The sequence below is a fragment of the Zingiber officinale genome, chromosome 10A, assembly GCF_018446385.1.
Source record: "Zingiber officinale cultivar Zhangliang chromosome 10A, Zo_v1.1, whole genome shotgun sequence".
NCBI classification, from domain to species: Eukaryota; Viridiplantae; Streptophyta; class Magnoliopsida; order Zingiberales; family Zingiberaceae; genus Zingiber; species Zingiber officinale.
The window spans coordinates 8,733,546-8,805,634 of NC_056004.1; the positions used below are offsets into that span (position 1 = coordinate 8,733,546).

The 72,089-nt window shown below is 39.4% G+C and overlaps 2 long non-coding RNA genes across 2 annotated transcripts; both read right to left on the reverse strand.

Moving 5' to 3' along the window:
• Positions 1-22,472: 22,472 nt before the first annotated feature.
• On the reverse strand, positions 22,473-23,168 carry LOC122026281. Its single transcript, XR_006124094.1, has 3 exons — positions 23,107-23,168; positions 22,589-22,671; positions 22,473-22,511 (listed from the first exon to the last, which is right to left on the reverse strand). It is a non-coding gene; the product is annotated as an uncharacterized LOC122026281 (long non-coding RNA).
• A 1,334-nt stretch (positions 23,169-24,502) lies between these two features.
• On the reverse strand, positions 24,503-25,052 carry LOC122028083. Its single transcript, XR_006124636.1, has 2 exons — positions 24,919-25,052; positions 24,503-24,791 (listed from the first exon to the last, which is right to left on the reverse strand). It is a non-coding gene; the product is annotated as an uncharacterized LOC122028083 (long non-coding RNA).
• Positions 25,053-72,089: the final 47,037 nt, after the last annotated feature.

A 72,089-nucleotide genomic window follows, 5' to 3' on the forward strand; every position in this document is an offset into this window, starting at 1 on the left:
TAGCATAAAGGACTAAACTTACTGAATTCTAAACACCTTCTGAATCTTATTTCACTTGTTCTAACTTAATCTTTAATACTTTATGTTTATGAAAAACTTGCTTTACTTGTTCAAAAACTTATACTTATAATACTTCAAAATAATAATCATCTTCTTCTTGGGCCCGGCAACTGTGCTTTTACTTTTGTAACGACCCGACCCATTCGGCGGCCCATTTGGCGGCCCATTTGGCGACCCTATGGTCGTCGACCGTCGGCCGAGCCGTTACTACTAGGTTATCTAAACCTAGGGACGACTATGGGAGCCCAGCCCAAGGACAGAGAGTCCAACACAGTGCCACTGATAAAAGTAAAATACTTATTATCTTTTAATACTTCTATATAATGCCTCGGCATTTTCTTTAGCACCTTGTGTGCCAAAATCCCTAAAGTCTTGACTTTGGGATCTTCTTAAGGCCTTGGCCTTTTCTTTCTTTTCTTTATCTTTCTTATACTTGTTAATACTTCTAAAAGAATACTTCTTTAAAAAGAAACTGAAATGTTTAAGCAAATTCTAATTTTAAAATGCTTAAACCAAAAACCTGCCTACTATGTTAATAAAATTCTGCATATTAAGTTAACATAAATCTGCATACTTTACTAAACAGATTCTGAAATACTAAACAATCAAAAACTGTAGTGCTAACAATTCAAAGTCTATAATGCTAACAATTCGAAATCTGCTAAGCTAACAATCAAATATTTGCAATGCAAGCTCTAAAACTAGTATAGGACTAATGGGCTATTCTTGTTCACCATATAGCACATTCCATTGAACTATAGCATGGCAGGAAACCAAAAAGCAAGGAAAAGAAGACTAATTCCCTAACCTATACAACCTTTCCTTCTTTCTTTAGGGTTCATGGCAGTAAGCATCAAAACAAAACCCCTTAAAACCATGCTTCGAAATCTAAAAGGAATCAAGAATCTGAAAACCTCAACATATGGCAGAAAACCAAAAGAAATCCCGGAACTACTCTTACCGCAGGTGAGTAAGCAACTTACCTCTTGTTCTTTGACTCACAACCGGAATAACTTCTAGGGTTTCGACGAGCTCGAGATCCCAACTCTTCCTTGTACTCACGAGCTCTCCTTGACGAGAGGGACTCGGGTCCGAGAAGAGCTCGCGGAAATCCTCTTTGGTCGGCCACCGGAGAAGCCCCAACTCCCTGCTGCGTCTTCGCCCGAGAAGAGGAGTGTCGACGCGCCGCGCGTGAGAGAAAGGGGAGGAAGTTAGGTCACGGGTGAGAAAAGAATATAACTTAACCCTCTCCTTAACTTGTCCTTTTATAACTAAACTATATTACATGTTCTTATCTGTTCACGAAATAATCGCGGAACAGTTGGTCCGTTGGGTTTTGCTCGAAACCGCGGGTTTGGGCTTCGATTCTCAGCCACAGCCGTTTTTCCCTAATTTATTTCTTTGTTATAAATTTCTATTACTTAAATAAATCTCTTCCTTTATTTATTCAAGTAACAACTGCTATCTCAGTTGGTTAGCCGGGTTTTGCTCAGGTCAGGGGTTGCCGGTTCGAACCTCGGCTTGGACATTTTTTTGTCACAACTTCTTTCTTTTGGTAAACATACCAAACGACCTCCAATAATTCCATAAAAATACTCTAAAAATTTATAAAAATCTCTAGAATTTTTCTAAAGCATTTATAGATTTTAATAAGGTCTTTTAGAATTCTAAATCATGAAATTTGGGGTGTTACAAGTGGAGTGTTACCTCCGGATTTTTCTCATCAACAAAGGAAAAAGTTTTTTTCAGAAGTTAAGAATTATGTTTGGGATGAACCTCTCCTGTATAAAAAGTGCAATGATGTGATTTATTGAAGATGTATACCTGAAGAAGAAGTTAGAGATATCTTGTTTCATTACCATTCTTCGTCCTATGGAGGACATTTGGGTAGTTCAAAAACGATTACGAAAATTCTTCAAGCAGGATTTTATTGGCCAACCTTATTCAGGGATGCTAAGTTGTTTGTTCAGTCTTGTGATCAATGTCAGAGAACTGGGAATATAACTAAAAGAAATGAAACGATGTTAAATTACATTCTTGAGGTTGAGTTATTTGATGTTTGGGGAATTGATTTCATGGGACCTTTCCCTCTTTCATATGGGAATAGGTATATTCTTGTGGCGGTAGATTATGTGTCCAAATGGGTAGAAGCTGTGGCATCTCCTACGTGCGATGCGAAAACAGTTATCAAATTATTTAGGAGTATTATCTTTCCAAGATTTGGGGTGCCAAAGGTAGTCATTAGTGATGGAGGATCACATTTTATAGAGAAACAGTTTGAAAACTTACTTAGAAGATATGGAGTGAAGCATAAAGTAGCAACACCTTATCATCCTCAAACTAATGGGCAAGCTGAGATATCTAACCGGGAAATTAAGTCCATATTGGAAAAGTCTGTATCCACTTCAAGAAAGGATTGGGCATTGAAATTAGATGATGCTTTATGGGCATATCGAACTGCTTATAAAACTCCTATTGGGATGACCCCATTTCGATTAGTTTATGGTAAGCCTTGCCATCTTCCAGTTGAACTAGAACATAAGGCTTATTAGGCAATTACAAATTTGAATATGGATTTAAAGGAAGCAGGGGAGAAAAGAAAGCTTCAATTGAACGAACTTGATGAATTAAGGATGGATGCATATGAGCATGCTAAATCTTACAAAGAAAGGACGAAGAAATGGCACGATCAGCACATTCTTCGTAAAGACTTTAATGTAGGAGATTTGGTTTTGTTGTTCAATTCAAAATTAAAACTTTTTCCTGGGAAGCTTAAGTCAAGGTGGACGGGTCCATATGAGGTAAAGAAGGTTTATACTTTTGGAGCTGTAGATATTTGGAACAAAGATTTTGGGATAATTAAGGTAAATGGTCAACGTTTGAAAAAATATATTCATGGTGCGAAAATAGAAGAGGTACAAAGGTTGTATTTTTCTGAACCTCGCCCTCCAGATTGAATTCTTTTAGCTAGTATAAATTCATTTTGTTGGTTTTTACTTGTTTTTAATTTTGTTTTCAGGTTAAGCAATGACATTCAAGGGAGGTGTTTGGGCCGTGTCATCTAGACACGGCCGTGTAGGATCTCTCGAGGAGAAAAAGGTCTAGGTCGTGTCTCAAACACGGCCGTGTAAAGAATCCCGAGGAGAAAAAGGTCTAGGCGGTGTCCCAGACACGGTCGTGCAAAGAAACCCATGAAAGAAGAGGTTTAGGCCGTGTCCCAGACACGGCCCGTGTCTAGAATCCAGAGAAGAAAGAGAAGGGGGCCGTGTCACAGACACGACCGTGCGATGAGAAATGAATATGGCCGTGTGATATCACACGGCCTGATCCACATCTTTTTAGGGAATTAGGGCACGGGGTGTGGGCGGTACACGGCCGTGTACCGCCGCTTGTTCCTCTTTCCTATTTTACCATTTCTAAAGGTTTAAACTACTTCTTCTAATTTTTCTTTCTCATTCTTCTTAAGGAGATTTGATTTTCTTCCATGGAAAACGTGATTGAGGAGATTTCGACCACAAGAAAAGGGAAGGAGAAGGTGGTTGCAAGAAAGGAGAGGAATGTTTGCTTTAAAAGTATTTCTAATGACTTTGGTATTGTTTTCTCTAGTGATGAGCAATGGTATAGATATTCTTCTTTATGTAAACGACCTCTTTTAGGCACTAGGTTTCTTGATGTTGAAACTTTAGAAACTTTGGGGTTTAAGGATGATTTAGTTTGGTTATTTGAAAGGATAGGATGGAGTGGTTTAGTGAACATAAAATATCCTACTTATCCTAGAATTGTTTTTGAATTTTTAAGCTCAATAGAGGTTGATAATGTTCAAGGTGGGGGGAAGTTTAAATTTCGTTTGTTTAATGAAAGTTATGAATGGACGTTGGGAGATTTTAATACTTGTTATGAATTGCCAAAGAATGATATGTGTGTGATTTTGCCCCAATTTGAGAATTCACATTTTTGGCGACAAATTTCTGAACAACCGCTATTTGGTCCTCATAATTCTAGAGTTTTCCAAATTATCAATCTTATTTTTAAATATGCTTACTTATTCATGAAAAACACTATATTTGGAAGAGAGGACAAAGAGGGATCAGGAAGACTTATAGATTTGTATTGTTTGTGGGCAATGGTCGAAAATGTTCAAATTAATTCTGGTTATTTCTTTCTTAAACATTTGGCAAAATTAGGGAAATCGAATTCTACCACACCTATTATTTTGGGGGGATTACTTACTCAATTGGCCTTAGTATTAGGATGTGATTTGAGTGAATTAGAGGTGGTGGAGAGTTCTCGTACATTGGATTTGAATTCATGTTTAGCAATGAAAATGATTAAGCATGAAGAGCATGGATTTAGTTTATTCATTAAAAATGGTTTCCCTTTAAAATTGCCCAATCATGATTTTACTACAATTCATAATAAAGAGAATTGGTGTTTAAAGTTAGCTAGGCAACAATCTAGAGCTTTGTCATCTTTTACTCCAAGAAATGTTTCTAAGGGTAACCAAGAGATTCATAGTTTTATGTTTCAAGAACTTAATTCTGCTTTAAAGAATATTCATAGTGATTTAGATTCAACTAATGAATTTCTTGAGAATAAGAAGCTTATGGAGGAGGAACTATTTAAAAAGCTACAAGATTGTTTTAAGAGTGAAAGAGAATTGTGTGATAAGATTTCTAAAATGATGAATGCTTATAAGGCTAAAATGGAATTTCATGAAGATCTTAGAGGTTTTATGAGATTTGTGCAGGATGATATTGATAAATTGTTTGAGTATCATAATTTTTTCAGAAACGAAGTTAAATGGTTTGTTAAAGATTTTGCATTTTTCTTCCCTGATTTTCCACCTCCTCCACCATATTGATTTCATCGGGACGATGAAAAGTTTAAGTCTGGGGGGGTGTCATGTACTGTTTAGTTTGGTTTTCAGTTTTTAGTTTTTGTTAGTTTTTCATGTTGGTTCTTATTTTCATTGCTTGTTGCTTTATTTTGCTTGTTTTTGAAATAATCATGGCAAAAAATTTTTTTAGAACATCAAATCTTCACTTATATGCTTTCTTGGATTCAAGTGAAATGTTAGCACGATTATTGTCTTGATTCATGATGTTCGAATGGTGCTAGTAGTAAACTTTGTGTAGTTCTTTTTTCTATCTTGGGAAGCATTAATAAGCTAAGAATCTTATGGTGATGAGTTTTAGTTTTGGTTCAACCTTAAGGATTTTATCTTCACTACACTTGTGCTTGATGCTTGAATAGTTGATGTCATTGAAATAGTCATGATTCATCTTGTTTGCTTAGTACTTGGTTTCCATGGTGATTTCTCAACTTTCATTTTGGTTACTGGATGAGGCTCAAATCATTAAAGCTCATTTGGAAAAATCAAAATATCCCAACATGTGTGCTAAAAGTACATTTGTGAATAAGTTTTGCACAATGCAAACACTTAAAAAAAAAAAAGGATATAAAAAATAGTTGTCATGAGTGGAATCTAGCAAGTCACCCCATTGAGACCGAGTTAGGTTACTAGGGAAATGACTACTTAGCTTCCCTTGAGATTGAGCACACCTTTGAGACCTTGGGTTAGTTGAGAAATATGAAACAAGTGAATGGTGAGTAAGTGTCTATCACTGGTTACTTGTCTTTCACTGGAAACACTAGGAATTCAAATTTGATGACGACTTGACTAGGACATGGATTGAAACTTGAAGGCTGTTGAGTTACTTTTACACTTTGCACAAGATTCTTATGCTTGAACCATACTTTACTTGTTTCCATGATCACGCTTGTTAATGAAACTTTTTGATAGAGTTAGGAAAGTGCACTAGGTTTTATGAATGTGTTGTAGAACATATGAATTTAGACTGCAGCATTTTGCTTGAGGACAAGCAAAAGTTTAAGTCTGGGGGTGTGATGTGCGTAGATTATATACTCTTTTATGCATGTTTTTACGCACATTTACATACTTTGAGCATGCTTGATCTATGCATTTTTATACTTCCAGCTTTCCTTTTAGCATATTTACTCTTTTGGTTCGGAGATCTGCTTTTTGTGCATTTTCTGTACACAGGAGTCGAAATTGGTGAAGATTATGCGTCCTCGAGCAAGCTTGGAAGGAATTGAAGGGAGAGAGCATCAGGCCGTGTACCACACACGGCCGTGTAGTTTTAACAGGAAGGGAAGAGGACATGGCCGGGTGAATCTCACACGGTCGTGTCTTGATTTGAAGAAATTAGAGCAGATGTCTTACATGGCCGTGTAGATCTACACGGCTGAGTGAGGTTTCAAGAGGCCAAGCAGGTGGTGGTCGTGTGCACCACACGGCCGTGTAGCATTTCCAGAGAACAGAAGGATCCTGGCCGTGTGGATCTACACGACCGTGCTTGGTTGCTTTAAAGAGAATAGAGCTAGGCCATGTGAGTCACACGGCCGTGCAGCTTTGGCAGAGAAGGAACTGGACATGGCCATGTGAATCTCACACGGCCGTGTCATGGGGCCGGGTGGCGCCCGATTTCCTGCTCTATTTAAACCCTCCTTCATGAATTGAAAGGGGATCTCTCCCCCTTTGGGGAGAAGGCAAGATTTGGTGGTTTCCTCCCATTCTTGGGAGGATTTCTGGGCGATGTGAGGGGAGTTCTTGACGATTTTGACTCTGGAGCGAGGATTGGATCCGAAGACGAGGCTTCTTCGTAGATAAGTTTTCTCTTTCCCCCTTTTCTTGGTTTCTTGGATTGGGGATTTAAGAAATGCTTGTAATCTTCATTTCTTCGGGTATTCTTCCTCGATTAATGGAGTAGATCTTGTATTCTAGGATTAAGGGAGTATTTGTATGATGGATTGATGTAATCTCTTATGGATTTGCCATTTTCTTGTTTCAATGACATTGTCTTGCTTGTATCAATTAGATCTTGAATGATTAATGGTGATTTGTGCTTAATTCTCATTCTTGATTGATTGTTTGGATTTCTTGTGGACTTTGTAAAGATAAACTCTCACTCGATCATCCGAGGGATCCACGTGACAGGTGCAAGCCCGTGTAAGGACGTTTGAGAGATAATCTTGAAGAGGAAATAGGAATATTCAAGAGAGTAGGATGGATCTTGTGATTAGTTTCTTGTATCTTGATAGATTAATAAGTTGTGGGCTTCTATGTTGATATCCGAGGAAGGCATAGTAATAGGTGCGCTTCTGTGTAAGGACAACGTAGGTTCACGTCTAATTGATCATATTTAGATACATTTCTCAGTCCTTAGCCGGTTATCTATTGCAAGAGAGAACCGGCAATTTTCTACAAGTGTTTGGCAATTGAGGAATAAGAATTTGTGAACCATTTACAATCAAGAAATCTTACAAAGAAACCGAAACTTCTAGAATCTCCCTTTATCATAACCCAAAACACTAAACTCTTGTTTATTGATCTTTAATATTAGATTTGTTTACCTTCACTTTGCATTTGAAACAATTGGATAGTCGTTTAGCTAATTCGCATTGAGACATTTCTAGTGCTTATTCCAGTCCCTGTGGATACGATAATATTTTATATTACTTGCGACATTTCCGTACACTTGCGGAGAGTAACAATCTTCTTTCTTAGTTCTTCGTCATTGGGGACACAAAGGTGGCTCCCCTGATAAAGAATTCCACTGTCTGATATTCGAAACTCCGAATTGTCTTCTTCTTGTATCCCTTGCTTGATCCTATGGATGTCTGGATCTTCACTTTGCTTTCTCTGTATATCCTCAAGCAAGGTAGACTCTAAGGTCAATGCAGAGAGTTGCCCATAAATAACTTCAAGTCCGAAATCTGACAACTCCTTCTGCAGTGGCAGGGCTAATGATGTCAAAGACATCAGGGACGCACTGGATTTTCTGCTTAGTGCATCTGCCACTTTGTTAGCTTTGCCTGGGTGGTAGAAGATTTCACAGTCATAATCTTTGACTAACTCTAGCCACCTACGCTGTCTCATGTTTAAGTATTTCTGAGTGAAGAAGTACTTAAGACTCTGATGGTCTGTGAAGATTCTACACTGAACTCCATACAAATGATGTCGCCAAAGTTTCAGTGCAAAGACCACAGTTGCCAGCTCAAGATCATGAGTGGGGTAGTTCTTCTCATAATCTTTGAGTTGCCTGTAAGCATAAGCTATAACTTTTCCTTCTTACATGAGTACAGCTCCTAAGCCCATCTTGGAAGCATCACTGTAGATGTCAAAACTCTTGTCACTCTCAGGAATAGTCAGAATGGGAGCACTGGTCAGTCTCTTCTTCAACTCTTGGAAACTCTACTCACATTTATCTGACCATTCAAACTTCTTGTTCTTTCTAGTGAGGGCTGTTAGTGGAGAGGCTATCCTGGAAAAGTTCCATGAATTTCCTGTAGTACCCAGCTAAACCAAGGAAGCTTCTGATCTCTCTGGCATTCTTGGGTCTACTCCAGTTGTTGACCGCTTCTATTTTGGCTAGATCCACCTGAATGCCTTCTTTAGAAAAGATGTGACCTAGAAACGCCACTTGCTCCAACGAAAACTCGCACTTTGTGTTGGTGCAGGAAGCATCCGACGATCGAACCTAAGTTTTGATAATGGCAAAGGGATTCACAGTTAAGATTCTCGTTTATCTAACATGTTGAATGAGTATTTCAGAAAAGTCCTAACTGCGGTTAGGCAAGGTGAAAACCCTAGGGAGCGGTAACCCTAGGTCATAGGGGGTGGTAACCCTATGCGGAAAGTCTTGGCAGGTCGATGGATTCAGGCAAAAGTCCTAGGGGGTGGTAACCCTAGGTGAAAATCCTGGTGTCGCGAACCAGGTGAAAGTCTGGACTAGCCGGGAAGCGGATGTCCAGCAGAAAGTCCGGAAGCATCGAGTGCTGAGCAAAAGTCCAGTCGATCTGGAGGATCGTACTGGCATCAGGTAAATCTCCTGAGAGGAGTAGGTGAGGACGCGTTCCCCGCAGAGGGAACAGTAGGCGTCGAGTCGACCTAGGAGTTCCGGTTGGAAGTCCGAAGTCAGACTCGGACAGTCCAAAGACTGTCACTTATTTATGCTATTATACTTGATGTGCTGACTCTGTTTTGCAGGATACATATTTGCTCGGACTAACTTTTTCTTGCAGGGGAAGGAGCTGCTGGAAAAAGAGGTCCGGGCACCCGGAACGGATCCGGGCGCCCGGAATGGACCCGGGCGCCCGAGAGCACATTTTTATCCTGAACGAGTCTCGACCACGTGGAGCATCGCGGGTGGCTGGCCACGTCACACTCCAGGCGCCCGGAATGGATCCAGGCGCCCGGAATATCCTATATAAGCAGGCTCAGAAAGGCTTCAAAAAACAACTCTTAATTATCTGCCTTCTGCTGTGTGCTGCTCGAGATCTGCTGTCAAGGTGCTACGACAAGACGCCGACAACCCGAAGCTTTGAATCTCAATTCAGTGTTGTTGGTATTGTTTCTTTTTATGCAATTGTAATCTCTGCTGTACTTTATCTGTAATTCATTCGAGATTATAGTTGTTGCCCACGGAAAGCGATCAAGGATCGCGGGCCTTCGAGTAGGAGTCGATCAAGGCTCCGAACGAAGTAAATTTCTGTGTCTTTTGAGTTGCTTCTTTTACTTGTTATTTATTCCGCTGCTTTTACTCGTACGAATACGAATTGCGAAATAGCCACGAGCGCTATTCACCCCCCCCTCTAGCGCTTCTCGATCCAACAATTGGTATCAGAGCGGGGTCGTCTTGAATCAGTGCAACCACTATTCAAGACAAGTTTTTCGTGGTTTTGTTCGGATTCGATTAGAATTTAGCCTTATAACTATATTCTAATTTTTTTTCTCGAATCAATTTTCTGCTCAAAGCTGGTCAATACCACTTAAGCCTGTCATTTTTTTTCCCTTCCTCCCACACTACTAATCCAAGACTTAGTCTTGGAACAGATCTTGTTGTTTCTGTTTTTTTTTAGATCTAAATGGCCCAACAAGAAGGATTTAGCACCGTTCGTCCCCCATTATTTTCCGGAGAAGACTTCGGATATTGGAAGGGGCGAATGGAAATTTATCTAAAGATCCAGTTCGACACCTGGATGATCGTGAAAACAGGATTGCAACTACCAACTGGTACAGACGGCAAGCCTACATCCTATGAGGACTGGGAGCCAGCATTTATCAAAAAGGTGGAAGCCGACGCCAAAGCCACTTGCACAATCCAGTGCGGTCTCACCAAAGAAGAGCTCAACAGAGTCGGTTCATTCTCCTCCGCAAAGGAACTATGGGAGAAACTGATTGAACTTCACGAAGGCACTACGGAAACCAAGGTAAGTAAGCGTGATTTGTTACTTAATAAACTATACAATTTGAAAATGCAGGAAGGCGAAACGGCAAGCTCCTTACACGCTCGAATTCAAGACATCCTGAATTCTCTTCATGGAATCGGGCAGAAGGTAGAAAATAGAGATATTATAAGGTATGCACTAAACTCATTTCCTAGGAGTTCATTGTGGGCATCAATGGTAGATACCTACAAAGTCTCTAAGGATTTGTCGTCCTTAAAATTAGACGAGTTATTTAGCGAATTTGAACTCCATGAACAAACTAATACACTGCCATCCGAGAAAGGGATTGCTTTGGTCGCAGGAACGAGTCGAACACGGGAATCAAGAGGACGGCGAAAAGTTGAATCGGAATCAGAAGACGAACCTGACTCAGAAGATTCAGAAGATGAACTGACCAGCGAACTTGTGAATCTCGTAAAAAAGCTCTACAAGAAGAAGAAGGGCTTCAACAAGAAAGATCTAAAGAAGGCAGTTCAATCCAAGGAGGCTCAACAGAACTCAAAGACAAAGTTCGAAGTCACTTGCTACGGGTGCAACGAAAAGGGGCATATAAAAGCCAACTGCCCCAATCAAAAGGAAGCCAAGAAGCAAAGAAGAAGAAAAGTCCTAAAGGCAACCTGGGACGAATCTTCTTCAGAGGACGAAGACGACGAACTCGACCAAACGAGTTTACTCGCATTGATGGCCCGGGACCAGATCAGCGAATCTGAGAGCGAGTCAGAAGCAGACTCTGAACAAAGCCACGGATCCGTATCTGTTTCCGAAGGGCCAGACTCCGCTGTAAGTATTCCTAGGCTTAATAATTTAGTCAATTATTTACTTCGCAAATTAGCCAAGTCAAATTTGAAAATTAAGTCACTTTTAAAAGAGGTAACCATTCTTAAAGAAGTAACTAAATCAAAACCTTTAACTGAAGATTCAACTCAAGTAAAACAACTTGAGAAAGAAAATTTAAATCTGAAAAATCAGTTAAAAGAGTTAAAAATTACTTTAGAAAAATTCTCTCTGGGCTCCAAGAATTTGGATCTAATTCTTGGGACACAAAGAGCAGTCCACAATAGAACCGGGCTAGGATATAAAAAGAAATATAAATCCTATTTATCCTTAATAAACAAACAAAGTAGTAAATCAGTCCAAGCATGGGTCCCCAAGTCCAAATTGACCAATCAAATTGGACTTGGCCAATACTGGGTTCCGAAGGATCAAATATACTACCTCGATAGACCATATCGAGGCCGTGATCCAGGGAAAGCTTAAATGAAAACAATCTTAATTCAAAATTTGAAATTAAAAATCTAAAATTAAAAATCAAATTCGAAATTTAAAATTTGAAATTCAATTAAAAATCTAAAATTAAAAATCAAATTCAAAATTTAAAAGTTAGTTCGAAATTAAATTAAAAATCTAAAATTAAAAATCAAATTCAAAATTTAAAATTTAGTTCGAAATTAAATTAAAAATCTAAAATTAAATTCAAAATTTAAAATTCGAAATTAAATTGAAAAATAGATGGAGGATCCAAACTAGCTGGCACCTCCGACTGAACTACCCGGCAGGGTAATTAAGGATAGATTAAAAAGGGTTAGACTTAACTTGAAACATAGTACTGGTGAAATTTTTGGATGATAGTACGTTAGGGAAACTTGGGCATCGCATGTCTAGGAAGATATGGCTTCGACCTGGTGCATTTGGCCAAGTGGAACTGACCGAAGCTACCCTTAAATGGATCCTAACTAGTTAGACCAAGGTTTTGTACTAAGTTCAGTGGGTAGGACTATTTGGGAAACCTCGAAGGCATGGTTACTTTAATGAGCTCCGTGTGACTCACCATAGCCCAGAAGTTTATCCAAAGAATGCTTACTTGTTGAACCCAAAGCTAAAACCTGAATCTAACACAAAGTTAAACCAGACCCTGGAATTCAACAATAAATCATCTCACATCAATTATAGGATTCCCTGATTGACAATTTAGATCGGGTGAGATGACTAAGAAACAAAATCATTTAAAAACAAAAAATCTTTTAAAAAAAAAAAAATCAATTTCAAAAAGTTTTCAAAATCATTTCAAAATTATTTAAAAAAAAAAATTTCAAAATCTTTTCAAAGTTACTTAAAAAAAAAAAGTTTTAAAAATCATTTCAAAACTATTTAAAAAAAAGTTTTAAAAATCATTTCAAAATTACTTAAAAAAAATTTTAAAAATCATTTCAAAATTATTTAAAAAAAATTTTAAAAATCATTTCAAAATTACTTAAGAAAAGTTTTAAAAAATCATTTCAAAATTACTTAAAAAAAGTTTTAAAAATCAATTTCAAAAAGTTTTCAAAATCATTTCAAAATTATTTAAAAAAAAATTTCAAAATCTTTTCAAAGTTACTTAAAAAAAAGTTTTAAAAATCATTTCAAAACTATTTAAAAAAGTTTTAAAAAATCATTTCAAAAATACTTAAAAAAAGTTTTAAAAATCATTTCAAAATTACTTAAAAAAAATCATTTCAAAATTACTTAAAAAAAGTTTTAAAAATCATTTCAAAATTACTTAAAAAAAATTTTAAAAATCATTTCAAAACTATTTAAAAAAGTTTTAAAAATCATTTCAAAAATACTTAAAAAAGTTTTAAAAATCATTTCAAAACTATTTAAAAAAGTTTTAAAAATCATTTCAAAAATACTTTAAAAAGTTTTAAAAATCATTTCAAAACTATTTAAAAAAGTTTTAAAAATCATTTCAAAATTACTTAAAAAAAAAAGTTTTAAAAATCATTTCAAAACTATTTAAAAAAAGTTTTAAAAATCATTTCAAAAATACTTTAAAAAGTTTTAAAAATCATTTCAAAGTTACTTAAAAAAAAGTTTTAAAAATCATTTCAAAACTATTTTAAAAAGTTTTAAAAAAATCATTTCAAAATTACTTAAAAAAAAAGTTTTAAAAATCATTTCAAAATTATTTAAAAAAAAAAAAAAAAAAAATTCAAACTCAACTTCAAAATTTGAATTAATCATACTTGCATTAAGATTAAATTAAAAATTAAAAGTTTAAATAAAAACCACAGTCAAAAACCGGGGGCAGGCGCCCCCGGTATTAAGACCCCGGGCGCCTGCAGCGATCCCGGGCGCCCCGCCTCACACGACCCCGGGCGCCCGGAACGAGTCCGGGCGCCCGAAGTCCCTTATATATAGGGGGCAGCAGGCGCCCCCTACCCTTGCACCAAGTCTTCCTTAAGCTTATTCTTAGCTTCCCTGCGAAGACTTTCAAAATTAAATTTTTTCCGTGGTTGATACGAAGTCGTGACTCAACCGAGGTCGTCAGTTCTAAATTATTCTTACAATGGCCCCTCGGTAAAATTTCTATCCCCTCCTAAATTTCATTTTTATATTCTTTTTCTTAGTGTAATATTAGTTTCAAATTTAGGAAGCGTACTAAATCTGGTGCTGGGCCCTCTACACCTAGCATTGACCCTAGGTTTCCCACAGAAGAACTTAGGATTAAGTTTATTTCAACAAGTTACATGGCCATTAGAACCAATTGCATAGATAGATCTTTCTTTCTACGCTTTTGTATTCCAGTCTCCGAGGCCATAAACCACTATAGGTTACGAAACCTTGTTGAGTGCACCAGCCCAGTGAACATAAGTTTATGTGCCGAATTTTACAACAACCTCGTGCAAGTAGACGACTACTCCTATACCACTAGGGCAGCTGGCACAGACATCACATTATCTCCCACTACCATTCGTGAGTTTCTAGGGTTACGAGAGTCATCCTGCACCTTTTTATGCTATCCTCCTAGGGAGCTACCTTTTGGAGATCCCTACTCATATATTACCCTCGATACGATCTATTCGTATTTTTTTGAGGACCAGCGTGATCCCACTGCGACCCAGTTTAGGTCACTTAACCTTAGAATTCAGGACTACGCCCTTTATAGGGTTCTAGTGCTTTGTATTCTACCGCTGACCACTCACGACATTGCAGTGATGCGTCCGTTTCACTCTTTTCTTCTCTATGCCCTGTGTCATAGGTTAGACATAGACATCAGCCTACACATCTTTTCCACTATCATTTACGCAGCTGGATACGTGACCAGCAGACGAGTACATATGCTTTACTGTCACATTCTGACAGCTTACATGTCCTCATTGGACATTGATGTCACCAGAGGTGGCATCCGCCACATGACCGAGTTTGACATCATAGGAGCTAGGAACTTTTCCCTAGCAAATATCCATATAGATGATGAGGGTACCATGTCCTGGCGTAGAGGGGCACAGCACCAGCAGGCGGGGGCAGCAGAGCAAGATGAATTCATGTTAGCACTATTTCCTGAGGAGGCTGCTCATGCCCCACCACCACCTCGAGCACCACACCCAGCTCCCCGGACTCTAGCTGATCGAGTTTCCGGACTAGAGAGGGCGATGTCGAGTCTCCAGCACGAGAGCTCCGAGTTTCATCAGTCCATGCGGCGAGAGGTCTCCGATCTTCGACGAGAGGTCCGACAGGATGTCTCCGACTTACGACGAGACGTACGGCAGGAGCTCTCCGACCTACGCCGAGATCTACGAGAGGACGATCGGGCTCGTCACACTGAGCTACTGACACTTCTCCGGTCGCTGGGTTCCGGACCACCTCCCTCATCTTCTCAGTAGCTCCGACAGTAGATCTACTGTGACTCTAGTATCCCATGTAGCAGCTCTATTATGACTCCTTAATCTATGTCGACTGTTTAATCTAATAGACTGTTTTACTTCCGACTTGATTGACTATACAATCCAATAGATCAGTTTTTAATAACATTTTAAAATCCTAGGAAAACAGTTTTCAAAAACTCCAATTTTGTTAGATTTTCAAAAGCTGGAATTAGCCTAGGGTTTTCCCCTAGATATCATGTTCCTCTAGAATTAAACCAGAGCATCTCACAAACACCTAGGTTTACCTTGATTGTGATTGAAGAACATAGAATGGTGTGAGATGCATAGGGTATAGTCTGGACTCAAGAATGCTTATATCTGTGCATCAATATGAGTCTGGGCGTTAAATATGCAATAAACATTAATCAAGTTAAAGTTCTCCAGCTCTAGTCAAGTCTATCTGGACCTAAATAACTTAACTTGACTATCCTAGTAAAAGCTATTGTCCTATAGACAATCAGCAAGTAACTAAAGGTTAGACAGTTGGCAAAAGATACTCATTTTTTTAAGAATGTTTTGTTCTCTATGGCTCTGATACCTGATATATAAACATGACTTATGCTTGGACTTAAGGACCAACTGAACGTAATTGAATAATCTTGTCCGAAAAACTTAAACTATTATTCTAATTGACCTTAACTCCCAAAACATTGCTAACCTTAATAAAATTACTTTTTAAGTTCCTCTATTATTTCCCATTTTTGAGTTATGGCAAAGGGGGAGAGTAGCAAAAACGCAAACATAAAATTCAAGTTAAAAATTAAGGGGGAGCAAAAGTTAAGGGGGAGCAAAAGTTAAGGGGGAGCATATAGGGCAAAATTTTACTTTAGTTATATTGTTCACCTATACTTAGCAAATTTTGCCTGTGTTTAAATGTCTATCTATTCGTTTGTTTACTTAACTTTGAATTTGTGTTGCCATAATCAAAAAGGGGGAGATTGTTGGTGCAGGAAGCATCCGACGATCGAACCTAAGTTTTGATAATGGCAAAGGGATTCACAGTTAAGATTCTCGTTTATCTAACATGTTGAATGAGTATTTCAGAAAAGTCCTAACTGCGGTTAGGCAAGGTGAAAACCCTAGGGAGCGGTAACCCTAGGTCATAGGGGGTGGTAACCCTATGCGGAAAGTCTTGGCAGGTCGATGGATTCAGGCAAAAGTCCTAGGGGGTGGTAACCCTAGGTGAAAATCCTGGTGTCGCGAACCAGGTGAAAGTCTGGACTAGCCGGGAAGCGGATGTCCAGCAGAAAGTCCGGAAGCATCGAGTGCTGAGCAAAAGTCCAGTCGATCTGGAGGATCGTACTGGCATCAGGTAAATCTCCTGAGAGGAGTAGGTGAGGACGCGTTCCCCGCAGAGGGAACAGTAGGCGTCGAGTCGACCTAGGAGTTCCGGTTGGAAGTCCGAAGTCAGACTCGGACAGTCCAAAGACTGTCACTTATTTATGCTATTATACTTGATGTGCTGACTCTGTTTTGCAGGATACATATTTGCTCGGACTAACTTTTTCTTACAGGGGAAGGAGTTGCTGGAAAAAGAGGTCCGGGCGCCCGGAACGGATCCGGGCGCCCGGAGGTCCGGGCGCCCGGAATGGACCCGGGCGCCCGGGAGCACATTTTTATCCTGAACGAGTCTCGACCACGTGGAGCATCGCGGGTGGCTGGCCACGTCACACTCCAGGCGCCCGGAATGGATGCAGGCGCCCGGAATATCCTTTATAAGCAGTCTCAGAAAGGCTTCAAAAAACAACTCTTAATTATCTGCCTTCTGCTGTGTGCTGCTCGAGATCTGCTGTCAAGGTGCTACGACAAGACGCCGACAACCCGAAGCTTTGAATCTCAATTCAGTGTTGTTGGTATTGTTTCTTTTTATGCAATTGTAATCTCTGCTGTACTTTATCTATAATTCATTCGAGATTATAGTTGTTGCCCACGGAAAGCGATCAAGGATCGCGGGCCTTCGAGTAGGAGTCGATCAAGGCTCCGAACGAAGTAAATTTCTGTGTCTTTTGAGTTGCTTCTTTTACTTGTTATTTATTCCGCTGCTTTTACTCGTACGAATACGAATTGCGAAATAGCCACGAGCGCTATTCACCCCCCCCCCCTCTAGCGCTTCTCGATCCAACACTTTGAGAATTTAGCATAAAGCTGTTTCTGCTGTAGGATCTGCAGGACTATTCTCAAGTGCGTATCATGCTCCTCTGAGGTTCTGGAATAGACTAGAATGTCGTCGATGAACACAATGATAAATTTGTCAAGGTATTCTCTGAACACCCTGTTCATCAAGTCCATGAAGACCGCTGGTGCTTTAGTCACACCAAAAGGCATGACTACAAACTCGTAGTGTCCGTATCTGGTCCTGAAAGCCGTTCTAGGTATATCCCTTTCTTTCACTTTCAGCTGATGGTACCCAGAGCGCAGGTCTATCTTTGAGAACACTGTTGCCCCTCTTAACTGATCAAATAAGTCGTCGATCCTGGGAAGAGGGTACTTGTTCTTGATTGTCACTTGATTCAGAGCTCTATAATCTATGCGCATTCGCATAGATCCATCTTTCTTCTTGACAAACAACACAGGAGTTCCCCAAGATGAGTGACTAGGGCGAATGAAGCCTTTGTCAAGTAACTCCTGAAGTTGTTCTTGTAACTCTTTCAGCTCTGCTGGAGACATACGATACGGAGCTTTTGAAATTGGACTGGTACCAGGAAACAATTCAATCTCAAACTCCACTTCTCTGTTGGGAGGTAGTCCTGGTAACCCTTCTGGAAATACCTTTGGATACTCACAGACTACCCGAACATCTTCCTGCTTGGGTCTTTCTTGTTATCTTTGTCCTTCTAGTTCTGATTACTTGACTGAGTTCTCTGTTTCCCCACTATCTTGTCTTCTATCTTGACTGGCTTGTGTTGCGTTTGTTGTGCCTTGTTGCTGTTCAGATAGTGCTCACTAATGCCCTGCTGACCAGCTCTTCACCAATCTATGGTCGGTGAGTTTCACTACTCACATTAGGTGTTATTTCTGGTCTCAGCATTAGGAGCATCAGTCTGACTCGTTCTTTCACTGTACTTACTAACTCTAGGCAAATGTGAGCTAGCCTGTTAAATCTTTTAACCGCTTCTTCTACTGATAGGTCACCTTGTCTGAATTCCATAAGCTCCTCATACTGTTTATTGGTGATCCGTTGACGGAAGACTTCTTCGTAAAACTCTATCTCGAAGTCAACACAGCTCATCTGGTTGACAACTCTCTTACTCTTAAGTCGCTCCCACCACATACAAGCACCTCCAGATAGGTAGAAAGAGGCACACTTACCCTTCTCGACTTCTGGTCAGTCAAGAAGCTCCATTGTGCTCTCAAGTGTCTTGAACCAAGCCTGGGCATCCCAGGGCTCAGTCGTGCCTTAGAAGCTCTCTGGTTTCAATTTCAGCCACTGTATGAGGTAAGCTTCTTGTCTTCTAGGTGTTGTGGTGACTTCCAGGGCAACTGATAGGACTTCAGTCACCACTGGGGACTCCACATTAATGGTTGGGGGAGTGGGAGAAGCTGGCTTCTGATTGGCCATTAGATTAGCAATCAGTTGCTGCTGCTCTGCTACTTGTCTCTGAAGTTGAGCAACAACTTCAGAGAGAATAGGCCCAGGGGTTCTGCGCTCTTCGTTCTCCTGAACTCGGTCCTCAGTATGAACGGTACGAGGACGTCCTCTTCTTGACATCTAATTATGTAGAGGAAAAGGCTTGATAGCTTCTCTAACCCTTCTAATCATACATATATATGAATAAAGAAAAGAGAAACAAAATCTTCTATCTTACTTAAGCACTCAAAAGCAAATACTCTATACTGCAGTTAATAATAAGAAAAGCAAAATAAAGAAAGAATTTAAATACTTTCTTACTTGAAGACGGCAGGGCTGATGCTGATGTGTGTGTGATGCTGGAGAATGGAACACTGCTCTGATACCAACTGTAGTGACCACCCTTCTTACTACTACTCTCTAAGGGCGACCGTTACCTAACTACTACTCTACTTACTACTCACTAGTGTCACTTATTCTAATATTAGCAACACTTAGATTTATCACGGCCCAGAGGAATTCCTACTGAAAAATTTCGGCAAAGTCTCCTCTGTACCGGTGACCAAATCAATAATACAAACAATGTATACACAGCCACAGGCGGCTGGAACATATTCTTCACAACCACGCAGTAATAAAAACCACAATAAGAAGAAAGAAACTACTCTAGCAATAGTAAACAACTATATCACTCCACGAATAATAAAAGAAAACTAATTACAAGTGCGGAATAAACTCAACTACAATACCAATTGCATAATAACATTAAAAGAGAACTAAAAGAACTAAATAGAAAAGTCTTGGCAATTTGCCAGCTCATTCTGGATCTATCCATAGTCCAGTCATCACACACCTTCATCACCACCACCTTGTCGCCTTCCTTTAATATTTTAGCTTTTCCTTTATCTGCAGTAGGAGGAAAAATAGATCTATAAGCGAAACGCTTAGTAAGTACTATACTATCTCACAAAAACTCGAAGTGCATAAAAATGCAAACGATACTGAAGCTGAAATGCTAAAAGAAAAGCTACATGTACTCATCTAATAACAAAGTACTCAAATAAACTGCATACTCATGATATACCAGAATAAAGCTGAATACTGGAAATAAAACTAAACATGCTCACTAAACTGATAAGAAAAGTAATGAAACTCATGCTGTATGTTTAGAATTAAAGGAACTAAACTTCTGTTGATTCTAAACATAGGTGATACTTGTTTCATTTACTTATAGCTTTATACTTGAAATTAATCTTTTAATTTCTTTTACTTTTACTTTTTCTTTCTTCTTTTTTTTCTTTCTTCTTCTTTTTCTTTGGGCCCAGACTTAGTACCATCTTATCTTATGCGCGCTCCCTAATAGAGACTGCTGTAGTCCCACAGGGTAAAGACCTCGGTCTTACCAGGGCAGAGACCTTGGAAACGGTCACCTGGATTTGTTTAACGACAACCTCGGAAGTCGGGTACTAGCCTCTTACTTTAATTTACTTGTTATCTCTTTTTAACTAGACCTTGGTCTTTTTCTTACTTATAGCTGCTCATTATAGCAAGGAAAGTCCAAACTAAATGCTATGTGCATACATGTATATGTTAAAATCTGTTCATGCATATCTTAAAGCAAAGGGAAACAAAAATCAGCATGCTACTATATGCTAAAATCTGTTCATATGAATACTAAAAATCTGCACATGTGAATAACGAAAATCTACACACGTGAATCATTAAAAATCTGTGAATGAAACAGAATTAAAACTAATACGGCTCATGCTATTTTAATACTGCATACTTTAAATAAAGGCTGCCCTTCTAACTAAATAAGGGTTGTTCTTGCCCTTTGAGTTGCAAGGAAAATGCTAAACCATTCTAACTAATTAAAGGTTGTTCTTGCCTTTTTAAGTAGCAAGGAAAATACTAACTGCATGCCTAAATAACAAAGGTTATTCATGTTCAGAAACATGGAAATCCAAGGCTAAGATACTAAACTTAAAACTAATCATGTGCATGGAATTAGCAAAGATGAACTAAGCTACAATGAAAAAATTCTGCATACAAAGAGATCCAACTACACTAAAATTCTGCACATGATATTCTAATAGCAAGAAACTAAATTTCCAATGCTACTAAACAAGACTGATCATGTTTATTAATAGCAAGAAAACTAACACCATGTTCCTGGATCTAAGGCTATTCGTGCCCACTACTTAGCACAAAAGAAGGGTCTAATAGGAATACTGATTATATGTACTAAAAATGAAAGACTAAAACTATACAAAATTACTTCCAGCAAAGAAAAGCATAAGAAAGAGATAGTTTCTGCTGCTATCAAAAGTTAACACATGATATACTAAGCATGCACTCAATAAATCTACAGATTCTGAATTGTTTCCAGCAAAGCATGGCATAAGGAAAGAATGTTATTACTATCACTACAACAAAATCGCTCATAGACATCGGTTTTCCACCGGTGTCTATTTGATTTTCGACCGATGTCTATGAAGCCGATGTTAAAAGTCTGCCATTTTAGACATCGGGTTAAAACCGGTGTAGTATCACTTAACGACACCGATTTTCGAATCGGTTATTAATCGGTGTAGTATCACTTAACGACACCGTTTCATACACGGTGTAAAACCGATGTAATATTGTATGTTAATAACACCAGTTTTGGCAGCGGTAAATGACCGATGTAATATTACTTTATAACACCGGTTTTACATCGGTGGAAAACCGATGTAATATGTATTTTTTTTAACAGCACAGATTTGATTTTAAAACCGACAATAACAAAAAAAAATACACAAATATTCACAAATTGTACAAATATTCTTCATTCAACAATATCCATAAAATACACAAATATTCAGAAATTATATAAATAATCTTCTTACAACAGTATCCATAAAATACCCAAACATTCTTTTTACATCAAAAGCTAGCTAATAGATATCAAAATCAAGGTAGAACATTCTTTTAACAACACATCAAGGTAGAACCGCATTTCAAATGTAATCTAGCATGCATTCAGCCCACTCGATCCGCACTTCATCAATTTCAACTCTAGAGTACTTGAGATTTGTAAACTGTAAAAACACATAAATAATATATTAGTAAACCAAGACAAAAAATCATAGTTGAAAAAGCAGTAAGGGTACCAGGTAACAAGATGACTAACTAAAATGCTTAAAAAAGGAAACATTTATCAATTATCACATAAATATAAGGGATTAATTTGTAACAACAACTCAACAAAATGTACTACCTCCCTAAACTAAGAGATTGGTGTGCATTGAGATCAAGAAAGGTGAAACAAACAACTGTATATATCCACTAAAGAACTTGAGCTTTTTTGACTTGTAATTCTCTCCTAAACAATCCAAAACTCTTGTACATATAAAAAGTGACAAAGAATAAATTTCCTTTAGAACAAACAGAACTATGAGATCAACTTGATAATCAAATTACTAATATTATGGTCAATATATTACTGTATATAATTTCCAAGGCCTATAATATATGGATGAGGATGCTCAATAATACATCAAGTAAAACAAGAAATAAGTAAAGAGGTAAATTCACCATATATCATCATTGCTTATTGTATATTGTTTATAATGTGCATGTGTAGATCATATCATAAAAGAATGATATTATATCTGCTATAATACTACCCTGTTTACTTGATGATATGGACAGGATGGAAGGTAGAAATTTATGCACAGGTACAGGGGGATTTGCAGTGGATAAACAGGAGGGTAACATTTGCTACTTTCATTGTGCCAAAAATGCAAAGCCCGAACTCTGACAAAGGAAAGGCGGTGGATCAATATCTGCTATATCTATTTCTTGTCATTGACTTTGAGATATCATTGACCAAAAATGGAATGCTGCATCAAAGGAGAATGTAAATCTAATTTATAGTAACTAATATGTAGAACAGAGGAAGAAAAAGTTTAAGGCCTACCTGGAATCATCATCTAACAAGAAAGAATTATTGGAAGAATTATTTGAGCCCTCGGCCATCACAAGTCTCATACTTGAAATGATCTATAAAATTGAAAAGGAAAAAAAAAAAACTCTACGTCATTACTTGGAAAGTCCTAAAAGCGCAACAGAATCATTGCAAAATAAGGTTGATACCATTTGCCCCAAAGGCAAGCTATGAGATGGAAGACTTGGTATAGGCCAATATATTTATTCCCAATTGAATTCCATCAGTTGGTTATGTCAACAAGAATATTACTAGATGCTAGAAACGCACCATTATTGCGTCACTAGACTGGCCCCGTCTTGGTGCCTTAATTGCTCTCTATTTTGTCCCCACACAAACTTAGTTGGTACCACACTTAGCTATTCCATTGTGAATATGAAAATTATGCATGTGATATATATATATATATATATATATATATATATATATATATATATATATATATATATATATATATATATATATATATATATATAAAAGCGAAATCAGACCTCTGATGTAACACTCTGCGTGCCATACTTGTCATCCCAGTACATAGTACTGATTCTGTATAATTGTTGTATGCTAAGAACCTGAAAACCAAATCAAACCAAAAAAACAGTTCGTTACTGACAATCTAAATGACTGAAACTTTGAATATTTATAAGTGATCTCAACTGGGCATAAATCTTTGGTTATCTCCTTCAGTGTCTTCTTTGGTTTCTGATGTAAAACCTATATCACGATATAATATTAATAGTTCAAAGATAAGTTACTGGACAACAAGTACAGTATACAATAAGCAATCTTGATGTCTGGTAAGTACGTGCTGAATCGCTTAAACTCATGGCAAATCTGCACAAATATAAATATGAATCAAAATTCTAGAACCACCAAAATCAACATAAATCATTCTTTAAAAATAAAGTCAAACCTGGAAGGCCAATTCTCTTGTATGACACATCACAAGTGCAGCAACTTGTCTTGCTGTTGGCTCAATTTACTGAAGAGTAGAAAGTACAAAAACCGCCATTTTACCCATTCCAGACTTTGCTTGACAAATAACATCCATTCCCAGAATAGCTTGTGGAATACATTCATGTTGTACTGATGAAAATTGAGGAGTACCCAGTAAGTAAAAAATAATCTTCTGGATCCTTTAATGGAAAGGTTTACCTTATTCTCCACCAAACTGAGAAACATGCAAGTAATCTTTACCTGCAAAATATCATAAAGATTTATGCATCTATCCACTCGATGATGAAATGAGATATCTATTTAAATTTAAATAGGGTTCTCCTGATTTGCTCTCAAATTAAGAAAGTAAAATGAGCAGAGGACAAGTCTATAGTTCTAGTACTTTAATTGAAAAAAACCACTTCCATATAATTTCACTGATTACCTCATACGCCTAAGATAAAAGAAGCATGGACTTTAATTGAAATTACTAGGCATGATAATGATAATGATCCTCTTTTTTGCACCATCACCGACCAAGGTAAGTTTAATTTAGAGTTGAAAAAGGTAAGTTTAATTTAGAGTTGAAATGTGGTTCCAGTAAATCAAAACCCTAACATAGAGTTGAAATGCACTGGTATGCATAAATTCATGAGATTACTTATGGAAGAAACGATTAGGAACTGATCAAGACTGAACCAAACAAGATAGATGTAGCTAACATAAACCAAATGAGTGAAACCAGTCACTCATGCATAAACGAGACATGGAACTAGCATATGTTGAATCAAATTACAGGAACTATGATCCACTCCAATTAGAACCATCAATGTGAGGTCATGAAAACATTGAATATTTACAAGAGAAAAATACTCTTGAAGCTTCAAGCAATGACAGGTAGCTTGATTAGTTACCTGATTACAAAATTAGCAATTCTTTTTCTTAGTAGCCCACTGTCTTCAGTTTGAATCAAGTACTCTTGAAGCTCCTAATGGTTCAAAGTTTCCAAAGATTCACAACACCAATGAAATAGAAGTTAGGTTAACATTTCAAGCAAATTGAATATAAATCATTTGCGCTGACAAAATTAGCACCTTCCAAGCCTCATCAAGACTTTGGTTGGTATTTTCTGCATTAACCTTCTTGGAAAGGGTAGTCAGCAATTCAGCTTGTTGCAACAAGGCAGTTAGTTTTGGGTCATCTCTCCCAAGGAAAGTTGCTTGACTAACCTTATTGGAAGCTGCTTAGTCATTAGGAAAAGGCGAGGGCTTAGGGGGAAGCAGAAGGCATCAACAAATCTTTTCACAAAAAGAAGATAAACCAAATTGATAGTGGTTTACCATCATATGTATAGCCTCTCATATTACCTGATGACTGATTAACTGTGTCAAAGTTTTGAACTTCTAATAGAGGTGGCCTTTGCAGATGTTGAGCTGGACCATGTTCCCCAAGAGATCTCCTATGTGCTTCAATTGTCTCTTTGAGAGGAGAGATGTGATACCTATCTTGCAAATGAAATACTAATAAGAAAAATAAATAATTAAACTTTTTCTTGGTGGTTTAGTTCACAGTGAATTCATCTACCCCATCTGCTTATTTGATGTCTATGGTTCCCCTATTAGTATTGCTATAGATGGTTCTTCAACAAGAACCCTCTTATTGCTTGGGTCCAAAGATGGAACACTATTCTCCTTGGATGAAGCCTCAAATTTTTCCCTTTTCTTGCAGAGGGTGGAGAAGCGGTTCTTTACAGCGTTATCTGGTATGTTGTAAAGCAAATACAAATCATATTTATACAACCTGTCCACCCATCACAGCGGATGGCTTATTAGTAAATAATAAATAAAGAAGTTTGGTTGAAATACCTTCCTGATACAACCTTTGCAATCTCTGTCCATCTGTTGCCAAACATCTTTTGTGCCTGATTGTCTTCAAGCAATGACAGGTAGCTTGATTAGTTAGATTACAAAACCCAAACACTATATAAGAAATCCAGATTTGATCAAACCAGTAACTTAAATCAATAAATGACACAGATGTAAGTAATAATGCAATAAAAAGGAGAAATGAAATACCTTAAAGGCAAGGTACTGATCTGTCTTGTTAATTAGCTCCAGGGAACACGAGCTCTGCTTCTTAACTCAACTGCTCGATCCACAACCAGCAAAAAAATTGTTACAAAACTAACTGAATTCCTTGTGATCAAACAGTCCACCCAAGAAGCCAAACAAAACAATCCACAACCATCATGCATGATCATAAAAAAGGGAAATGTAGGACTTAGACTGTTTCGAAGACCAAATGCGAACCATTAAGCAAGTTTAAGATCGTACACGATGTAACGACCCAATTTTCCCTATTTCAAGTTCTAAAAGTCCATAAAAATATTTGGAAATGCTTTTAAAATATTCTAGAGATTTTTAGGAATTTATAGAGTATTTTTACATAATTTTTGGAGGTCGTTTAGTAGGTTTACAAAAAGAAAAGAAGTTTTGACAAAAACCATTGAAGGTGAGACTCGAACCCAAGACCTCCGGCTGAACCCGACCTAACCAAACGCAGCCAACCAACTGGGCTACGCGTGGTTTGTTAATAAGTATGAAGCGGATATATATATGAGTCATAGTAAAGTTTAAAGTTAGACCTAGTTATAAAAGGTTAAGTTAGGAGGGATTAGGTTATTTTTCTTTATCTCCCGAATCTCCTCTCCTCTCACGCGCGGCGCGGCGCGGCGATTTGCTCCTGCTCGGGCGACGGCGAAGAAAAGGCTGGGTTTCAAATTCCGGCGCCGGCGAAGCTTCCTTCCGGCTGGTTTTCATCCGCGGGTGGTTGTCTCGACAGAGGAGAACTTGAGAGCACGAAGGGATCACCGGGAAAAGTAGCTACCCGAACCCTAGAAGCTTCCTTTCCTTCTTTCCGGTTGTAAGTTGCAAGAAACCCTATGTAAGTACTACTCACCTGCAGTAGGAGTAGTTCCGAGTATTACTTTGATTTCTTGGCTTTTGGAATTGAAGTGGTATGGATTTTGAGATCTTTTGATTGCTGCCGTGAGCTCTTTGAGGGAGGATTGGGTTTTTGTTTGATGATACTGCCGTAAGAGAAGGGTTGGGGAAATAGAAGGAGGAGATTTCTTAAGTTTTGTTCCTGATTGTGTGGAATTGCCATGGTTAGTGTCGTTGCTCAATTTTCTCTCCTTGCTGTCACAATGAACATGAGATGTTATGTGCCGTGTAGTGCTAGGTAGGTTGAATTCTTCAATTCTTCCATGCTTTGTGGAGATGCCATTTCCGGATTATGTATATGTATCCTTGGAATTTAGTTTTGTTGCCAAGCAATGAGCATGAATTAGTTAGATACTTTCGTGGCTTAGTTTAGCATTTCAGCTGCAGATTTCTTGCTAAGATCCGAACAAGAACAACCCCTAGATTTCAGATCAGCTTTAGACTCTTCTTCTTGCTGGTTTACTAAGTAGGAGTGGTATTCTTTTGATATGCAGCCCTAAACTTGTTTATTTCCAGCAACCGGGCATGAAAACTTCTTTTCACAGCAGTAGAGTTTTATTCCAATGAGCAGATTGCTAATTTTTCTATTAGTAAAACTTGAGTAGTATTGTTTAGTTTTTCCCTTTGCTATTGAACATGCATGATCGGACTTCATGTCCTATTTCTTTGCTATAGATTTAAGCATGAGCAGTAGTTGAATGTGTTTTACTTTCACAGCTTGATCTTCACAGTATGCTTAACTTGATTCCATTGCATGCCTAGTAGTTAAATCTGTTTTTACAGCATGTTTAGAAAGCCTAAAATCACTTTCCTTTGCCCTTTTATATGGCATGATTAGTAAGTTCAAAGTCACTCTCCTTGATTTGGTTTTATAACATGCTAGAGGGTTCAAACTGATTTCCCTAGTGTATTTGTATATAGCATGCTTAGTTAATTGTAATCTTATACCTGTTAAATACATTTACAGGACTCTAATAAACTCTAATAAGAGAGTATGAGAAGTATGAGTCAAGAAAAAGACTAAAGTCTAGTTAAAAGAGATAACAAGTAAAGTAAAGCAAGAGGCTAGTACCCGACATCCAAGAGCTTGTCGTTAAACAAATCCAGGTGACCATTTCCGAGGTCTTGGCCCTGGTAGACCGAAGTCTGCTCTTTTAGGATTGGTGGCTCGCAACCCCAACCTATTAGGGAACGCGCATGAGATGGTACTAAGCCTGGGCCCAAGAAAAGAAAACCAAAGAAAAGAAAAGTTAAGTAAGAAGGAAGAAAGAAAGAAGAAGAAAGTAAAAGATAGAAATTAAAAGATTAATTTCTAACACAATGATATAAGAAATGAAATAAGTTCCAAGCTTAGAATAAATAAGAATGGTTAGTTTCTTTAATTCTAAGTTTACATTGTTAGTTTCTTGTTATCCTGCTTGATACTGAGTATGATTTGTATTCCGTTCATTTTCTGTATACCATGAGCACATGCAGATAGCTTTATTATTTCAGCTCAGCACTTATGCATTTCATTTATGCATTTCGAGTTTTGTGAGATAGATTAGTACTTACTAAGCGTTTTCGCTTATAGATCTTGTTTTCTTTCCTCCTACTGCAGATAAAGGAAAAGATAAGATATGAAGGGAGGCGACAGGGTGGTGGTGATGATGGATGTGTGTGGTGACTGAACTATGGAGAGGTCCAGAGGGGACTAGCAAGACTTATTTATTTAGAGTTTATGTCTAGTTCATTTTCCTTATTTCTGTTATGAAATTATGAGTTATGATTGAGTTTGATGTGCATTGTAGCTTATTATGCTTCATTCTGAGAGATTGAGTTAGTTCATGTTGCTAGATTAGTTTTTGATTATGACATGATTTATTACTGCGTGGTTGTGAATAAATTGTGATCCAGCCGCATGTGGCTGTGTATATATCTTGTGTATTATAGATTTGGTCACCGGTACAGGGGAGACTCTGCCGAAATTTTTCGGTAGGAATTTCTCTGAACCGTGATAAATCTAAGTGTCGCTAATAATAGCATAAGTGACATTAGTAAGTAGAGTAGGAGTTAGGTAACGGTCGCCCTTAGAGAGTAGTAGTAAGAAGGGTGGGTTGTTAAAGTTGGTATCAGAGCAGTTCCCATTCTCCAGCATCACACACTCATCAGCATCATCCTTGCCGTCTCCAAGTAAGAAAGTATTTAAATTCTTTCTTTATTTTGCTTTCCTTATTATTAACTGCAGTACAGAGTAATTTCTTATGAGTACTTAAGTAAGATAGAAGTTATTGTTTCTCCTTTCTTGATCCATATATATATGTATGTTTAGGAAGGATAGAGAAGATAGCAAGTCTTTTTATTTGCATAATTAGATGTTAAGAAAAAGGATGTCCCCGTACTGTTCGTACCGAGAACCAAGATCAGGAGAACGAAGAGCTTAGATTAACTGATCCCAATCTCTTTGAAGTTGTTGCCTAACTCCAGAGACAAGTAGCAGAGCAGCAGCAAGTGATTGCCAATCTGATGGCAAACTAGCAAGCAGTTCCTCCCCCTCCTCCAGCTGTCACTGCAGAGGATCCAGTGGTAACTGAGACTCCACCAACTGCCCTGGGAGCCGTCACAGCACCTCAGAGACCAGAAGCTTACCTTATACAGTGGCTAAAGCTGAAACCAGAGAGCTTCTCAGGCACGACTAAGCCCTGGGATGCCCAAGCTCGGTTTAAAACACTAGAGAGCACTATGGAGCTTCTTGACTGGCCAGAAGTCGAGAAGGTCAAGTGCGCCTCTTTCTGCCTGTCTGGAGATGCTCGTATGCGGTGGGAGAGGATAAAGACAAAGAGAGCAGTCGATAAGATGAGCTGGGCAGATTTTCAGTTAGAGTTCTATGAAGAGTTCTATCACCAACAAGCACTATGAGGAGTTTATAGAGTTAAAGCCAGCCAAGATAGAAGACAAGATAGTAGGGAGCCCGGAGCCCCAGTCAAGTAAGTGTAGAAGAACATAAAGAAGGTAAGAAAGAGGGGGTTCGGGTGGTCTATGAATATCCCGAGGTATTCTCAGCAGATCTACCTGGACTACCTCCCAATAAATGAGTGGATTTGAGATTGAATTGGTTCCTGGAACCGGTCCAATTTCAAAAGCTCCGTATCGCATGTCTCCAGCAGAGCTGAAGGAGTTACAAGAACAACTACAGGAGTTACTTGACAAAGGCTTCAGTCGCCCTAGTCATTCACCCCGGGGAGCTCCAGAGTTGTTCGTTAAGAAGAAAGACGGATCCGTGCTAATGTGCATAGATTCCAGAACGCTGAGCAAAGTAGCAGTTAAGGACAAGTACCCCCTTCCCAGGATCGATGACTTATTTGATCAGTAAAGAGGGGCAACAGTATTCTCGAAGATAGACCTGCGCTCTGGGTACCATCAGCTGAAGGTGAAAGAAAGAGATATACCCAGAACGACGTTCAGGACCAGATATGGACATTACGAGTTTGTAGTTATGCCTTTTGGAGTGACCAATGCACCTGCGGTCTTCATGGACTTAATGAACAGAGTGTTTAGAGAATATCTTGACAAATTTGTCATTGTATTCATCGATGACATTCTGGTCTATTCAAGGACCCCAGAGGAGCATGACACGCACTTGAGAATAGTACTGCAGACTCTTCAGCAGAAGCAGTTTTATGCTAAATTCTCCAAGTGCAAGTTCTGGTTAAATCAGGTGGCGTTTTTAGGTCACATAATTTCTAAAGAAGGCATTCAAGTGGATCCAGCCAAAGTGGAAGTGGTCAACAACTGGAGTAGACCCAAGAACGTCAGAGAGATCAGAAGCTTCCTTGGTTTAGCTGGGTACTATAGGAAGTTCGTGGAGGACTTTTCCAGGATAGCCTCTCCACTAACAGCCCTCACCAGAAAGAACAAGAGATTCGAATGGTCAGATAAATGTGAGTAGAGTTTCCAAGAGCTAAAGAAGAGATTGATCAGTGCTCCCATTCTGACTGTTCCATAGAGCGACAAGAGTTTCGACATCTACAGTGATGCTTCCAAGATGGGCTTAGGAGCTGTACTCATGCAAGAAGGAAAAGTCATAGCTTATGCTTCCAGACAACTCAAAGACTATGAGAAGAACTACCCTACTCATGATCTCGAGCTGGCAGCTGTAGTTTTTGCACTTAAACTCTGGCGACATTATTTGTATGGAGTTCAGTGTAGAATTTTCACAGATCATCAGAGTCTTAAGTACTTCTTCACTCAGAAGGACTTAAACATGAGACAGCGTAGGTGGCTGGAGTTGGTCAAAGATTACGACTGTGAAATTCTCTACCACCCAGGCAAAGCTAACAAAGTGGCAGATGCACTCAGCAGAAAATCTAGTGCATCACTGATGTCTTTATCATCACTGGCCCTGCCACTGCAGAAGGAGTTGTCAGATTTTGGGCTTGAAATTATCGAAGGACAGCTCTCTACATTGACCTTAGAGTCTACACTGCTTGTGGAGATACAGAGAAAGCAAAGTGAAGATCCGGACATCCAGAAGATCAAGCAGGGGATACAGAAAGAAGACAACTCAGAGTTTAGAGTGACAGATAGCGGAATTCTTTATCAGGGGAGTCGCATTTGCATGCCCAATGATGAGGAACTGAGAAAGAAGATCTTAGAGGAAGCTCACAGTACACCATATTCCATGCATCCTGGTTCTTCCAAGATGTACCAAGATGTGAAACAGAGGTTTTGGTGGTCAGGACTCAAAAGAGATGTAGCTAAGTATGTCAGTACCTGCTTGACATGCCAGAGAGTCAAAGCAGAACACCAGAGACCAGGAGGAGTTCTTCAGCCTCTTCCAATACCAGAATGGAAATGGGAAGACATTTCCATGGACTTTATAACAGGCCTTCCAAGGACCGCCAATGGATATGATGCGATATGGGTAATAGTAGACCGATTGACCAAGTCTGCTCATTTCCTAGCCATCAAGGTGTCCCACTCCATAGAGCAGTTGGCCCAGCTATATGTTAAAGAGGTAATCAGACTTCATGGAGTTCCTAAATCTATCATTTCTGATAGAGATGGGCGCTTCACCTCACACTTTTGGGAGTGCGTTCAGAATGCACTAGGCACCAAACTCAAGTTCAGCACAGCTTTCCATCCGCAGACTGATGGACAGACAGAGCGAGTGAATCAGATTTTAGAAGACATGCTCAGAGCTTGTGCGCTAGATTTCAAAGGAAGTTGGTGCAAGTATTTGTGCTTAGCTGAATTCGCTTACAACAATAGTTATCAGGCCACCATCAAGATGGCACCATATGAAGCACTATATGGCAGGAAATGCAGATCACCCATATGCTGGCAAGAAGCAGGAGAGAGAAAAGAGATAGAAGCAGAGTTGGACATTCAGACAGAGGTGATAGATGAGACTACTCAAGCAATCCAGAAAATCAGACAGAGAATTGAGACTGCCCAGAACAGACAGAAGAGTTATGCTGACACACACCGTAGGCCATTGGAATTCCAAGTAGGAGATTCGATTTTCCTCAAGGTCGCTCCTATGAAGGGAGTGATGAGATTTGACAAGAAGGGCAAATTAAGTCCTCGCTATGTAGGACCTTACCTGATCATAGAGAGGATTGGAAAAGTAGCTTACAGGCTGGACATACCACAAGACATGTCAGCAATACACAATGTGTTTCACGTCTCTATGCTAAAGAAGTGTCTCCATGACCCGAGCCAAGTGATTCAGCCTCAGTCAGTGCAGATCCAAGAGGATCTTAGTTACGAGAGCAGACCTACACAGATAGTGGACAGAGCAGTTAAGAGACTGAGAAACAAAGAAGTACCACTAGTGAAGGTCGTCTGGCAGAACCAGAAGCACGAGGAAATCACTTGGGAGCGGGAGGACAGTATGAGACAGAAGTATCCGGAGCTATTCTAAGTTCGAGGACGAACTTTTTATAAGGTATGGGGGATTGTAACGACCCAATTTTCCCTATTTCAAGTTCTAAAAGTCCATTAAAATATTTGGAAATGCTTTTAAAATATTCTAGAGATTTTTAGGAATTTATAGAGTATTTTTACATAATTTTTGGAGGTCGTTTAGTAGGTTTACAAAAAGAAAAGAAGTTTTGACAAAAACCGTTGAAGGTGAGACTCGAACCCAAGACCTCCGGGTGAACCCGACCTAACCAGACGCAGCCAACCAACTGGGCTACGCGTGGTTTGTTAATAAGTATGAAGCGGATATATATATGAGTCATAGTAAAGTTTAAAGTTAGACCTAGTTATAAAAGGTTAAGTTAGGAGGGATTAGGTTATTTTTCTTTTTCTCCCGAATCTCCTCTCCTCTCACGCGCGGCGCGGCGCGGCGATTTGCTCCTGCTCGGGCGACGGTGAAGAAAAGGCTGGGTTTCAAATTCCGGCGCCGGCGAAGCTTCCTTCCGGCTGGTTTTCATCCGCGGGTGGTTGTCTCGACAGAGGAGAACTTGAGAGCACGAAGGGATCACCGGGAAAAGTAGCTACCCGAACCCTAGAAGCTTCCTTTCCTTCTTTCCGGTTGTAAGTTGCAAGAAACCCTATGTAAGTACTACTCACCTGCAGTAGGAGTAGTTCCGAGTATTACTTTGATTTCTTGGCTTTTGGAATTGAAGTGGTATGGATTTTGAGATCTTTTGATTGCTGCCGTGAGCTCTTTGAGGGAGGATTGGGTTTTTGTTTGATGATACTGCCGTAAGAGAAGGGTTGGGGAAATAGAAGGAGGAGATTTCTTAAGTTTTGTTCCTGATTGTGTGGAATTGCCATGGTTAGTGTCGTTGCTCAATTTTCTCTCCTTGCTGTCACAATGAACATGAGATGTTATGTGCCGTGTAGTGCTAGGTAGGTTGAATTCTTCAATTCTTCCATGCTTTGTGGAGATGCCATTTCCGGATTATGTATATGTATCCTTGGAATTTAGTTTTGTTGCCAAGCAATGAGCATGAATTAGTTAGATACTTTCGTGGCTTAGTTTAGCATTTCAGCTGCAGATTTCTTGCTAAGATCCGAACAAGAACAACCCCTAGATTTCAGATCAGCTTTAGACTCTTCTTCTTGCTGGTTTACTAAGTAGGAGTGGTATTCTCTTGATATGCAGCCCTAAACTTGTTTATTTCCAGCAACCGGGCATGAAAACTTCTTTTCACAGCAGTAGAGTTTTATTCCAATGAGCAGATTGCTAATTTTTCTATTAGTGAAACTTGAGCAGTATTGTTTAGTTTTTTCCCTTTACTATTGAACATGCATGATCGGACTTCATGTCCTATTTCTTTGCTATAGATTTAAGCATGAGCAGTAGTTGAATGTGTTTTACTTTCACAGCTTGATCTTCACAGTATGCTTAACTTGATTCCATTGCATGCCTAGTAGTTAAATCTGTTTTTTTTACAGCATGTTTAAAAAGCCTAAAATCACTTTCCTTTGCCCTTTTATATGGCATGATTAGTAAGTTCAAAGTCACTCTCCTTGATTTGGTTTTATAACATGCTAGAGGGTTCAAACTGATTTCCCTAGTGTATTTGTATATAGCATGCTTAGTTAATTGTAATCTTATACCTGTTAAATACATTTACAGGACTCTAATAAACTCTAATAAGAGAGTATGAGAAGTATGAGTCAAGAAAAAGACTAAAGTCTAGTTAAAAGAGATAACAAGTAAAGTAAAGCAAGAGGCTAGTACCCGACATCCAAGAGCTTGTCGTTAAACAAATCCAGGTGACCATTTCCGAGGTCTTGGCCCTGGTAGACCGAAGTCTGCTCTTTTAGGATTGGTGGCTCGCAACCCCAACCTATTAGGGAACGCGCATGAGATGGTACTAAGCCTGGGCCCAAGAAAAGAAAACCAAAGAAAAGAAAAGTTAAGTAAGAAGGAAGAAAGAAAGAAGAAGAAAGTAAAAGATAGAAATTAAAAGATTAATTTCTAACACAATGATATAAGAAATGAAATAAGTTCCAAGCTTAGAATAAATAAGAATGGTTAGTTTCTTTAATTCTAAGTTTACATTGTTAGTTTCTTGTTATCCTGCTTGATACTGAGTATGATTTGTATTCCGTTCATTTTCTGTATACCATGAGCACATGCAGATAGCTTTATTATTTCAGTTTCAGCACTTATGCATTTCATTTATGCATTTCGAGTTTTGTGAGATAGATTAGTACTTACTAAGCGTTTTCGCTTATAGATCTTGTTTTCTTTCCTCCTACTGCAGATAAAGGAAAAGCTAAGATATGAAGGGAGGCGACAGGGTGGTGGTGATGATGGATGTGTGTGGTGACTGAACTATGGAGAGGTCCAGAGGGGACTAGCAAGACTTATTTATTTAGAGTTTATGTCTAGTTCATTTTCCTTATTTCTGTTATGAAATTATGAGTTATGATTGAGTTTGATGTGCATTGTAGCTTATTATGCTTCATTCTGGGAGATTGAGTTTAGTTCATGTTGCTAGATTAGTTTTTTATTATGACATGATTTATTACTGCGTGGTTGTGAATAAATTGTGATCCAGCCGCATGTGGCTGTGTATATATCTTGTGTATTATAGATTTGGTCACCGGTACAGGGGAGACTCTGCCGAAATTTTTCGGTAGGAATTTCTCTGAACCGTGATAAATCTAAGTGTCGCTAATAATAGCATAAGTGACATTAGTAAGTAGAGTAGGAGTTAGGTAACGGTCGCCCTTAGAGAGTAGTAGTAAGAAGGGTGGGTTGTTAAAGTTGGTATCAGAGCAGTTCCCATTCTCCAGCATCACACACTCATCAGCATCATCCTTGCCGTCTCCAAGTAAGAAAGTATTTAAATTCTTTCTTTATTTTGCTTTCCTTATTATTAACTGCAGTACAGAGTAATTTCTTATGAGTACTTAAGTAAGATAGAAGTTATTGTTTCTCCTTTCTTGATCCATATATATATGTATGTTTTGGAAGGATAGAGAAGATAGCAAGTCTTTTTATTTACATAATTAGATGTTAAGAAAAAGGATGCCCTCGTACTGTTCGTACCGAGAACCAAGATCAGGAGAACGAAGAGCTTAGATTAACTGAGCCCAATCTCTCTGAAGTTGTTGCCTAACTCCAGAGTCAAGTAGCAGAGCAGCAGCAAGTGATTGTCAATCTGATGGCAAACTAGCAAGCAGTTCCTCCCCCTCCTCCAGCTGTCACTGCAGAGGATCCAGTGGTAACTGAGACTCCACCAGCTGCCCTGGGAGCCGTCACAGCACCTCAGAGACCAGAAGCTTACCTTATACAGTGGCTAAAGCTGAAACCAGAGAGCTTCTCAGGCACGACTAAGCCCTGGGATGCCCAAGCTCGGTTTAAAACACTAGAGAGCACTATGGAGCTTCTTGACTGGCCAGAAGTCGAGAAGGTCAAGTGCGCCTCTTTCTGCCTGTCTGGAGATGCTTGTATGCGGTGGGAGAGGATAAAGACCAAGAGAGCAGTCGATAAGATGAGCTGGGCAGATTTTCAGTTAGAGTTCTATGAAGAGTTCTATCACCAACAAGCACTATGAGCAGTTTATAGAGTTAAAGCCAGCCAAGATAGAAGACAAGATAGTAGGGAGCCCGGAGCCCCAGTCAAGTAAGTGCAGAAGAACATAAAGAAGGTAAGAAAGAGGGGGTTCGGGTGGTCTATGAATATCCCGAGGTATTCCCAGCAGATCTACCTGGACTACCTCCCAATAAATGAGTGGATTTGAGATTGAATTGATTCCTAGAACCGGTCCAATTTCAAAAGCTCCGTATCGCATGTCTCCAGCAGAGCTGAAGGAGTTACAAGAACAACTACAGGAGTTACTTGATAAAGGCTTCATTCGCCCTAGTCATTCACCCCGGGGAGCTCCAGAGTTGTTCGTTAAGAAGAAAGACGGATCTGTGCTAATGTGCATAGATTCCAGAACGCTGAGCAAAGTAGCAGTTAAGGACAAGTACCCCCTTCCCAGGATCGATGACTTATTTGATCAGTAAAGAGGGGCAACAGTATTCTCGAAGATAGACCTGCGCTCTGGGTACTATCAGCTGAAGGTGAAAGAAAGAGATATACCCAGAACGGCGTTCAGGACCAGATATGGACATTACGAGTTTGTAGTTATGCCTTTTGGAGTGACCAATGCACCTGCGGTCTTCATGGACTTAATGAACAGAGTGTTCAGAGAATATCTTGACAAATTTGTCATTGTATTCATCGATGACATTGTGGTCTATTCAAGGACCCCAGAGGAGCATGACACGCACTTGAGGATAGTACTACAGACCCTTCAGCAAAAGCAGCTTTATGCTAATTTCTCAAAGTGCGAGTTCTGGTTAAATCAGGTGGCGTTTTTAGGTCACGTTATTTCTAAAGGAGGTATTCAAGTGGATCCAGCCAAGGTGGAAGCGATCAACAACTGGAGTAGACCCAAAAACGTCAGAGAGATCAGAAGCTTTCTTGGTTTAGCTGGGTATTACAGGAAGTTCGTGGGGGACTTTTCCAGGATAGCCTCTCCACTAACAACCCTCACCAGAAAGAACAAGAGATTCGAATGGTCAGATAAATGTGAGCAGAGTTTCGAAGAGCTAAAGAAGAGATTGATCAGTGCTCCCATTCTGACTGTTCCACATAGCGACAAGAGTTTTGACATCTACAGTGATGCTTCCAAGATGGGCTTAGGAGCTGTACTCATGCAAGAAGGAAAAGTCATAGCTTATGCTTCCAGACAACTCAAAGATTATGAGAAGAACTACCCTACTCATGATCTTGAGCTGGCAGCTGTGGTTTTTGCACTTAAACTCTGGCGACATTATTTGTATGGAGTCCAGTGTAGAATTTTCACAGATCATCAGAGTCTTAAGTACTTCTTCACTCAGAAGGACTTAAACATGAGACAGCATAGGTGGCTGGAGTTGGTCAAAGATTACGACTGTGAAATTCTCTACCACCCAGGCAAAGCTAACAAAGTGGCAGATGCACTCAGCAGAAAATCTAGTGCATCACTGATGTCTTTGTCATCACTAGCCCTGCCACTGCAGAAGGAGTTGTCAGATTTTGGGCTTGAAATTATCGAAGGACAGCTCTCTACATTGACCTTAGAGTCTACACTGCTTGTGGAGATACAGAGAAAGCAAAGTGAAGATCCGGACATCCAGAAGATCAAGCAGGGGATACAGAAAGAAGACAACTCAGAGTTTAGAGTGACAGATAGCGGAATTCTTTATCAGGGGAGTCGCATTTGCGTGCCCAATGATGAGGAACTGAGAAAGAAGATCTTAGAGGAAGCTCACAGTACACCATATTCCATGCATCCTGGTTCTTCCAAGATGTACCAAGATGTGAAATAGAGGTTTTGGTGGTCAGGACTCAAAAGAGATGTAGCTAAGTATGTCAGTACCTGCTTGACATGCCAGAGAGTCAAAGCAGAACACCAGAGACCAGGAGGAGTTCTCCAGCCTCTTCCAATACCAGAATGGAAATGGGAAGACATTTCCATGGACTTCATAACAGGTCTTCCAAGAACCACCAATGGATATGATGCGATATGGGTAATAGTAGACCGATTGACCAAGTCTGCTCATTTCCTAGCCATCAAGGTGTCCCACTCCATAGAGCAGTTGGCCCAGCTATATGTTAAAGAGGTAATCAGACTTCATGGAGTTCCTAAATCTATCGTTTCTGATAGAGATGGGCGCTTCACCTCACATTTTTGGGAGTGCGTTCAGAATGCACTAGGCACCAAACTCAAGTTCAGCACAGCTTTCCATCCGCAGACTGATGGACAGACAGAGCGAGTGAATCAGATTTTAGAAGACATGCTCAGAGCTTGTGCGCTAGATTTCAAAGGAAGTTGGTGCAAGTATTTGTGCTTAGCTGAATTCGCTTACAACAATAGTTATCAGGCCACCATCAAGATGGCACCATATGAAGCACTATATGGCAGGAAATACAGATCACCCATATGCTGGCAAGAAGCAGGAGAGAGAAAAGAGATAGAAGCAGAGTTGGACATTCAGACAGAGGTGATAGATGAGACTACTCAAGCAATCCAGAAAATCAGACAGAGAATTGAGACTGCCCAGAACAGACGGAAGAGTTATGCTGACACACACCGTAGGCCATTGCAATTCCAAGTAGGAGATTCGATTTTCCTCAAGGTCGCTCCTATGAAGGGAGTGATGAGATTTGACAAGAAGGGCAAATTAAGTCCTCGCTATGTAGGACCTTACCTGATCATAGAGAGGATTGGAAAAGTAGCTTACAGGCTGGACATACCAGAAGACATGTCAGCAATACACAATGTGTTTCACGTCTCTATGCTAAAGAAGTGTCTCCATGACCCGAGCCAAGTGATTCAGCCTCAGTCAGTGCAGATCCAAGAGGATCTTAGTTACGAGAGCAGACCTACACAGATAGTGGACAGAGCAGTTAAGAGACTGAGAAATAAAGAAGTACCACTAGTGAAGGTCGTCTGGCAGAACCAGAAGCACGAGGAAATCACTTGGGAGCGGGAGGACAGTATGAGACAGAAGTATCCGGAGCTATTCTAAGTTTGAGGACGAACTTTTTATAAGGTATGGGGGATTGTAACGACCCAATTTTCCCTATTTCAAGTTCTAAAAGTCCATAAAAATATTTGGAAATGCTTTTAAAATAATCTAGAGATTTTTAGGAATTTATAGAGTATTTTTACATAATTTTTGGAGGTCGTTTAGTAGGTTTACAAAAAGAAAAGAAGTTTTGACAAAAACCGTTGAAGGTGAGACTCGAACCCAAGACCTCCGGCTGAACCCGACCTAACCAGACGCAGCCAACCAACTGGGCTACGCGTGGTTTGTTAATAAGTATGAAGCGGATATATATATGAGTCATAGTAAAGTTTAAAGTTAGACCTAGTTATAAAAGGTTAAGTTAGGAGGGATTAGGTTATTTTTCTTTTTCTCCCGAATCTCCTCTCCTCTCACGCGCGGCGCGGCGATTTGCTCCTGCTCGGGCGACGGTGAAGAAAAGGCTGGGTTTCAAATTCCGGCGCCGGCGAAGCTTCCTTCCGGCTGGTTTTCATCCGCGGGTGGTTGTCTCGACAGAGGAGAACTTGAGAGCACGAAGGGATCACCGGGAAAAGTAGCTACCCGAACCCTAGAAGCTTCCTTTCCTTCTTTCCGGTTGTAAGTGCAAGAAACCCTATGTAAGTACTACTCACCTGCAGTAGGAGTAGTTCCGAGTATTACTTTGATTTCTTGGCTTTTGGAATTGAAGTGGTATGGATTTTGAGATCTTTTGATTGCTGCCGTGAGCTCTTTGAGGGAGGATTGGGTTTTTGTTTGATGATACTGCCGTAAGAGAAGGGTTGGGGAAATAGAAGGAGGAGATTTCTTAAGTTTTGTTCCTGATTGTGTGGAATTGCCATGGTTAGTGTCGTTGCTCAATTTTCTCTCCTTGCTGTCACAATGAACATGAGATGTTATGTGCCGTGTAGTGCTAGGTAGGTTGAATTCTTCAATTCTTCCATGCTTTGTGGAGATGCCATTTCCGGATTATGTATATGTATCCTTGGAATTTAGTTTTGTTGCCAAGCAATGAGCATGAATTAGTTAGATACTTTCGTGGCTTAGTTTAGCATTTCAGCTGCAGATTTCTTGCTAAGATCCGAACAAGAACAGCCCCTAGATTTCAGATCAGCTTTAGACTCTTCTTCTTGCTGGTTTACTAAGTAGGAGTGGTATTCTTTTGATATGCAGCCCTAAACTTGTTTATTTCCAGCAACCGGGCATGAAAACTTCTTTTCACAACAGTAGAGTTTTATTCCAATGAGCAGATTGCTAATTTTTCTATTAGTAAAACTTGAGCAGTATTGTTTAGTTTTTCCCTTTGCTATTGAACATGCATGATCGGACTTCATGTCCTATTTCTTTGCTATAGATTTAAGCATGAACAGTAGTTGAATGTGTTTTACTTTCACAGCTTGATCTTCACAGTATGCTTAACTTGATTCCATTGCATGCCTAGTAGTTAAATGTGTTTTTACAGCATGTTTAGAAAGCCTAAAATCACTTTCCTTTGCTCTTTTATATGGCATGATTAGTAAGTTCAAAGTCACTCTCCTTGATTTGGTTTTATAACATGCTAGAGGGTTCAAACTGATTTCCCTAGTGTATTTGTATATAGCATGCTTAGTTAATTGTAATCTTATACCTGTTAAATACATTTACAGGACTCTAATAAACTCTAATAAGAGAGTATGAGAAGTATGAGTCAAGAAAAAGACTAAAGTCTTGTTAAAAAGAGATAACAAGTAAAGTAAAGCAAGAGGCTAGTACCCGACATCCAAGAGCTTGTCGTTAAACAAATCCAGGTGACCATTTCCGAGGTCTTTGCCCTGGTAGACCGAAGTCTGCTCTTTTAGGATTGGTGGCTCGCAACCCCAACCTATTAGGGAACGCGCATGAGATGGTACTAAGCCTGGGCCCAAGAAAAGAAAACCAAAGAAAAGAAAAGTTAAGTAAGAAGGAAGAAAGAAAGAAGAAGAAAGTAAAAGATAGAAATTAAAAGATTAATTTCTAACACAATGATATAAGAAATGAAATAAGTTCCAAGCTTAGAATAAATAAGAATGGTTAGTTTCTTTAATTCTAAGTTTACATTGTTAGTTTCTTGTTATCCTGCTTGATACTGAGTATGATTTGTATTCCGTTCATTTTCTGTATACCATGAGCACATGCAGATAGCTTTATTATTTCAGCTCAGCACTTATGCATTTCATTTATGCATTTCGAGTTTTGTGAGATAGATTAGTACTTACTAAGTGTTTTCGCTTATAGATCTTGTTTTCTTTCCTCCTACTGCAGATAAAGGAAAAGCTAAGATATGAAGGGAGGCGACAGGGTGGTGGTGATGATGGATGTGTGTGGTGACTGAACTATGGAGAGGTCCAGAGGGGACTAGCAAGACTTATTTATTTAGAGTTTATGTCTAGTTCATTTTCCTTATTTCTGTTATGAAATTATGAGTTATGATTGAGTTTGATGTGCATTGTAGCTTATTATGCTTCATTCTGAGAGATTGAGTTTAGTTCATGTTGCTAGATTAGTTTTTGATTATGACATGATTTATTACTGCGTGGTTGTGAATAAATTGTGATCCAGCCGCATGTGGCTGTGTATATATCTTGTGTATTATAGATTTGGTCACCGGTACAGGGGAGACTCTGCCGAAATTTTTCGGTAGGAATTTCTCTGAACCGTGATAAATCTAAGTGTCGCTAATAATAGCATAAGTGACATTAGTAAGTAGAGTAGGAGTTAGGTAACGGTCGCCCTTAGAGAGTAGTAGTAAGAAGGGTGGGTTGTTACACACGACTCCAACCTCATACCGTCCAGAAAGAAAGCAAACCACGAAAAACACATAAAACATGGATCGATTGATCGAGGAGGAGAAAAGGGAAATGTAGACTTACAGACGATCTTGAGCTCCTTAGGCTCGATTTCCAGTAACCCTCCTCTCATTTCTCTTCGACTCTGTTTGCGATTTGTTGCCTCCTCCTAACAAATTGAAAGTGTAGAACCTGGAGATTGGTACAACGATGGTATCTCAGAGAGGAAAGGTTCGATTTTGGCGGAGTGCAGATTTTGTAGACCCAGGAGATTGATATAATCAGAGTTCGAAGGTGGTCTCGCAGACAGCCACTAAAAGGCAGGAACCAAACCGATCTACGAGCGTAGATTTGCAAAGAAAACAAATCGATCGAGTAAACCCTACACATATCAACCGATTCACTCAAATCTCCTAGCGACGACCAAAATAGTGAAAAGGCAAACAAAACCAACATCAGATCAAAGAACTGCAACAGGTAAGAGTGTAGATGTAAGGAGGGGATTAGGGTTTTCACATTTCCACAGTGCCTCAATCTTCACCCTCAATCTTCCCAGGCGGCGAAAAGGGCCTCAAAGACTTCATCCAGCGGAACCCCTCTCCTTCCGAGGCAAAGGCAAGGGCGGGCGGCGAGGAGAGCATCGCGGTGTTGCTGGCGCGGGCGAAGCCGAAGCTCCCTGAGCTTCCCCTTTTCCTGCCCGGGACGATCGTGATCCCCAAAGAACCCTTTCCAGATGTATAGTGGGATCGTGCAAAGGGTCACCGACGGGAAGACCGGTGTGCTCTTCGAAGGGGGAAATTGCATCTATCATTTATGCTGCGGTTTTGCTTAGGATCGGAGCAGGTGGTTTTGATCCTGATCGGGAGAGGCAGGTACGCTAGAAGGAGAAGATGGAGATGAGGGGCTGAGAGAGATGGCCGGAGGAAAGTGGTGGTGTCGTAGCGACGATATAGGTTTAGGGCTAAGTATGGGTGGACGGCGTGACATAAGTTTAGGTTTGGAGGGAAGAATGAAGTGTTAAAATTTTCGGCTAAGTATGGGTGGAAAAATTAAATTATTTTATTTAATCATAGACATCAGATTTTAAAAACCGCTGTAAAAATCGGTGTCTATTAACGAAAATAAAGTCGCTCATAGACATCGTCTAAAAAACCGATGTCTATGAGCGAAAATCTGCGCTCATAGACACCGGTTTCGGAAAAAATCGGTGTAAAATACTCAAAGACATCGGTTTTTGCTTAAAACTGTTGTTGTTCCACCGATGTCTATGAGGGTTTTTGTTGTAGTGTATAAAAGAAATTGATACAAGAAGCTGATGGTATGCTCGAATCTGCTGGAATCAAGGAAAACAACATACACCTCTCATTAAAACCGAATTATCTTGACAAGGAAAAAAAACAAAATCCCTTCAAGCTTTCAATTCCTAAAACATGCTACTGCCGAATTTAAAAGAAACAAACCTCTTAAACTCCTAGCAACATTACCTTAAGCATGCTAATATATGTTAAACAAGCAAACTAACCCTAAAATTCTCTTCTTTGAAATACACGGCAGCAACATCAAAAACCCCCAATCTCAAAGCATGCTTCGGATTCAAGTAACTCAGGAAACAAGGAAATGAAACCAAAAGATCAGAGCAACTCCTACCACAGGTGAGTAGTACTTACAGCGGTTTGCTTGCACTTACAACCGAAGGAGAGGAAGAGGCTTCTAGGGTTTTCGGCAGTGACTCCAAAACTCGAGATTTCAACCCTTCCTCGTGTCCACGAGCTCTCTTCGACAAGGAGACCTCGAATCAGTGAAGAACCCACGGTGAGAAGTGCTCGCCAGCCGCCGAAGATGAAGCCTTAGCTTCGTTTTCGCCCGAGAGGGATCGCCGTCGCGAGAGGAAGAGAGGAAAGTAAGGTTTAGGGAAAAGGTTTCGGGTTACAATAAAACACTTAAGCTTTCTTTTAAATCTAGGGTTTCCATTATAACTATAATTTATATATATCTCGCTTCAGACTTATTAACAAACCACGCGTAGCCCAGTTGGTTGGCTGTGTCCGGTTGGCTCAGGTTTGGCCGGAGGTCTTGGGTTCGAGTCTCATCTTCAACGATTTTTGGTCAAAACTTCTTTCTTTTTGTAAACCTACTAAACGACTTCCAAAAATTACGTAAAAATACTCTAAAAATTCTTTAAAATCTATAGAATATTTTAAAAATATTTCCAAATATTTTTATGGACTTTTAGGACTTGAAATAGGGAAAATTGGGTCGTTATAGGAACTAGGTTTCAAGTATCATAAAAACATGAGAACCCTAAACCAATTTCATAGCAATTATTACAAGGAGCATCATGAGCATAATTAGGTTAGGTTCTAAGTTTCCTAGGCCCTTAAACTTATTGTGGTCGAAACTTGTAAAGCTTGGAACTAGGTTTCAAGTGGCATAAAAACATGAGAACCCTAAACCAATTTCATAGCAATTATTACAAGGAGCATCATGAGCATAATTAGGTTAGGTTCTAAGTTTCCTAGGCCCTTAAACTTATTGTGGCCGAAACTTGTAAAGCTTGGAACTAGGTTTCAAGTGGCATAAAACAAGAGAACCCTAAACCATTATCTTAGTACTTACTACAAGAAACATCATGAGCATATTTAGGTTAGATTCTAAGTTTCCTAGGCCTTTAGAATTGTTGTGGCCGAAAGTTCATGGGGCATGAAAACAAGTTCTAACCACACTACCAACATGAGCATGTCATATAAATTTCATATCTTGTCTTAAGGAGGATCATGGCATGATTAGTTTAGGTTTGACAATTCCCTAGGCCCCTAATCCTATCATGGCCGAATGCTTATGAGCAAGAAATAAAGTTCAATCAACATATAAGCATGAGCATATCATGTTAACAACTCTCTCATCATAAGGTACATATCATAAAACAAAAGGAGCATGTTTGGTTTGAGTCTTAAACTTACCTATTCCTTTTTATTCATGCTTGGTCGAGAGTCTGGGACATGATTCTAAGTTCTAACCAAACATTCTAGCATATAAACATTTGATAAATCCCCTACCATAAGATACATGTTACAAGAACATATTGAGCATGTCAAATTTGGGTCTTTACATCTCCTAGGTCTTTCCTTTTTTTGTCTTGGCCGAAAATTCCATGAAGGTATCCTAGGTTTTTAGGCAACCTAATCTCATAGACAATACATAAACTATTGTACCACAGGTGAGGGGAAACTTACCTCCTTTCGCTTGTGGTTTTTCTTAAGGAAAAAGGTACTCTAGATGCAAAGGAAGGAGAGAGCTTCTTCTTCTTGCACTTCCTTTTTGTTTCTCTTGCTTGTAAGGGGAAGGTCTTGAAGGCTTCCTCTTGTAAATTAGTTTTCTTGGAGAGGAACCTTAGCTTAGCTTTTGGAATGAGGAGAGGGAGAGCTCTTGGTTTCGGTGAAGAATGAAGAAGGAGAAGGAAGGAGGAAGAAGGAGAAGAATTTAATCACTTGCTTCTCTTCTCCTAATCCTATTTTTCCCCATGTAAATGAAGCATGTATTCATTCATTCCCCCAACTCCTCTTTTCCCTCATTCCTTTAATCCCACGAAAATAGAGAGAGGGAGGGAAGTAGGCAATTTATCTTTTGCTTGCTTCTTCTCTTAACCAAGAGGAAATGAAAGTAAGCTATTTGGTTTTATCTTGTTCTTTTACTTAACCATCTTCTCTCCTTTAACTATCATTTCCATTCTCTTTTATTCACTTATCATTCATTACTCTAGTGGTTCCATCCACTAATTTAACTCTATTACTTGTGGGTGGTTCAAGGTTCAATCCTTGACCTCACCTCTTTTTATTCTATTTTGGTTTCTATTTTCCTTGTCTCTTTTTCTTTCTTTTATTCTTTTTTATTTTAAAGAAACATATTCCTAGAGATAGCTTAGCTTTTTGTGGGTGTTACAGTACCCCATACCTCATAGAAAGTTCGTCCTCGAACTTAGAATAACGACGGATACTTCCGTTTCATATCATCTTCTCGTTCCCACGTGGCTTCTTCGTACCGTTGATTTTACCACAGGACCTTTACTAAGGGCACTTCTTTGTTCCTTAGTCTTTTGACGTCTCGATCCAATATCTGAATTGATCGGCTCTCGTAGGTTAGGTCCTCTTGTACTTGTACTACCCATGGTTCGATCACTTGGTCCGTGCTCGAAATACATTTCTTTAGCATCGAAACGTGGAACACGTTGTGAATGGCTGACATTTCTTGAGGTAGCTCTATTTCGTAAGCCACTTTGCCGATTCTTTTCAGAACTTGATATGGTCCCACATAGCGCGGACTTAGCTTCCCCTTCTTACCAAACCTCATTACTCCTTTTATAGGAGTTACTTTGAGAAATACTGAGTCTCCGACACTGAATTCCAATGGCCTTCGTCGCTTATCCGCATAATTCTTCTGTCGACTCTGAGCAGTTTCTATTCGTTGGTGAATGTTCTGTATAGCACAGGTGGTGTTATCGATGAACTCGGTTTGAAATCCCATCTCTTTCTTTTCACCGCCTTCATACCAACATATAGGGGATCTACATTTCCTCCCATACAGAGCCTCGTAGGGCGCCATCCCAATAGTAGCCTGGTAACTATTGTTATAGGCGAATTCTGCTAGGCATAAATATCGGCACCAACTTCCTTTGAAGTCTAATGCGCAAGCCCGTAACATGTCTTCTAATACTTGGTTAACCCTTTCCGTTTGTCCGCCGGTCTGAGGGTGGAAGGCAGTGCTGAATAATAGCTTCCTACCAAGAGCCTTGTGGACACATTCCTAGAAATGTGAAACAAAACGACCATCTCTGTCTTAAATGATGGTCTTAGGAATCCCATGTAGTCTAATAATTTCCTTGACATATAATTGAGCCAGTTGCTCGACTGAATAAGTCATCTTGATTGCTAGAAAATGGGTGGATTTGGTTAATCTATCTATAATTATCCATATAGCGTCATAACCGTTGGTTGTCTTGGATAAACCTGAAATAAAGTCCATAGAGATATCTTCCCATTTCCATTTTGGAATTTGGACAGGCTGCAGCAATCCTCCAGGCCTCTGGTGTTCTACTTTAACCCTCTGACAGGTCAGGCAGGAACTGACATGCTGAGCCACATCTCTTTTCATACCGGACCACCAGAATTTCTTTTTCAAATCTTGGTACATTTTGGTGGATCCCTGATGCATTGCGTAGGGCGTTGAATGAGCTTCTTCTAGTATCTTCCTTCGCAACTCTGGATCCTCGGGAATACATAATCGATCCCTGAGGTATAATATTCCACTGTCCTTGATCTGGAACCCGTCATTCTTCCCTTCTAAGGTCTCTTGTTTAATCCTTTGGAGGCTCTGGTCCCTGGTTTGTTTCTCCAATATGTTGTCGAATAATGTGGGTGCTATGGTCAGGGTAGAGAGTTGCCCGGACATATTTTCAATCCAATGACTCGTAATGTCTCTCGGTTTCCTGATACTTTCGAACACTGGTTCGCCTTCAGTATCAGATAAAACTTTAGCATATGAACTAAAAGTAGGTAACTGACCTGTGACAATCGTAGGGGCGCTTGCCACATCTTCTTTTGTAAGCGAGAAAACCCTGGCGTTCGTCATAGTTGGTGGGGCTTCCAATCTCTCTTGGCTAATCAGTGTCCCTTCAATAGCAGCTTGCATCTGGTGTAGCTGTGAGGGGGCATTCCTGTTCTGGTTGTTCTGCTGGGGTGGTGCCTGAAACCAGTTAGTGCAGTCTCTGGCCAGATGTCCTTCCCCTCCGCAATTGTAACACTTTCTTGTACCCTTATGGCATACTCTGGAATGCAGCTTTACACAAATAGTGCACTGAGGGTATTTCGGTTACTTATTCACTGGGCCACCTTTAGCATTGTCCCATCGTTTCCTTTTCCCCGTAGGGGTCCCTTTCCAGCTTGTTTTGGTGCCTGAAGATCTTGGTCCTTCTGTTCGGGCCTGATTCTTATTTTCATTCATCGCTTTCTGATAATGTTCTGTAATCAGGGCACTGCTGACCAATTCCTCTGTAGTCTGCGGTCTATTAATTTCGCCGGCCACATTCAGTGCTATCTCGGGTTAAAGCATCTTCAGCATCAGTCTTACCCTTTCCCTTTCCGTGCGAACCAACTCTGGGCATAGGCGTGCTAGACGGTTGAAGCGCTTTACTACTTCGTTCACTGATAAGTCACCTTGCCGAAACTCGGTGAACTCATCATAGTGCCGGTTCGTCACTTGCATATGGAAGAACTCTATCTCGAAGTCGGTCCAGTTCATCAGATTAATCTGTCTCTTTGCCTTTACTCTTTCCCACCACATTCTTGCGCCTCCGGAAAAGCAGAATGATACGCATTTGATCTTTTCCGATACGGGCCAGTCCAGTAATTCCACTATGCTTTCCACTGTCTTGAACCAGGCCTGGGCGTCCCATGGCTCGCAAGTACCTGAGAAATTCTCCGGCTTCAGCCTTAGCCACTGTATCAAGTAGGTCTCCTGTCGGACCATTGGGACAGGGGCTACCGGTGGTACTGGAGCAACTACTGGGATGATGGGCACTGCATTCTGATTCACTAGCGGGGTGGCAGGATTGCCTTGCTGACCCATTAAAGTCGTGATCAGCTGTTGTTGCTCCATGATCTCACGCTGGAGATTGGTAACTACCTGGGTCAGATCCGGTGGAGTCGCTGTCTCGTCTGCTCGAGTAGTGCGTCTCCTAGCCATGCTTATCTTCATTAAATGACAATAATTATCGTTATTTCTATCCAGGCTAACATAAGATCATTATCATTCTTATCCTACCATCATGCATACCTAAACTAGAACTGTGACTAATCATAATAAAAAAGAATAAGTAAACATGCATAATATTAAAGCATCATAACAAAAAAAAATTAACTTAAACATAAAGATTCTTACTTGGAGCGGCAAGATGGAGGCTTGACATGTGTGTAGTGAAAAGGCTAAACCTTGCTCTGATACCAAACTATAACGCCCCGCCCCTTCCTGCTCAAGCTGACGGGGGTTACCTATTCCCTTATCTTATCTTACTTACTTGTTAATAATCTTTTCTACTTAAACAGCGGAAGTCTTGTATATAATATTTTTTTTTATTTTTAATAACTTTTCTTTACTTTTCAACTCATCATTTCATCTACCTAGCATATAAAACCACATAACATGCTGAACATGAATTTAAGCCTTAATACTAATAAGCATGATGAAATACCATAGTGTCATGAAAACAACAATCATAAGCATGTTTCTTATTAAATAAAAGAAGGTCTTTTTTTCCTTTTGCCGAGTCACTAACACACACATTCTTCTTGCCCCTCCTGCTGCTCCCTTAGTACATCCATTCCTTGCCTTTATCTATGGTATAAGGAAAGTAAGCTATGAGCACACGAGGCTCAGTAAGATCCTTCCTACACACAAAAATCGTAAAGCATAGCATAATCATAAGGCATAAAGCATAAAGACAACTCACCATATCATGTATAGAAGCATCATATCGTAACATAATCGTAAGGTATCATGGCATATCATAACATAATCATAAGTGCATCTTGACATATCATAACATAATCATAAGTATCATGGCATATCATGGCATAATCATAAAGTGCATCTTGACATATCATAACATAATCATAAGCATCATGGCATATCATGGCATAATCATAAAGTGCATCTTGACATATCATAACATAATCATAAGTATATGCGAGATGATTTTTAAAAACATGTATCATGAAAATATATGCAACATGTCTTTTGAAAACTTATTACATACATACTTAAACATAATCTCAACATGATTAGGGCCCCGGCTTGTACCACATACATAAATGCGCGCGTCCTATGTAGGTCCAAGGTAGCAAGTCTTGAACCCTACAAGGCATACATACTAGGCCCGTTTCTTAGTCCATCGACCTAGGGGCACTTAGGAGCCCATCCCTAACGAGGCCCGTTTCTTAGTTCATCGACCCCGGGGCGCTTATGGAGCCCACCCTTGGTACAAGCCATATAAACTAAAGTAGCATGTCATACATATCATGGTTCTTATCATTTCATGCATATCATATTTCTTAACGTATCATAAGATACATAATTTTTGGCACACAGCTCATCATAATAGCATGCATGATTTGGGCACACAGCACATCATCAATACATGCATAGTTTGGGCACACAGCTCATCATAATAGCATGCATAATTTGGGCACACAGTATATTATAAAGGCATGCAGGGTTTGGGCACATAGCACATCATACAAGCATGCATAAATTGGGCACATAGCCCATCATAAGGGTCATCATCATGCATAGGTCATAAGCATACTTAAATAAGCATAGAAGCATGACATATTCTTATCATATCATGAAGTATTGCATTTGTGACACATAGGAAATCATAATTAGGTCTCCTACCCTAATATCATGTAGTGGCCGAACCATGTAGTTGTAGACTAGGTTAGCAAGCAACATAAAAGCATGTGAACCCTAAACCATTATCTTATCATATATCATAAGGAACATCTTGAACATGTTTAGTTTGGGTTCTAAGCTTCCTAAGTCTTTAAACATGTCATGGCCGAATCTTACCAAGCATCACATTGGGTTAAAATCAACATACAAGCATGTGAACCCTAAACCAATATCATATCATATACCATAAGGAACATCATGAGCATGTTTGGGTTAGGTACTAGATTTCTTAAGCTTATAAACTTGTTATGGCCGAAACCTTAGTAAGCACAATTCTAGGTTACAAGTAGCATGAAAGCATGTGAACCCTAAATTTCATAGCAATTATTATAAGGAACATCATGAGCATAATTAGGTTGGATTCTAAGTTTCCTAGGCCCTTAAACTTATTGTGGCTGAAACTTGTAGAGCTTGGAACTAGGTTTCAAGTATCATAAAAACATGAGAACCCTAAACCAATTTCATAGCAATTATTACAAGGAGCATCATGAGCATAATTAGGTTAGGTTCTAAGTTTCCTAGGCCCTTAAACTTATTGTGGCCGAAACTTGTAAAGCTTGGAACTAGGTTTCAAGTGGCATAAAAACATGAGAATCCTAAACCAATTTCATAGCAATTATTACAAGGAGCATCATGAGCATAATTAGGTTAGGTTCTAAGTTTCCTAGGCCCTTAAACTTATTGTGGCCGAAACTTGTAAAGCTTGGAACTAGGTTTCAAGTGGCATAAAACATGAGAACCCTAAACCATTATCTTAGTACTTACTACAAGAAACATCATGAGCATATTTAGGTTAGATTCTACGTTTCCTATGCCTTTAGAATTGTTGTGGCCGAAAGTTCATGGGGCATGAAAACAAGTTCTAACCACACTACCAACATGAGCATGTCATATAAATTTCATATCTTGTCTTAAGGAGGATCATGGCATGATTAGTTTAGGTTTGACAATTCCCTAGGCCCCTAATCCTATCATGGCCGAATGCTTATGAGCAAGAAATAAAGTTCAATCAACATATAAGCATGAGCATATCATGTTAACAACTCTCTCATCATAAGGTACATATCATAAAACAAAAGGAGCATGTTTGGTTTGAGTCTTAAAGTTACCTATTCCTTTTTATTCATGCTTGGCCGAGAGTCTAGGGACATGATTCTAAGTTATAACCAAACATTCTAGCATATAAACATTTGATAAATCCCTTACCATAAGATACATGTTACAAGAACATATTGAGCATGTCAAATTTGGGTCTTTACATCTCCTAGGTCCTTCCTTTTTTTGTCTTGGCCGAAAATTCCATGAAGGTATCCTAGGTTTTTAGGCAACCTAATCTCATAGAAAATACATAAACTATTGTACCATAGGTGAGGGGAAACTTACCTTCTTTCGCTTGTGGTTTTTCTTAAGGAAAAAGGTACTCTAGATACAAAGGAAGGAGAGAGCTTCTTCTTCTTGCACTTCCTTTTTGTTTCTCTTGCTTGTAAGGGGTAGGTCTTGAAGGCTTCCTCTTGTAAATTAGTTTTCTTGGAGAGGAACCTTAGCTTAGCTTTTGGAATGAGGAGAGGGAGAGCTCTTGGTTTCGGTGAAGAATGAAGAAGGAGAAGGAAGGAGGAAGAAGAAGAAGAATTTAATCACTTGCTTCTCTTCTCCTAATACTATTTATTCCCATGTAAATGAAGCATGTCTTCATTCATTCCCCCAACTCCTCTTGTCCCTCATTCCTTTAATCCCACGAAAATAGAGAGAGGGAGGGAAGTAGGCAATTTATCTTTTGCTTGCTTCTTCTCTTAACCAAGAGGAAAAGAAAGTAAGCTATTTGGTTTTCTCTTGTTCTTTTACTTAACCATCTTCTCTCCTTTAACTATCATTTCCATTCTCTTTTATTCACTTATCATTCATTACTCTAGTGGTTCCATACACTAATTTAACTCTATTACTTGTGGGAGGTTCAAGGTTCAATCCTTGACCTCACCTCTTTTTATTCTATTTTGGTTTCTATTTTCCTTGTCTCTTTTTCTTTCTTTTATTCTTTTTATTTTAAAGAAACATATTCCTAGACATAGCTTAGCTTTTCATGGGTGTTACACTTAACTTCTCTGTCCACTATCTATGTAGGTCTGCTCTCATAGCTAAGATCCTCCTGGATCTGCACTGACTGAGGCTGAATCACTTGGCTAGGGTCGTGGAGACACTTCTTTAGCATGGAGACATGAAATACATTGTGTATTGTTGACATATCTTGTGGTAAGTCCTGCTTGTAAGATACTTTCCCAATCCTCTAGGTGATCAGGTAGGGTCCTACATAGCGGGGACTTAACTTGCCCTTTTTGCCAAATCTCATCATTCCCTTCATAGGAGCAACTTTGAGAAAGACTGAATCCCCTACTTGGAATTCAAGTGGCCTACGGCATGCGTCAGCATAACTTTTCTGCCAACTCTGAGAAGTCTCAATTCTCTGTCTGATCTTCTGGATAGCCTGAGTGATCTCATCTATCATCTCGGTCTGCCTGCCCAGTTCTGATTCCATCCCTTTTCTTTCTCCAGCCTCCAACCAGCATATCGGTGATCTACACTTTCGGCCATACAGTGCTTCGTACGGTGCCATCTTGATAGTGTCCTGGTAGCTATTGTTGTAGGCGAATTCAGCTAAGTACAGATACTTGCACCAACTGTTGGGTTTTTCGGGCCGCAAAAACTACTTTTTGCGTTGTGGAAACCCCGAAACCCCCGCCACCGGATCCGTGCGAAGAATAAAAGTAGTAAACCTTCGATTATGAGTTTTCTAACCTAGATCTACACTAGATCTATAAAGGAGAAGAGTTTACCCTTGATGCGATGCCCTTCGCGTATCCCGCTCGTCCAAGGTTCACCGGATCTCGAGAGTATCAAAGTAGATACTCCTCTATGTGTATCCACACGAACAAATGTTGGAGAAAACAACTAAAAGGTGTGCTAGCACCCTTAGAAGTTTTGGCCAAGGAGGTGGAGGAGAGGGAGAAGAAGATGAGAGCTTGAGAGGAGGAAGAAGATGAAATCAATTAGCACACAAAATGCACTAAATTTCCTATTTAAGTGGCCGGCCACTTCAAGGTTTGTAACCCCCATGGAATATCAAGAGTCACCACTCTTGGTAACTCCCATGAGGTGGCATTTGGTCAAGTCAAACTTGACCAAATGTAGAAGCCTTGATGATGTGGCATTGGCCAAGTCAAAGTCAAGTCAAAACTTGACTCTTCATCTTCCTACTTATGTCAAGTCAAACTTGACCACTTCTCTCCCTTGGTTGATCTAATCTAACCATTGGTTAAAGTCAATTTTAATTTAACGAATCTCTATTCATTGAATTAAATTAATTAAATGAGTCTAAGTCCAAATTAGACTCACTTAATACATGAACCAAATCGAATCGTAAATTGTGTATCATATACGCGATTTAGATCTAATCTAATCATCGAGGTGTATCATATACGCGATTGATCGAATCGAATCGTTAAGGCACTAATTAATTACTTATTCTAGCATGCATCACATATACACACACAAGCAATTAATTAAATGTTTTGTGATTAGTCATGGCCCTACTATGATCTTCTCAAGCCAATGAGAAGATCGGATGGTCAACCAAAGCTCAACAACTTCTCAAGCTCCTCCATTTGACCACCTTGTGTTGCTCGCGCCCTCCTCGTAACTCCGTCTCGAGTGGACCTTCCACCGCTCCATTTTGTACATTACAAAAGTGAAACTTGAGTTACATTTGAGTCTAAACTAATTTACAATAGGAAATATAAAATAGAGGAAGGCACGACGCGCAGGTCGTGAATCAAGTACAACACGCACAAACACAAAATGACACGCAGACCATATTATGAATTATAATACAATTTTTCAATCTAATTAGGTCTTTTGGGGCCATGACCATCACAAAATAATACATAATTCTAAATTATATAATTTCTATACATTTCTATAATTTTTATTACAATTTTTACAATTTTATGAGTAAAAATTCCCGATGGTCCCGTTTAGCGATTTTCGGGCGCAATCGCGGAACGAAGCCCCTTGCGGGGTCAGGGGCAGCACCCCTACTCGGGATATAACTATTGCGAGTGTTCCTAAGCGATCCTACAACGCCTTAGTCCGCTGTCCCAAAATGGTTTGGGGCGAAACCTTGCCGTTTTGGAAAAATCTTCTCAGTAGTCGAAGTCTACAAGTGTCTAAACACTTGTGCTTCGCTTCTACATGAAAAATACCCATAAAAATTTTAAAAATCATAAATTCACAGAAAGTTACAGATCTGTATTTTCATAAAAATACAAATTAAAACTCATACTCGCTTCGCACGTGGCTTTGATACCACTGTTGGGTTTTTCGAGCCGCAAAAATCGCTTTTTGCGTTGCAGAAACCCTGAAACCCCCGCCACCGGATCCGTGTGAAGAATAAAAGTAGTAAAACTTCGAGTATGAGTTTTCTAACCTAGATCTACACTAGATCAACAAAGGAGAATAGTTTACCCATGATGCGATGCCCTTCGCGTATCCCGCTCGTCCAAGGTTCGCCGGATCTCGAGAGTATCAAAGTTGATACTCCTCTATGTGTATCCACACGAACAAATGATGGAGAAAACAACTAAAAGGTGTGCTAGCACCCTTAGAAGTTTCGTCCAAGGAGGTGGAGGAGAGGGAGAAGAAGATGAGAGCTTGAGAGGAGGAAGAAGATGAAATCAATTAGCACACAAAATGCACTAAATTTCCTCTTTAAGTGGCCGGCCACTTCAAGGCTTGTAACCCCCATGGAATATCAAGAGTCACCACTCTTGGTAACTCCCATGAGGTGGCATTTGGTCAAGTCAAACTTGACCAAATGAAGAAGCCTGGATGATATGGCATTGGTCAAGTCAAAGTCAAGTCAAAACTTGACTCTTCATCTTCCTACTTATGTCAAGTCAAACTTGACCACTTCTCTCCCTTGGTTGATCTAATCTAACCATTGGTTCAAGTCAATTTTAATTTAACGAATATCTATTCATTGAATTAAATTAATTAAATGAGTCTAAGTCCAAATTAGACTCACTTAATACATGAACCAAATTGAGTCCAACTCAATTAGCATACTTTGGATTACTCTTAATCCAATTAGGTTTATCACATGAACCTAATCCTTTAGGTTCATCAAATGAACGTAATCTCCATCTAATTGCCCTTTGTGTGTGACCATATAGGTTCTTGTAATGTTGGCAATGCTCCTAAACCCATTTCGAATCATAAGTAATGAGCGGTATCTAGCAACACATCATTACTTCCCAAGTTACAAGAATGTTGAGATCCAACACCACCTTGTGACTACTAATTGTGACTCCTCACAATATATGACAACGTCCTTCTATCCTAGACATCTAGATTGATCAATGTGAGGCATAGACCGTGACATCCTCTAATCAATATAAATCTTGAACTCCAAGCAGACTCACTCAATCAAATGAGCTCAATATCTTATATTGACTCGTTTGGGCATGACCATGCACTTAGTGGTATTACTCTATCAAGAATATCGATGTCACTCCCGTCATATAGAAGGGATAGATCCCATCTACATCACTCACATCCCTCCGCATAATTTGTTACATACCTAGTAATCGCCTTTATAGTCCACCCAGTTACGGGTGACGTTTGACGAAGCCAAAGTACGTAACGCCTTATGTAGGGAACCATGGTGACTTCAGGTCCAAGGACTAGTAGTCATACTAATAGCCACATGAGAAAGTATATGACACTCATATAACGATCCATGATACTTTCTCATGGCGGGTCATTCAGTATACGTTCTCCAATGCATACATATGTGTCAACTTGATATCTCCATATCCATGACTTGTGAGATCAAGTCATCGAGTTGACCTACATGCTAGTCTCGTCGCATTAACATTGTCCCTTAATATTAATACTCAACTAGGAATGATTAAGAGTAGTGTTCCCTATATCATCTCACTATCGATTCAACCAATCGATTGATATAGGTAAGAACCTTCTATTCAAGGACGCTATTATACTTAGTTATTTGGCACCAATACAAGTATAATAACGAAAACAAATGCCTTTATTTATATATATAAAAATATGATACAATGAGTCCATACAACACTCATCAAATGATTGGCTCTAGGGCTCTAACTAACAATCTCCCACTAGCACTAGTGCCAATCAGTGTAGGCTCTAAGGCCTAATGACCTAGTGTGACCATCATGCTTTCTCTGTGCCAATTAAGCCTTGGTCAAGGGATCTACGATGTTAGCCTCTGTGGGTACTCTGCAAATCTTCACATCTCCTCTATCTATGATCTCTCGAATGAGATGGAAGCGTCGTAGTATATGTTTGGTCCGCTGGTGTGAGCGAGGTTCCTTCGCCTGTGCTATAGCTCCATTGTTGTCACAATAGAGCTCAATAGGGTCAGCGATGTTAGGAACCACCCCAAGTTCAGTGATGAACTTGCGGATCCAAACTGCCTCCTTTGTTGCTTCTGATGCAGCAATATACTCGTCCTCTATCGTAGAATCAGCTACTGTGTCCTGCTTCGAACTCTTCCAGCTCACAACACCATCATTAATGCAAAACAGGAACCCTGACTGCGATCGATAATCATCCTGGTGGGTCTGGAAGCTGGCATCACTGTAACCCTTTACAGCTAGCTCGTCATCGCCTCCATATATCAAGAAATATTCTTTAGTCCTTCTCAAGTACTTAAGAATATTCTTGACCGCTATCCAGTGACTTTCACCTGGATCTAACTGGTACCTACTCATCATGCTCAAAGCATACGAGACATCAGGACGAGTACATAGCATGATGTACATGATAGATCCTATGGCTGAGCATAAGGGATCTGATCCATGCGGTCTCTCTCCTCTCTAGAAGAGGGACCTTGAGTTTTCGAAAGACTCACACCATGTGACATTGGCAGAAATCCCTTCTTGGAGTTCTGTATGGCAAACCGAAGGAGTACCTTGTCAATGTATGTACTCTGACTTAGGCCAAGCAATCTCTTATATCTATCTCTATAGATCTGTATGCCTAGAATGCGGGATGCTTCACCTAAGTCCTTCATTGAGAAACAAGTCCCTAGCCAAGTATTGACAGACTGCAGCAAAGGGATGTCTTTCCCAATGAGTAGTATGTCATCCACATACAATATGAGGAAGACAACTATGTCCCCTACAACCTTCTTGTAGGCATAAGGTTCATCTTCATTCTTGATGAAACCAAACTCTTTGATTGCATCATCGAATCGAAGATTCCAGCTTCGAGAAGCTTGCTTTTGTCCATAAATGGACCTATGCAGCTTGCATACTCTGCTAGTATGCTGTGGATCTTCAAAACCCTCAGGTTATATCATGTACACATCCTCGAGCAGGTTTCCATTCAGAAACGCAATTTTGACATCCATTTGCCATATCTCATAGTCATGGTATGCTGCAATAGCAAGCATGATCCGAATGGACTTAAACATCGCTACTAGAGAAAAAGTTTCATCATAGTCAATACCATGAATTTGTTTGAAACCTTTAGCTACCAAGCGACCCTTATAAATAAGTCCATCCATGTCAGTCTTTCTCTTAAAGACCCACTTACACCCAATGGGTTTGATCCCTTCAGGTGGATCAACCAAAGTCCATACTTGGTTAGTGTAACGCCCGCCCTCCCTGCTAACCCTAAGGGACGGGGCTACGATACTCTATGTACATATTACAGCGGAAGACTTAAAATAATTTTCTTAGTTTAATAAAACTTTTGTTTTGTTTTCAAATCCGAACTACACTAATATGGTTTCCATAACATGATAACAAGATAAATAGAAATATAACATCAAGTTACCCATATAGTACTACAATTTACGAAACCAAAGCGTAATTCTTAAAAGTTCTTAAAGCAAGTTCTTATTTGGTTGCCTAGCCACCGCCACACACATCTCCTTGCCTCTCCTGCTGCCCCTTTAGCTCATCCAGCTTTTTCCTTTATCTGTGGTACAAGGAAAGTAAGCTATGAGCACTCATGGCTCAGTAAGTTCCTTTCCTACTCAATAAAACCGAAAATCATCACATGATCAAAGAATATCTTAACATAACATGATCTCAACTAGTCATGGCATAAAATATCATACTCTTTAAGCATATCATGCAACATAGCAAAATCATAACTAGTCATGGCATATCATCTCTTAAAGAATAGCATGATACATAACATAATCATATCTAATGATGGCATATCATAGCATCATCATAAGGTAGCATGGCATATCAATCTCTTAAAGCATAGCATGAAACATATCATAATCATATCTAATCATGGCATATCATAAATCATAGCATCATCACAATATGATCATAAGGTATATGCAATATGATTTTGAAAACATGTATCCGAAAAACATGTGTATGTCTCATGATCTTTAAAACCATTTCTTTTTACATATATACTTGAACATATTATCAACTTAAAGGGGATCCCGGCTATGTACCACTTACATATTGCGCGCAACCTATGTAGGTCCAAGGTAGCAAGTCTTGACCCCTACAAGGCAAACATACTAGGCCCGAGTCTTACTCCATCGACCTAGGGGCACTTAGGAGCCCATCCCTAACGAGGCCCGAGTCTTATTCCATCGACCCCGGGGCGCTTATGGAGCCCACCCTTGGTACAAGCCATATAAAGTAAAGTACATGTCATACTTATACATATCACACATCATAAGGGCATGCATCACTTAGGCACACATCATATCATAAAAGTATGCATCACTTAGGCATACATCATATCATAAAAGTATGCATCACTTAGGCATACATCATGTCATAAAAGTATGCATCACTTAGGCATACATCATATCATAAAGGTATGCATCACTTAGGTATACATCATGTCATTAAAGCATGCATATTTTCACCACATAGCATATCATAAAAGCATGCATATTTTCACCACATAGCATATCATAAAAGCATGCATATTTCTATCCACATAGCATATCATCAAAGCATGCATATTTCTAGCACATATCATGCCATGGAAAGTATGAATCACAAGCATACATGTTTAAGTATAAGGGTGTATCATGTGATTATACTATCATAAGAAACATGGTAACATAGTTAACTTGGGTTCTAAGCTTCCTAATCCCTTGGGTTCTTATCATGGCCGAACCCCCTTAAATCTCAATTTAGGTAAAAATAACCTCCAAGCATGTGGAACCTAAATTATCATCACATCAATTTCATAGGAAGCATTATAAGCATGATTAACTTGGTTTCTAAGTTCTCCAAGTCCCTAAACTTCATGTGGCCGAACCTTATCAGGTGTGAAACAAGGTCCCAAATGTCATGAAAGCATGGAAACCTTAAACCATATTTATAGCATTTTTCTTCCAAGTAACATAGTAATCATATTTGAGCTAATTCCTAAGTTCTTCAAGCCCTTAACATATGTCATGGCCAAAATTTCACAAGTATTCATTAGGGCTAAAAACAAGCATACAAGCATGTAAACTTGAACTAACATCTTGTATAAATTCATAATAAGGTATCATACAAAGGGTATGGCCGAAACTTACCCTAGCCTCATTTTAGGTCATTAAGCAACATATAGCATGAGAACTTTGGCTTTCTACTTATCATATTTCATGTAGAGTGACATGAGCATATTTAATTTTCATTCTAGGGTTTCTAGGGCATCTATCCCTTCATGGCCGAGACCTACAATGGTCCATTTAGGTCATGGAAAAATTATACAAGCATGTGACACAATCAACACATTATCATATTTCCATAAGAAGCATTTTTAACACAATTGGTTTCAATTCTAAGGCCTCTAGGTCATTTAAACCCTACTTGGCCGAGACCCATCAGTGGTTAACTTTGCTTCAAATAGCCTAAAAGCATAGGAAGTCATACAAGTTTCATAGCATGTATAAAGACAAGCATAATAAACATACATGTGCATTGTGTCTTAGGCTTCCTAGGTTTCTTTCCTTTTTCTTTTATTTTTCCTCATGGCCGAAACCTACCATTCTCTAAACTAGGTTTTAAGTGGCCTAAAGCATGGAAAACCTAAGTAAGTTTCATGGCAAAAATTACTAAGAACATCATATACAAATTTGGTTCATAAACAAGCTAGGACCCTTGTGACCTTACAAGTCATATATCATGTAACTAAATTCTCTATACCCTAATTAAGCATGAGAGCATTAAACCACTTTCATATCTTAATATCACAGAGGTCTTGAGCATGTTAAAATTTTGTTTAAGCTTTCCTAAGCTATCCATCTTAACATGGCCGAAAATCTTAATGAAGAGTTCATGAATTTCTAGCAATATTCAACATGCAATTCTTTAAGAGAACTCTATATTCTATCATATAAACATGGTTACTTAAATTTAAAGGTATTCCTAACCCTAAGCTCTTTTCTTGGCCAAAACATATGAGGGGATTTCCTTAGGTTCCAAGTAACTTTCAAGCAAGAAAACCAATAAAAGATCCTTAGTAATTCATGGAGGGAATCTTGTACTAGTTTGGTTAAACAATGATTTCCCTAACCTATTTAAAATATTTTTGGCCGAAATTCTAGGGTTAGGTACTCCTCTGACCAAGCTTCATATAGGTATAAAAACATGAAGGAAAACCTTCCTACATAGCATAGAAAAATATTATGAAATGAGGACTTGTTTAAACCTTCCTAGATTTGAAAACTCTTCTTTGGCCGAATTTTTCTTAAATTCTATTCTCGGTTTCTAATCCACATAAAATCCCAAAATCACATAAAAATCCTTGTACCACAGGTGAGGGGAAGCTTACATCCTTTTCGCTTGTGGATCTAAGGTGTGGTGATGGAAGAAGTAGCCTCTTCTTCTAGTTCCCTTCCCTTGATTCCCTTGCTAAGTCCTCCTTGTATCTTAGGCTTTCTTAGGAGAAAACCTTGGCTTGGGGCCGAAGATGGAGGAGAGGGGACTGAGGTTCTCGGTGAGGGAGAGGGAAGAATGAGAGAAATGAGAGAAAAATTAGAATTCTTCTCTTTACTTGCTCCCTTTTATGTTAAGGAGGAAGAAGTAGCAAAATTAGTTTTTGCTTTCCTTCTCCCTTAGCCCTTTTTCTCTATTTTCTTTTTATTTTTATTTATTTATTTATCCTCATCATTCATGGTGAAATAAGGGGGAATGAATCCCCTTAATTAGCCTCTTTTATTTTCGGCAAGAGAAGAGAGAAAGAGGGAGAGAAGGAAGGAAGGCAAGTTGCCTTTCTCTTGCTCTTTTCTTGTTTTCTTTTGGCTAACTTTTACTCTCACCCTTATCATGAGTTTCCCTCCTTTGCTATCAATATCTTCTCTCTATCCCAATTGGTTTCTACTAAATAAATTCTCTAAATTATAATATAAGAGGTTCAAGGTTCAATCCTTGACCTCCTCTTCTTTTTATTTCATTTTATTTTTTTTTGCTTCAACCCACTTCCTTTTATTTTTCTAAGGCAAAATCCTACATTCATATGCTTATCTTAAAAGCTTAGTGGGTGTTACAGTACCCCGTACCTCATAAAAAGTTCATCCTCGAACTTTAAAATAGCTCCGGGTACTTTTGTTTCATATCGTCCTCGCGTTCCCAGGTGGCTTCTTCGAATCGTTGATTCCGCCACAGGACCTTTACTAAGGGTATTTCTTTGTTCCTTAACCTCTTGATTTCTCGGTCCAGGATCTGGATGGGTTTACTTTCGTAACTCAGGTCTTCCTGCACCTGTACCGACTGAGGCTCAATCACTTGATCTGTGCTGGGAGTACATTTCTTGAGCATCGATACATGGAACACGTTGTGAATGGCTGCCATGTCTGAAGGTATTTCCAGTCTGTATGCGACTTGGCCCACTCTTTCTAAAATCCGGTACGGTCCTACGTATCGTGGGCTTAACTTCCTTCTCTTTCTGAACCTCATTATCCCTTTCATGCGGGATACCTTAAGGAATACCAAATCTCCGATGTTGAATTCTAGCGGCCTGCGCCGTTTATCGGCATAATTCTTCTGCCGACTCTGAGCAGTTTCTATTCGTTGGCGGATCTTCTGTATAGCTCGGGTGGTGTCATCAATAAGTTCCGTTCGGAACCCCATTTCCTTCTTTTCACCGCTCTCATACCAGCATATAGGGGACCTACACTTCCTCCCATATAGAGCTTCGTAAGGTGCCATTCCAATAGTAGCTTGGTAGCTATTATTGTAGGCGAATTCTGCCAAGTATAAATATCGGCACCAGCTCCCCTTGAAGTCCAGGGCACAAGCTCTTAACATATCCTCCAATATTTGATTTACTCTTTCAGTCTGCCCATCAGTCTGTGGGTGGAAGGCTGTGCTAAACAACAACTTCGTGCCGAGGGCCTTCTGAACACACTCCCAAAAGTGCGAGACAAAACGTCCGTCTCTATCAGAAATAATGGTTTTAGGGATACCATGTAATCTGACGATTTCCTTAACATATAGCTGAGCTAGTTGTTCAGTTGAATAAGTCATATTGATCGCCAAAAAGTGTGCAGACTTCGTCAATCTGTCCACGATCACCCATATAGCATCATATCCGTTTGTCGTCCTGGGTAGACCTGAAATGAAATCCATGGAGATTTCTTCCCATTTCCATTCTGGAATTTGGACAGGTTGTAATAATCCGCCGGGTCTCAGATGTTCAGCTTTTACCCTTTGGCACGTCAGACAAGTACTGACATACTGAGCCACTTCTCTTTTCATACCAGACCACCAAAATTTCTTTTTCAGGTCCTGATACATCTTTGTGGAACCCAGGTGCATTGCATAAGGCGTTGTATGGGCTTCTTCCAGTATCTTCTTTCGCAACTCTGGATCCTCTGGAATACATAATCGATCCCTGAGGTATAATATTCCATCATCTGCGATACGGAACCCGTCATTCTTTCCTCCTGCGGTCTCTTGTTTAATTCTTTGAAGGCTCGGGTCCCTAGTTTGCTTCTCTAACATGTTCTCAAATAACGTTGGTGTTATGGTGAGGGTAGAGAGTCTTCCGGACATGGTTTCAACTAACGGATACGAAACATGGTTCAGTTTCTCGATGGATTCCCTCATCAGTTCACTTTCAGCATTGAATAAAAATTCTAGCATACTGACTAAAATTAGATAGCTGATCTGTGACGACAGTAGAGGCGTTCGCCACGTCATCCTGAGCGAGAGAGTAGACTCTGGCGTTCGTCATAGCGGGAGGGGCTTCCAACCTTCCTTGGATGATTGAAGTCCCTTCTATGGCAGCTTGCATCTGGTGAAGCTGTGCGGGGGCACTCCTGTTCTGAAAGTTCTGCGGAGGTGGTGCGTGAGGTTGAGTTGGGCAATTTCTCGCTAGATGGCCTTCCTTTCCGCAGTTATATTACTTTCTGGTACTTAGGAGACATACTCCAGGATGCATCTTCCCACATGTGGCACACTGAGGGTACTTGGTCTACTTATTGGCCGGACCACCTTTTGTTTTATTCCACTGTTTCCTCTTTCCACTTGAGTTTCCTTTCCAGTCGGTTCTGGTATTGTGCGATTTTTGTCCTCCGGTCAGTGCTTGGTTCATGCCCTTGTTCATTGCTTTCTGGTAGTGCTCGGTAATTAGGGCACAACTGACTAGCTCCTCTGCAGTCTGCGGTCTATTAACTCCGCCGGCTACGTTCAGGGCTATCTCGGGTCGGAGCATCTTTAACATTAATCGGACCCTTTCTTTTTCAGTACGGATCAGTTCTAGGCACAGTCGTGCTAGGCGGTTGAACCTCTTGACGGCTTCGTTAACTGACAGATCACCTTACCGAAACTCAGTGAACTCATCATAGTGCTTATTGGTCACTTGCATGTGGAAGAATTCCTCTAAGAACTCTGTCTCAAAATCCGTCCACTGCATCTGGTTTATTTGTCTTTTCGCCTTTACTCGGTCCCACCACATCCGGGCATCTCCGATAAGGCAGAACGACGCGCATTTGACCTTCTCGTGTTCAGGCCAGTCCAGTAGTTCCATTATGCTCTCCACGGTCTTGAGCCAGGCTTGCGCATCCCATGGTTCGCAGTTTCCCGAGAATGCTTCCGGCTTAAGCCTTTGCCACTGAATCAGATAGGCCTCTTGTCGGACCATCAGAGTAGGGGCTGCCGGGGGCACTGGTGCGGCTGTAGGTATAACCGGTAGTGCATTCTGATTTGCCGGTGGGGTAACTGGGTTGCCTTGCTGACCCATTAAGGTAGTGATCAGCTGTTGTTGCTCCGCGATTTGATGCTGGAGGTCTGCGACTACCTGCGTCAGGTCTGGTGGAGTCACTGTCCCTCCGGTTCGGGCATTGCATGTCCTAACCATGATTATCTAAATAAGGACAAACAGACTAGTGTAAGTGGTTATCGTTTTTAGCCCATCTAACGTACTGTTTTGTTTCTATCTATTTGTTCTGGTATTATTCCTAAGCTACCAATACGTAATCCTAATCTAAATTATAACTAAAAGCATGGAATAAAGCATCAAACATAAACAAGCAAAACATGAAACTAAAGCATAAGCAGCATAAGGAATAGAGTGACAAACAATATAACATAAGGAAATAAAGCATAAGCAATGTAGCAAAGAAAATAAAGCATAGACAATATAACAAGGAAGAAAAATAAATAAAGCATAAGTCATATAACAAGTAAATTAAGCATAAGCATATAACAAGAAAATTAAACATAAGCATTCTTACTTGGAGTGGCAGGTCGGAGGCTTGATGTGTGTGTAGTGAGCTGGCAAAAACTTTGGCTCTGATACCAACCTATAACGCCCGCCCTCCCTGCTAACCCTTAGGGACGGGGCTACTATACTCTATGTACATATTACAGCGGAAGACTTAAAATAATTTTCTTAGTTTAATAAAACTTTTGTTTTGTTTTAAAATCCGAACTACACTAATATGGTTTCCATAACATGATAACAAGATAAATAGAAACATAACATCAAGTTACCCATATAGTACTACAATTTACGAAACCAAAGCGTAATTCTTAAAAGTTCTTAAAGCAGGTTCTTATTTGGTTGCCTAGCCACCGCCACACACATCTCCTTGCCTCTCCTGCTGCTCCTTTAGCTCATCCAGCTTTTTCCTTTATCTGTGGTACAAGGAAAGTAAGCTATGAGCACTCATGGCTCAGTAAGTTCCTTTCCTACTCACTAAAACCGAAAATCATCACATGATCAAAGAATATCTTAACATAACATGATCTCAACTAGTCATGGCATAACATATCATACTCTTTAAGCATATCATGCAACATAGCAAAATCATAACTAGTCATGGCATATCATCTCTTAAAGCATAGCATGATACATAACATAATCATATCTAATCATGGCATATCATAGCATCATCATAAGGTAGCATGGCATATCAATCTCTTAAAGCATAGCATGAAACATATCATAATCATATCTAATCATGGCATATCATAAATCATAGCATCATCACAATATGATCATAAGGTATATGCAATATGATTTTGAAAACATGTATCCGAAAAACATGTGTATGTCTCATGATCTTTAAAACCATTTCTTTTTACATATATACTTGAACATATTATCAACTTAAAGGGGATCCCGGCTATGTACCACTTACATATTGCGCGCAACCTATGTAGGTCCAAGGTAGCAAGTCTTGACCCCTACAAGGCAAACATACTAGGCCCGAGTCTTACTCCATCGACCTAGGGACACTTAGGAGCTCATCCCTAACGAGGCCCGAGTCTTATTCCATCGACCCCGGGGCGCTTATGGAGCCCACCCTTGGTACAAGCCATATAAAGTAAAGTACATGTCATACTTATACATATCACACATCATAAGGGCATGCATCACTTAGGCACACATCATATCATAAAAGTATGCATCACTTAGGCATACATCATATCATAAAAGTATGCATCACTTAGGCATACATCATGTCAGAAAAGTATGCATCACTTAGGCATACATCATATCATAAAGGTATGCATCACTTAGGCATACATCATGTCATAAAAGCATGCATATTTTCACCACATAGCATATCATAAAAGCATGCATATTTTCACCACATAGCATATCATAAAAGCATTCATATTTCTATCCACATAGCATATCATCAAAGCATGCATATTTCTAGCACATATCATATCATTGAAAGTATGAATCACAAGCATACATGTTTAAGCATAAGGGTGTATCATGTGATTATACTATCATAAGAAACATGGTAACATAGTTAACTTGGGTTCTAAGCTTGCTAATCCCTTGGGTTCTTATCATGGCCGAACCCCCTTAGATCTCAATATAGGTAAAAATAACCTCCAAGCATGTGGAACCTAAATTATCATCACATCAATTTCATAGGAAGCATTATAAGCATGATTAACTTAGTTTCTAAGTTCTCCAAGTCCCTAAACTTCATGTGGCCGAACCTTATCAGGTGTGAAACAAGGTCCCAAATGTCATGAAAGCATGGAAACCTTAAACCATATTTATAGCATTTTTCTTCCAAGTAACATAGTAATCATATTTGAGCTAATTCCTAAGTTCTTCAAGCCCTTAACATATGTCATGGCCAAAATTTCACAAGTATTCATTAGGTCTAAAAACAAGCATACAAGCATGTGAACTTGAACTAACATCTTGTATAAATTCATAATAAGGTATCATACAAAGGGTATGGCTGAAACTTACCCTAGCCTCATTTTAGGTCATTAAGCAACATATAGCATGAGAACTTTGGCTTTCTACTTATCATATTTCATGTAGAGTGACATGAGCATATTTAATTTTCATTCTAGGGTTTCTAGGGCATCTATCCCTTCATGGCCGAGACCTACAATGGTCCATTTAGGTCATGGAAAAATTATACAAGCATGTGACACAATCAACACATTACCATATTTCCATAAGAAGCATTTTTAACACAATTGGTTTCAATTCTAAGGCCTCTAGGTCATTTAAACCCTACTTGGCTGAGACCCATCAGTGGTTAACTTTGCTTCAAATAGCCTAAAAGCATAGGAAGTCATACAAGTTTCATAGCATGTATAAAGACAAGCATAATAAACATACATGTGCATTGTGTCTTAGGCTTCCTAGGTTTCTTTCCTTTTTCTTTTATTTTTCCTCATGGCCGAAACTTCCCATTCTCTAAACTAGGTTTTAAGTGGCCTAAAGCATGGAAAACCTAAGTAAGTTTCATGGCAAAAATTACTAAGAACATCATATACAAATTTGGTTCATAAACAAGCTAGGACCCTTGTGACTTTACAAGTCATATATCATGTAACTAAATTCTCTATACCCTAATTAAGCATGAGAGCATTAAACCACTTCCATATCTTAATATCACAGAGGTCTTGAGCATGTTAAAATTTTGTTTAAGCTTTCCTAAGCTATTCATCTTAACATGGCCGAAAATCTTAATGAAGAGTTCATGAATTTCTAGCAATATTCAACATGCAATTCTTTAAGAGAACTCTATATTCTATCTTATAAACATGGTTACTTAAATTTAAAGGTCTTCCTAACCCTAAGCTCTTTTCTTGGCCGAAACATATGATGGGATTTCCTTTGGTTCCAAGTAACTTTCAAGCAAGAAAACCAATAAAAGATCCTTAGTAATTCATGGAGGGAATCTTGTACTAGTTTGGTTAAACAATGATTTCCCTAACCTCTTTAAAATATTTTTGGCCGAAATTCTAGGGTTAGGTACTCCTCTGACCAAGCATCATATAGGTATAAAAACATGAAGGAAAACCTTCCTACATAGCATAGAAAAATATTATGAAATGAGGACTTGTTTAAACCTTCCTAGATTTGAAAACTCTTCTTTGGCCGAATTTTTCTTAAATTCTATTATAGGTTTCTAATCCCCATAAAATCCGAAAATCACATAAAAAGCCTTGTACCACAGGTGAGGGGAAGCTTACATCCTTTTCGCTTGTGGATCTAAGGTGTGGTGATGGAAGAAGTAGCCTCTTCTTCTAGTTCCCTTCCCTTGATTCCCTTGCTAAGTCCTCCTTGTATCTTAGGCTTTCTTAGGAGAAAACCTTGGCTTGGGGCCGAAGATGGAGGAGAGGGGACTGAGGTTCTCGGTGAGGGAGAGGGAAGAATGAGAGAAATGAGAGAAAAATTAGAATTCTTCTCTTTACTTGCTCCCTTTTATGTTAAGGAGGAAGAAGTAGCAAAATTAGTTTTTGCTTTCCTTCTCCCTTAGCCCTTTTTCTCTATTTTATTTTTATTTTTATTTATTTATTTATCCTCATCATTCATGGTGAAATAAGGGGGAATGAATCCCCTTAATTAGCCTCTTTTATTTTCGGCAAGAGAAGAGAGAAAGAGGGAGAGAAGGAAGGAAGGCAAGTTGCCTTTCTCTTGCTCTTTTCTTGTTTTCTTTTGGCTAACTTTTACTCTCACCCTTATCAAGAGTTTCCCTCCTTTGCTATCAATATCTTCTCTCTATCCCAATTGGTTTCTACTAATTAATTCTCTAAATTATAATATAAGAGGTTCAAGGTTCAATCCTTGACCTCCTCTTCTTTTATTTCATTTTATTTCTTTTTGCTTCAACCCACTTCCTTTTATTTTTCTAAGGCAAAATCCTACATTCATATGCTTATCTTAAAAGCTTAGTGACCGTACCATATCTAATAGGGTACGATTCCTCCTTTCAGATACACCATTCCACTGTGGTGTTCCAGGAGGAGTGAGTTGGGATAGAATCCCACACTCAGCTAGATAGTCACGAAATTCATGGCTAAGGTATTCCCCACCTCGATCTGATTGAAGTATCTTAATACTCTTGCCAAGCTGGTTTTGTACTTCATTCTTGAATTCTTTGAACTTTTCAAATGATTCAGACTAATGTGTCATCAAGTACACATAACCATATCTACTGAAGTCATCAGTAAATGTAATGAAGTACCTATAACCACCTCTAGCAGTGACATTGAAAGTGCCACATACATCACTATGTATAAGACCTAACAAGTCAGTCGCTCTCTCACTATGTCCACTAAAGGGAGTCTTGGTCATCTTGCCTAGTAGGCATGAATCGCATGTCTCATATGATTCAAAATCAAATGAGTCCAGCAAACCATCTTTATGGAGTTGGGATAAGCGCTTGTCATTTATATGACCTAAGCGAAAGTGCCAGAGATAGGTTTGGTTCAAGTCATTTGACTTGAACCTCTTGGTACTTATGTTATAGATAGGGCTCTCAAGGTCTAGAATATAGAGTCCGTTCATCAGAGGTGCACTACAATAGAACATATCATTTAAATAAATTGAACAACATTTATTCTTTATTATAAATGAAAACCCTTTCTTGTCCAAACAAGAAACTGATAAAATGTTCTTAGTCAAAGCAAGCACACAACAACAATCATCTAATTCTAGTACAAGCCCAGAGGGTAGAGATAGATAGTAAGTTCCTACAGCAACAGCAGCAACCCGTGCTCCATTGCCTACTCGTAGGTCTATCTCGCCCTTCGTCAATGCTCTACTATTTCTCAGCGCTTGCACATTAGTACAAATGTGAGAAGCACATCCCGTATCTAATACCCACGATGAAGAAATATAGAGGTTGACTTCTATAACATTTATACCTGAAGTAGAAATCTTATTTCTCTTCTTCTTAAGATCTTCCAGGTATCCTGTGTAGTTCCTCTTTCAGTGCCCTGCTTGTCCTTGATACAGTTGACAAAGATGTTCAACCATATTATAAGCACCCATCAACTCGTGTTGCTTCTGAAGCTCAGATTTCATGGTTGCGAGCATGAGACATGACACATCTAACGCATCATCTTGATACTTCTTGTAAGTATCTCGGTCAGCTCGCGTGGCAGTGGCAGGCGGTGCCTCTAGAATGGGCTGCTCCAGAACGTACAGTTTACGTTCCTGTGTGAGAATAATTCTCAGATTCCTGTACCAGTCCAGGAAGTTTGCTCTATTGTGCTTGTCCTTGTCAAGGACAGAACGAAGAGAGAAGGTGTTCGTGTTTGACGTCATGGTAATATACAATAGAAAAATGCAGAAAAATAAATAAATAACATATTCTTTTTATCATTTAATTAGGTCTTTAAATAAATGATGCTCCCACTGAATTATTGAACTTTTGTAGAATCAAGTCAGTGATGTGGTCAAACCACACTTACTAGATTCTAACCAATCAACTATAATTTTTTGTGGGACAAGATCCACATCATACTATGCCTTGAGTTAGCTTTGGCTAAATCGCCCAAGACTTAGTATGATCGGTAGGTAACTAATTACCAATTACATCTCTATGCAACTCTTGTTTATAGGATCAAGATCCGCATTTATATTAAAACTCGAGTTAGCTTTGGCTAATAAGCCTAAGAGTTAATATAAACGTGATTTTGACCTATTTACCAACCATTGGAAAATGCCTATAGTTAAACTCGATCCAATTAAGTTAACTAGTTATACTCAATCTAATTGAGTTTTACTCACCCATGCGTTGATAGGCGGGACCAAGATTGTCCCTCCGTACACTACCAAGATAATATGTGTTGCTCTGCTTTGGCAGATTCAACAACTACATGTGATCGAGGTAGTGATAGGTATCACGGCATGGTAGGCATTACGAGTTATCGCGATTAAGATCTAATCTAATCGACAAGGTGTATCATATACTCGATTTAGATCTAATCTAATCGTTAGGGCTCATCATGTACACGATTTAGATCTAATCTAATCGTCGAGGTGTATCATATACGCGATTGATCGAATCGAATCGTTAAGGCGCTAATTAATTACTTATTCTAGCATGCATCTCATATACACACACAAGCAATTAATTAAATGTTTTGTGATTAGTCATGGCCCTACTACGATCTTCTCAAGCCAATGAGAAGATCGGATGGTCAACCTAAGGTCAACATCTTCTCAAGCTCCGCCCTTTGACCACCTTGTGTTGCTCGCACCCTCCTCGTAACTCTGTCTCGAGTGGACCTTCCACCGCTCCATTTTGTACATTACAAAAGTGAAACTCGAGTTACATTCGAGTCTAAACTAATTTACAATAGGAAATATAAAATAGAGGAAGGAACGACACCCAGGTCGCGAATTAAGTACAACACGCACAAACACAAAATGGCACGCAGGCCATATTATGAATTACAACACAATTTTTCAATCTAATTGGGTCTTTTGGGACATGACCATCACAAAATAATACATAATTCTAAATTACGCAATTTCTATACATTTCTATAATTTTTATTACAATTTTTACAATTTTTATGAGTAAAAATTCCCGGTGGTCCCGTTTAGTGATTTTCGGGTGCAATCGCGGAACGAAGACCCTTGCGGGGTCAGGGGCAGCGCCCTTACTCGCGATATAACCATCGCGAGTGTTCCTAAGCGATCCTACAGCGCCTTAGTCCGCTGTCCCAAAATGGTTTGGGGCGAAACCTTGCCGTTTTGGAAAAATCTTCTCGGTAGTCGAAGCCTACAAGTGTCTAAACACTTGTGCTTCGCTTCTACAAGAAAAATACCCATAAAAACTATAAAAATCATAAATTCACAGAAAATTACAGATCTGTAATTTTCATAAAAATACAAATTAAAACTCATACTCGCTTCGCACGTGGCTCTGATACCAATGTTGGGTTTTTCGGGCCGCAA